General features: G+C 40.9%; 1 long non-coding RNA gene and 2 pseudogenes across 1 annotated transcript; all 3 read left to right on the forward strand.

Annotated features, from left to right (window-relative positions):
* Window positions 1-20217: 20217 nt before the first annotated feature.
* On the forward strand, window positions 20218-60559 carry LOC141579513 (uncharacterized). Its single transcript, XR_012511050.1, has 3 exons — window positions 20218-20347; window positions 32073-32159; window positions 60444-60559. It is a non-coding gene; the product is annotated as an uncharacterized LOC141579513 (long non-coding RNA).
* LOC105075064 (large ribosomal subunit protein uL6 pseudogene) lies at window positions 22043-22653 on the forward strand (annotated as a pseudogene).
* On the forward strand, window positions 29743-30362 carry LOC105075062 (intraflagellar transport protein 43 homolog pseudogene; annotated as a pseudogene).
* Window positions 60560-60948: the final 389 nt, after the last annotated feature.

The following is a 60948-nucleotide window of genomic DNA, read 5'->3' on the forward strand; positions in this document are numbered from 1 at the left end:
GAATGGCAGTTATTTTGCAAAACATTTTGACCTGGAAATTGGGAGACTCAGAAAATCTAGGGGATTTTGAAGGACATTTGATTTCATTTTTATAATGTCCAGGCATAGGTTACACCTACCTTTGAAGCTGTTTTGACAATAAAAAACTATTCATCAATTTAGGAGGGAAAAATTACAAATTCTAGATATTACTGACTGGATTTATTGTAATTTGACTTCCCATATACATGAAGGTGGCAGGAAGGACATGAAGCCCTGGCTTCTCACTTTCCTCCTTAAATCAGAAAAAAGAAGTCACACTCTACTGTCACTACTTTGCCAGACTCACGTCTCCAACTATGTCCTTCTATCCTTCTACATCCTGTACCCACTCCCTTCCCTGAATCCCCACCACCTTCCCTGCCAACTACCCTTCTATGAGTCCATCACTCTTCACTGTCTCTTTCCTCCCTTTCTACCTCCTATGATACTTAACTATCCCTCAGCTTTATCACAAATCTTCCTTGGTTACCACCTTCTCTTTACCACCTAATTTTCCAAAGAAGAGTCTGCTCTCTGCTTCCTTCACTTCCTTATTTTGCCTCCTTCCTTAACCTTTTGTAATATGATTTTTATTTAAAAAGGTCTCTCCAAACAGAAAATAGTTGCCAATTGTATATCTAATAAAGATTTAATATCCAAAACATATAAAGAGCTCCTAACGCTCAACTACAAGAAGACAAGCAACACTATTTTTAAATGGGCACAGGACTTAAGTAGACATTTTATAAAGAAAACATACAACTGGCTAATAAGCACATGAAAAGATGCTCCACATCATTAGTCATTAGGGAGATGCACATCGATACCACAGTGAGGTACTGTTTCAGATCTACTAAGACAGGTGTAATTTAAAAAAAAAACACACAAATCAAAACAAGGATAGGAAAGGGTATGGAAAAATCAGAATCCTTCTGTATTGCTGGTGGGAATGTACGAGGTGCAGCCACCGTGGAAAATAGTGTCTTCCTCAAAAGCTAAACGTAGAAATACCATATGATCCAGCAATTCTACTTTTAGGTACAAGCCCAGAAGAATTGAAAACGGTGACTTGAACAGGCACTTGTATGCCACTGTTCACTGCAACATAATTCACAATAGCCAAAATGTGGAGACGACTCAAGTGTCTGTTAACACGTTAATGGATAATAAAATGTGGTGTATGCTTACAATGGAGTATTATTTACCGCTAAAAAGCAAGAAACTTCTAACACATGCTGCAACATGTATAAACCTTGACAAAATATACTAAGTGAAATGAAGCAGACATAAAAGGACAAATATTGTACAATTCCACTTATATGAAATATCTAGAACAGGCAAATCCATAGAAACAAAAAGTAGATTAAAAGTTACCAGGGGTTTCAGGGGAAGGAGGAGTGGGGAGTTATGGCTTACTGGTTTAACAGTTTACAGAGTTTCTGTTTGGAATAATTTTTAAAAAGTTTTGGAAATAGATGGTGGTGACGGTTGCACAACATGGTGAATGTAATTAATGCCACTGAATTGTAGATTTAAAATTGTTTAAAATGCTAAATTTTATGTTATATATATTTACCACCAAAAAAGGCCTTTCCAAAGAAATACTTTTCTTGAGGCGAGACAGGGCTCTGTGGACGCATGGAAATCTCTTCAGCAGAATATTTGCCACTTGCTCAGATGCCACTCTCAGTAAGGCCTTCCTGACCTCTTTATTTTAAATTGCCGCCCTCCCCTACCTTAGCGGTCCCATATCCCTTCCTTGCTTGAATTTTCTCTATTCATTTGTCTTTATCAAATTGACATATAGTTTAATTAATTATCTGTTTTTAGTATATCTCTCCCAGCTGGAATGTAAGATCTAGGAGGGCAGAGATTTTTACCAGTTTTTCCTCCTCTGCCCTATTGTTGGTTCCTAGGACTGTGGCTAGTATAGTGTGGGTTCTCAGTATTTTTTCCAGCAATAAATTTTAATTAATTAATTGTTTTTATTGAAGTATAGTCTGTTTACAATGTTGTGATCACTTCTGGTGTACAACATAGTGCTTCTTTATGCATACATACATATATATACATATTCCTTTTCATATACTTTTTTATTATAGGCTATTACAAGGTATTGAATATAGTTCCCTGTGTTATACAGCAGGACCTTGCTGTTTATCTATTTTATATATAGTAGTTAGTATCTGCTAGTCAATGCATGTTTTTGAAATGACAAATCAGTGAATACATTCCTAGAAGAAGCTCCAATATTCTCTGAGTGGGACAAGTATTTCTTTTTTTTTTTTGTGTATATATATATATATTTTTTTTTTTATTGAAGTATAGTCAGTTTACAACGTTTTGTCAGTTTCTAGTGCACAGCACAATGCTTCAGTCATACACAAACATACATATATTCATTTTCATATTCTTTTTCACCATAAGTTACTACAAGATATTAAATATAGTTCTGTGTGCTATACAGTATAAATTTGCTGCTTATGTATTCATTAGTATCTGCAATCTCAAACTCTCAATTTAACCCTTCCCACCCCCTTTCCCCCATAACCATAAGTTTGTTTTCTATGTTTATGAGTCTGTTTCTGTTTTGTAAATAAGTTTGTCTTTTTTTTTTTTCTCTTAGATTCCATATGGTATTTTTCTCTCTTTTTGGCTTACTTCACTTAGAATGACAATCTGCAGGGCCATCTATGTTGCTGCAGATGGCATTATTTTATTCTTTTTTATGGCTGAGTAGTATTCCATTGTATAAATATACCACAACTTCTTTATCCAGTCATCTATCAATGGACATTTAGGTTGTTTTCCAGTCTTGGCTACTGTATATAGTGCTGCTATGAACATTGACTTTCTTATTCCATATTCCTTACCTGCCCTTTGGATGACACAAGGATTCATTTCCTTCTCTTTTAAGAAAGCTGAGCCAAGGAATAAAAAGAACAGGGAACCACCTGAGGTATAATAAGATATCAGAAGATGGGGAGAGTAGGGGACAGGATTCAGGACACAGGACACCAAAATATGGCACTTCAGAATATTGAATATTTTGAGCTGAAGGAATTTGAGAAATGGCAAGTATTAGAAAGACTCTTTGACCTTCCCCTCAAGCAGGTCCTAAGCCCTCTTGAGAGAGATGCTCTGCCCCAGGAAAGGAGCATTCTTGTCTCAGAAGACAGAGGGACCCCAAGTCGAATCCAGATGAGCAGGTCTTCCTAAGTTTCCCCGTTCACCCTCCTCAGCTCACACCCGCGTCCTAGCACGTCTTCCCAGGACTGTCAGCTCTGCATCACACCCGGCAGACACGCACTCAGGTTTCACCAGTTCTTGGGGTCTTCATTTCCCTGTGAAGCTCATGTCACATAAAACTTACAGTAAGTCAACTTGTATGCTTTTCTTTTGTTAATCTATCTTCTGTTATAGAGCTCCAGTTGAGAACTTAGAAAGATAGAAGGAAAAGATTGTTTATCTCCACTGAACAGCCGAAATAGATTTTTTTTTTAAATGGAAAACCACCACAATTGCATTTTTAAAAATATCTGCTATTTCCTCTGCTAAGCTAACCAAAAGCAGGCTAGGCTCCAAGGAGCTTCTTACTCCAGATGAGCATGCCTTAATTTGCAAGGGATTATACAAAGACAAGGACAAACAAACAAAAAATAACTTTTTCATTCACAAAATGACAGCGCTGAGAAAATAGAAGGAAGAGACAGAGAAGGAAATCCTCACCACCTGATGAATGGATGTTCTCACTGCTGGGAAAAGCCCAGGGGGTGGGGCATTGGGCCAGGCATACCCCCTTCTCTGGGTTCAGCCCCTAGTGCCCACTCTTGGTGCTTTGAACCCAGAGGAGGCCTCCTGCTCCAGGCTGTCCTGACTGGCTCGCCCTGGTCTCCTGCTTCCCGCTTTCCCTGGCCTCCCTCTAGTCTGTGTTCCCTGGGGTTGCTAAGCTGTGTGGAGTCTGAGTTCCTGCAGGTTTCAGGCAGTGTGATGCTGCTGCTTTTTCTCCCTCAGTCCCTGCCCAGGAGCAGATGCCTCACATGTACTTGCTGATTGGTTCCAATTGAAATGGGACTTCCAAGCAATGACATTGGTCACGCCGCCAGCACAAATCCACAGGCATCCCAGAGGTCCGAAAATATTCAAACGCACGTGGCCTGCTGAAATCATTGTTATATTTCAGGCCCAACTCAAATATCTCCTCTGCTTTGAAGCCTTTCTTGAGGGTCCTCCGGTGTCCTCTCCGGGCACTAAGTGCATCTCTCTGTAGAGTTAAGTGATTGCATATTTGCTCCCTTCTATTCTGGGAACGGCTTCCAGACAAAACAGCACTTACGTGTATCTGTACGGCTTGTCCGAGGACCAGGTCTGATGTAGAGGAGATTATCAATGAGCAGTATTTGTTGAAGTTCTCTGATTGTCTCTGCCTCCCTGTCTTCTCCCTCCCTCTCCCCTCCTCCTCTCTTCTTTCCATCCAATTTTCCTTCCCTCTTCCTCTCTTCTAGGATATCAACCTAGAACTTTTAATGGGCTCTTCCAGAAATTGACTCTTGAAAGCGCACACCAGGATTTGGCCATCTTCCTGGGAATCCTTCTGTGCCCCTGAAGATATTATTCCTCATTCTGTCTCCTTCCTTTATCACAATCAATAGTTCTTAGAACAAGGGTTCCTTAAAATCCCATATGAAATTATATGTGTGTGTGTCTATATGTGTGTATGTATATTTGCGGAGAGAGGGTCTAAGAAGTCTGTGAGCTCTGCCTTCCTCCACCTCCCAAGGAAGTTAAGAACAACAGATTCAGATAGTTTACTGTATTGTAACATAAAAGATGAATGTATTTTTATAAAACGAATACAGAAAGGCATGAGAAAAGATAAAAAGTATTTAAAATGCTTCTCCAGTTTTCAAAGCACTCATCTACCCATGGGCAAAGACTCATGGGGACTCTTTTGTAATCAAAAGTGGACTAGGGACTTGAGCTACCCTTCCTCGGATCAGGATGTCCAGTCCACACTCTTGAAAACTGCTCAGAACTGTGATAAGCTGTGTCCAGCATTCCAGAAAATGTGCAATACTCTGACCAAGATGATAGATTGAGGATTTTATCTAGCCACAAGTTAGCTTTATTTGTTGCTGACCCACAGACATTCAAGTGTCTTGGGTTAGGCCATCCAGAAAGTCATTTCCTATTTGAAAAGGAAGTGCCCCCTCTGGGGCCTCAGAAGGATGAGGGCATTTGGTGAGTGTGTACCAGGTATATACATGCCAAGTCTGAAAAATCATTTTGAGGAATTATAAAGAGTGCTGCCAGATGCCCGGGATTCAGTCATTAGTTCAGCCACTAGCATCTTACTCCTGACGGACTTCCTCATACCCTGCCCCCAGCCCAGCTCTCACTCCCGGCAGGCTGGCCATTAGCCATTCACAGCCTTAATTAAAAGGAGCCTGAGACTGAAGATCACAGGCTTTCTTTAAGGGACAGCTCGACCTCAGCGGGTTGCAGAGGAAAGAAAGGAACTGTTCATGACAAATGAAGGTTCACTTCTCTCATTAAAAGTGTGTTGTTGAAGAAGGTCATGTAGAAAAGTGTGCATTCCTTTTCAAGCAACGCCAGAGAAATCCTTTCTCACCCAGCAAAATTGGGGGAAGGCTCTCCAACCACAAGAGCTGATAAAGTGGGAAGTCCTGGGGCTGAACAGTCAGGGGTAGGGGGTGTGGATTCAGGTCCCATTTTCATTAATCAATTAAGTGGTCTTTGGTAATCATCTGACCTTTAGCAATATTAGCCACTGTTTACTGAGTGAGAGATGTTATCTATGTCATCACATTTTATCCTCAAAACAGGCTTATAGGAAAAAAAAAGTGTTATCGACTCCATTCTTCAGCAGAGAATTCTGAGATGATGTAAAGTTAGGTAATTTGTGCAAAATCCTACAGCTAATATGTGGGGAACAGAGTTTCTCTCTAACCCCCAAGTTCATAGCTTCATTTACTACCTTCTACTGCTTCTGCTCAAAGAATAATCAGCAAACATTTGCACTTTTGGATTTTTCTTTATTTTTTTTCCTAGAAGATGGTTATAATAATAAGACCAATTTTTTGTGTGTGCCTGTGCATATATTTGCAGTTGATCAGGTATGATACTAAATAAAACCTTTCTCAGGAATCCAAATGAGATAGGTAAGGTATTATTATCATCTTTGTATCAGTCAGGGTTTGCCAGAGAAACAGAACCAATAGGGGTGTGTGTGTGTGTGTGTGTGTGTGTGTGTGTGTGTGTAATTGGCTCACATGATTGGAGAGGCTGAGAGCTTCCAAGGTCTCTGGGCACAGGAGACACAGGAGAGTCAGCGGTGTACGTTCCAGTCCAGGTCTGAAGGCAGGGGAAGAACAACGCCCCAGCTTGAAGACAATCAGGCAGAGAGGGAGCAAAATCTCCTTTATTCAGCTTTTTTGTTCCATTCAAGCTTTCAACAGATCAGATGAGGACCATCCACGTTAAGGGGGGTGATCTGCTTTATTTAGTCAAATGTTGATCTCATGCAGAAACACCTTCACAATAATGTTTAACCAAGTATCTGGGCACCCCACAACCCAGCCTAGTTGGCACATAAAATTAACCATCACTGTCCCCCAAACATTTGTTAACAGAAGAGGGAACTGAGGCTGTACAGAAGTTGCCCAATGTCACCCAGCTGTTGAGAGGCAGATGTGATAGGCAAGCACTGGTGCTAAAACCTAGTTCCCTGGGGACTCCTTCCTCCCATCCATACCTGTTTGAGCGGGTTTCTTTCCTTCTTGACAATGGCAAGAAACACCACTCTTATTGGGGAAACTAACTGGTGAAGGCAGTTGTGATCATTCCAAGTAAATTTCCAGAGCCATGAGGTGTGGATTATGAACTCTGTCATCCACCTGCCCCACTGTTTCCTGCCCTGAAGTCATGGCTCCAGGTGGAATGGGTAAGGGATTGAAAACTCACCAAAATATACCTACTTCAGTGTCAGACAGAGATGGAACAGGTCAGCATTAACCAAGAGAATCTCTAACTCACATTTATTTGTAACCCAGGTCATCTCCTCGCGATCTCCTCCTTTCTCTATCATTCATACACTCCAGCCCTGTAAATTCCACTCCAGTACTGAGTTAATTGGGCCATGTGCTACTCTGCACCTAATTATTGTTTACTTCATTTGCATTTTTCATTATATCATTAACATGGGGAGGGTGCTCATAGCTGGGGCAACTAGGAGTGATGCCAGCATTGCTCAGTCTTAGCCAAGATTTTCCAATCATTTGGAGCTGTTGGTGTCCAACAATATTTTTGGCTCACACTTGTGCTCACGAAAGTTTAAACACTCTCTAGTGCTTTCTATATTTGTGGGGTTCTACCAATACCTCCCATTAATTTACCAATCAGTTCTTCTACTTTTACCAACTAAACCCAATATATTTCCTTTTTCCAGTGCAATAGCTTTTCCTCTATGCTATTCAGCTTCAGAATTTAACCCTCTTCACTTGGAAAATCAGGGTAGTGATACCACCCTTCCTATTCATAGGGTCGTGAAACATACATATAGTACCTTGAACTTCTCTACTTTAATGTTTTTCTTAATTTAGTTATGATTTTACATGCAATGTTTTTGAAAGTCAAATAATTACTATGATACCTAGGAGGTGAAAGAACACCTCACACCCAATTCTCACTCCCCTTAGGCAACCAGTTTCAATTTTCCTTTGTTATTTAGCTCCATTTTTCAGAAAGCATACTTTGAATCAGAGTCTGGCCAGGTAAGGTGTCTCTGGGTCTCCTGGCTCAGTTTGCAGGTTGTATGTAGTTCTTCTGTTTTCCATATGATTCTTCACTCCGTAGCCACACCCCAGCCATGTCTAGTGTCCCCAACTATAGAATCTCTTTATTTCAACCTTTCCAGAGAGTAAACTTCTTGTTTTATCCTAGATCCATATCCTGGGAGAACTATGCAAGCTAATGAAATGTTCTAATGATCCAAACAGAGGTCAGCAACCTATGGCCCAAGGGCCAAATCTGACCTGCCACTTGTTTTTGTAAATAAAGTTTTATTGGACCACAGTCATGTCCACTGTAGAAGTATTGTCTCTGGCTACTTGTGCGCTACCACTGCAGAGTTAAATCACTGTCACAGAGACCATATGAGGCATAAAGCCTAAGGTATTTATTATTTGGCCCTTTGCAGAAAAAGTTTTCCAGCCACTAAACTACTTATACAGACTTTCAATCAGTCCACCTATTTCCAACTCATTCAGTGCTTCCAACTTCAAAATTACCTGAAACTTTCCAGGAATCAATAGTACAGCATAAATCTGCTTACTTCTTATCAGTATTTCTCCACTACATGTAGTTGGGTTTCAGTTTTCTTCTCCCTATATGTCAGTTATCACTTACTCTTCCCAATTTTATCTCCCCCCCACCCAAAAAAAAATGTTAGTATCTCAGCTGTTGTTTTAATTCACATTCTCATTATCCTTAAAGCCGTATGCTTCTTTTTTTAAACTTACTGTCCATTTGTGGTATTTGTCAGAAAATAATCAGCCTCTTGGGTGTTTTAGGCAGGCAGGAATTTAATATGGGGACTATCGATGTTTAGAACATGGTGGTGAGGGCTGGAGTTTCAAAGACCAAGCAAGTAAAGCTTTTGCTTGTTCTCAGGTCACCATTAGCTTTCAGAGAGTCAGGAAGTTGCAGGAACCATGAGAAACCATCTGCAGTGACCTGCAGTAACTGATGGTTACAACCCTGAGTTTGCTGCAGCACCACGAACCACCTGGAGGCAGCTCCAAAACCTCAGACCCACTGAGGCTACATCTCCCCACATTCTTGCTAAAGCACCAACGAACATGTCTGTCTCTCTTCTACCTTCCACCTAATCTGGAAACACTCTGGCAAGGGATTCTAGGCAATGTATTCCCTGAGGAGAGGCAGAAGGGGGCTGGTGCTGCATTTCCAGCAGTCGGCACAAGGAGCTAGCAGATACCCACCAGTGACTTCCATCTGCCATATTTAACATTTCTACCCCTACTTCTTCTTCTTTACCATCAAGGTTTCCATAAAGCCATGGCTGTCCACTGGATGAATATTGCACTTTAGGTCCGTAGGCATGGGTAGGATACTTATTGCGGAGTGACAATCATTCAGCCTTGGCCACCTCTGGTCAAATGTAGAGAAAAATATATATACCTTTTTTATGAGTGCTGTGAAGAGAAATGAGATAGTGCATGTTAAATGTTTAATAAACTGTAAAATGCCACCTAAAATGAAAGTAGAACTATGTAGTTAAATTAATTCTGGCTTATGTTTCCGATGCCAAAGAATAGCAATGTATATCTCTGGGGAGTACATCCACCTGCCAATCTCATCTCAAACTTCTTTTCATCTGTCCTTTTTTTTTTTTTTTTTTGAATTAAAAAAAAACTATTTCAAACCTAAATGTAGCAAAATGTCACCGCTGTACAGCATTTATTTCATCCTTCATCAGCCTATGGCAGATGTCCTGACAGATAATGAGACCCCTGGATGACTCTAAGGCTGGAGGAAAAGTGGCTCAGAGTCTACTTTCGGTTACAAAGCCTTGTTTTTATGCAGAGTCCTCAAGGTTACAGGATGTCATTTTCACTTTTATAATTCTGACTGAAGTTCCTCACTGGCAATAACAACTTCACATCTTAAGTATATTTTACAGACCAAAACAAAATCTGTTCATGTCCATAGTAAAATAATACAAATTAATACTTGCACTAATTTGAAAACAGTCCCATTCTTCTCTTTTCAAAGCTAGTCTTCTGCCTTGATTATGACTACTAGGATATTAAAATGTATTAAAATATTTAGCAGGATTGTGACCCAATGGAGATTAAATTTCTGTTTTGTGTTCTCTCTTCTTTAGATGGATGGGGCCAGAAAACCACGTTGGGATCGTAGAAGGTGGATTCTCTTAGAAGGATGAAGATGGAGAGCTTCTGAATCACTGAAAGTAGCTTCATTCAGAAGTGTGGGCAGAGGGTCGGCATCGTATGATCAAAAAGAAGGTGTGTTTGAAGCTTGTGTGCTTTGGGAACTCAAAAGGAGAACCTTCCTAAACCTTGGGAAGATCCTTGGAGGAGAGGAAAAGAGGGTGGCAATTCTGGGTTCACAGGGGGCAGATGCTTGAACAGAGCCTCTGGCAAGGTTTATGCCCAGGACGAGGCTTCTTAAAGTATGGTTTCTAGACCCTGGGGGATAGACCATCTGTGAGATCAAAGCTCTTTTCAAAATATAGTAGGACATCATTTGCCTTTTTATGTCCTTTGTTGACCTTTTATCCATATGGTGCAAAAGCCATGGTGGGACAAACTGCTGACATGTAAGCATGAATTAAGCAGTGGCACCAAACTCCTGGTAGTTATGATTCTTCATAGTCACATGCTTACGTTTTAAAAAATGTCAGCTGCTCAGGCTGTTGAGGGGGCATAGTGTGGATATAGCTCAGTGGTAGAACACATACTTAGCATGCATGAGGTCCTGGGTTCAATCCCCAGTACCTCCATTTAAAAAAAAAAAAAAGCCAGTTGTATTTAAGAATGCCTATAATGAAGCAGTAGAAATTAATATATTAGTTAAACATGGACCCTTGAGTACACGTCTTTTTAACGTGCTATGTGACAAAATAGGAAATACTCACCAAGCAGCTCTGCTGCATACCAAAGGATGATGATTATCTGAGGGAGGAGGACTCGTGTGGTGATTTGATTTACTAACCGAACTGGTTGTCTTTGTCTTGGAACACCATTTTTTGCTGGAAAGAATGATTGACAGACAAACTACAGTTACTCTGACTTGAGTTTTTGACGAATATTTTCTCAAAAGTGAGTGAACCGATACTTGTCTGCCTCACCCAAGTTTGTCAGGGACTTTCCCGGTTTTGGTGCTGAAACCCCAGAACCCTCCCAGGAGCCCCTCAATCTTGGGCAAAGTGGGATGGTTGGTCACCCTAAGTGAACCTGTCATTTCAAGGAAAACACTGACAGTCTTTGTGGTCAATGACAAAATTTAAGCTTTTAAGCAAAAATTAGAATCTTGGAAAACTCGTATTGTCTACCATGAGCTTGACAGCTTTCCAAAACTTAAAAACTTTTCTGACAAGATGAAGGTGATATTAATAAATGTGATATTTATATTGTTTAATGAAATAAATGGTCATTTGGAAGATCTGCATGTCTCAGTGAACCAATATTTTCCAAATGGCCAAAGTCTTTCATGAATAAAATATCCATTTAAAGTCTGAGATGGATCAATGAATTTTAATATAACAGAATACCAAAAGTTCATTAATATGGTTTCAGGTTCTACATTGCAACTAACCATTAAGAAACCAGCACTTTTTGAGTATTGATGTGGTATCAAAGAAGAATGTTCACAATTATCTGAAAAACCAAATGTCTCTCCCTTTTCCAATTATATGTATGTGTGAGGCAGGATTGTCTTCAACCGAAAGAGTAGATCATGACAGAGTGATTACAGAAAAAGATGAGATTCAAATTGTCTCCTATTAAGTCAGCCATTAAAGAGATTTGCAAAAATGCAAAACAATGACATTCTTCTCATGATATTTTATTTTACTTTGGAAAATATGCAATTTTTTTAAAAAAATATTATTTTTGTTAACATGTAGTAGATTTATTATTTCTGTTTTTAAATAAATTAATAGATATTTAAATGTTTCTCAGTTTTCATTTCAAATATAATCCATATTGATAGATACAACTCCATAAAAGCCCTTTAGGGACCTTAACAAATTTTAAGAAAGTATAGGCATCCTGAAGACCTAGAAGTTTAAGGACCCTATCCTGAAGTGATGTGCCTTCTAACCCAATCATGACTTGCTGCAAGAAGTCACTATTCCTTATGGAATAGCAACTGAGAGAACCCAGCCCCCATCATTGCCCTCTGAGCCCTACCTCCTCTCTCTCTCTTTCAGGAGATCCACACTCCAACAGTCCTCAGTTGCCATGTGAACTGCCTTTCTTAGCCAACTTCTGTGCATTAGTCACATCTGAGAAAGGACATTTACCCAGCCACCAGCGCCTGAGATAACCATCAGCTAGACTGGAACCTCTCCATATGAAGATACGCATGTGCTTGGGAGACCCCTGAATTTACCGTAAGTACTGGGAATAATGGCAAAGGTGTCTGAGCATCAGTGCTTGGGAAGTCTTAGTTATACCCCCAGCACGAAAGTGTTAGGGTTGCCAAATTAACTTAAAGAGTGAATTATCTTTCCCTCAGAATTGATGAATGTGTTTCTCTGTCTTCTTTGTCAAGTTACTTATACAATGACATTTCTGATGGCTGTAGGTTTATTACTTTCAAGTTTGTACGATGCGCAAGAAACATAACATCATTTTTGTCTTGTCCTTTTCAAATATTAATAGTAAATTCATTTCCTCCCTTCTTGTCTTCTACTTCATCTGCCTTGCTGGTCTTTAATCCCAGGTCAACCCCAACTTCCACTTTCTCTGCCCCTACTCTCCAGCTGCTGAGCGTAGCTACAGATAACCCCACAGCCATGCCAACTGGCATGATCACCAAAGGATGGTTTTCAAGACCAGTTGTGTTCACAAGCTCTTCGGCAACTCCTTACTTTGCCCCTGGTCAGAGTCCTCTCTCATTCTCATGTAGCTGTTATAAATCTCTATTCCACTCCATGCAAGTTTCTTCAATGGTAAGTTCTACACCAGTGTTTTGCAGAGACAAAATATTCTGCAGAACTCATTTAACTACATTAGTGAAAAGGATCCTGAGGACAAATACTTTGGGGAAACACTGGACCAGCCAAAAGGAGATAGCTGTCATTTCTACAGGGCTGAAAGCAGGACCTGACCAGGCTATCATATATTAAGACTCTGAGGAGGGTCAAGATGTTTCCCAGACATCTGGCCACAAGATCCTTTTTTTCACAGAGTATCCATGGGACTTGTGTTTGATGGGAAGAAGTTATAGAAATATTTCTTTCTTCTGTCCATCCCTAATTTTATTTCTTCCTAATTATTTGCTTTCTAAAGTCACTTCTGACTTTCTAATTGCCTTCAGTGAAACATCTATAGTCCTAATATTCAAAACAGTGTAATGGTGAAGCACATGCATGGTGGAATCAAACATCCTGATTGGAATCCCGGCTCAGTCACTTATGAGCTGTGTGACCGTGGGCAAATTACTTAACCTCTCTTTGTGTTGATATTCTCCTCTTAAAACGGGAACAATAATTGTACTTACACTGTAAAGATTAAATGAAACAGGTACAGAGTGCTTAGAACATAGTGAATACTATTAAAGTGTTACCTATTTTATTAATTTATTTGATATAGTTAGCTTTTGAAGAGAAGAGACTAGTTTTATTCAGTTTTATATCCCTCATCTATTGTGCAGTTCTTGGTACAAAATAAAAGCTTGATAAATAGTAATACCTACTGTTGTTACAAAGTTTTATGATATACTTTTGAATATATTGACTCATCAGATTCTTATTAGAGAGCCACAGTAAGAATTAACATCTCTTTTTTGTCCCAAAGATGAAAAATAGAATCAACAAAATGAGTTTAGATAGTTTCCCCAAGATTACATAGGTTAATATGTGACAGAGTTAGAACTAGGACTCAGATTTTGGACATCATCTAATACACCATCTAGCATTATCTGCAAAAAAACAATGTTATAGAAAGCATTGAGACATCCTGATTTTTGACAAAACAACATTCTCCTTAAAAGAAAATCATTTCAATGGGAAAAAAAATAATCATTTTAATTTCTTAAATGTGTATTGTTTACTTGAGATAGAAGAACCAGCCAGCATCAAAATTGTTTTAAACAGTAGGAATAAACACTTTCAAGATGGTATTTAGTTCTGAAGAAAGAATGACAATTTGAATTGTGTTTGGCATGCAAGACAGAAAAGGAATAAAATAGGAATTACAGTTTCATTCTCTTGAGTGTAAATGGAATGTCCCAAATCAAACTGCTGTTTTGAATCCTATGAAGAAATTCAGAAACAAATTGATTAAGTGGAATATCAGTAAATGCATTTCTGGTGAGGGGGCTGAACTCCAAGGCTGGGGGAGGTGAAGACATATATTAGAAGGAGCCAGATGCTCGAGCACACGCGCCATGCTGTCTGGGAATCCGTGTCCAGCCAGGATCACACCTGCTAGTCCCTATCTGTCCATCGAGAAGGGAGCTTAACGTTAGATCCATATAGTTCACATGCCTATTTTCGTAAATTAAATTTTATTGGAATGCAAACTTGTTCATTCATTTCTATGTTTTCTGTGGCTGCTTTCACACCATAATAACAGAATTTATAACCCAGTGGAGTGCTTGAGTTTGGGCAGAAAAAGAGGGAGAGGGTGCTCAGCCACAGACAAGATTGTTGTTTTTATCCTTTGAAAAGAAGAATTGTGAGGCTTGAGCCATCCCAGAAATGGTGCCTGATTTGATAGAACTTTCTCTTTTCCACTACTTTCATCATTGCTGTAAACAATTGCTGTGTAAAAAAATTACCCCCGAACTTAGCAGCTTAGAACAACATGTACTTTTTTAAATTTTAATTTTTTTTATTGAAGTATAGTCAGTTTACAGTGTTGTGTCAATTTCTGGTATATAGCACAATGTTTCAGTCATACATGAATATACATATATTTTTCATATTCTTTTTCACCGTAAGCTGCTACAAGATACCGAATATAGTTCCGTATGCTATACAGTATAAACTTGTCTATCTATACCGGTCAGTATCTGCAAATTTTGAACTCTCTATTTATTCCTTCCTACCCCCTTCCCCCTGGTAACCTTAAGTTTGTTTTCTATGTCTGTGAGTCTGTTTCTGTTTTATATATAAGTTCACTTGTCTTTTTTTTTTCTTAGATTCCACATGTGACTGACATCATATGGTATTTTTCTTTCTCTTTCTGGCTTACTTCATTTAGAATGACAATCTCCAGGGCCATCCATGTTACTGCACATGGCATTATTTTATCATTTTTTATGGCTGAGTAGTAGTCCATTGTATAAATATACCACAACTTCTTTATCCAGTCGCCTGTCCATGGACATTTAGATTGTTTCCATGTCTTGGCTATTGTAAATAGTACTGCTATGAACATTGGGGTGCAGGTGTCTTTTTGAATTAAGGATCCCTCTGGATATATGCCCAGGAATTGGGTTGCTGGATCATATGGTAAATCTATTTTTAGATTTTTGAGGAATCTCCATACTGTTTTCCACAGTGGCTGCACCAAACTATATTCCCACCAACAGTATAGGAGGGTTTCCTTTTCTCTACACCCTCTCCAGCATTTATTGTTTGTGAAATTTTGAATGGTGGCCATTCTGACTGGTGTGAGGTGATACCTCATTGTAGTTTTGATTTGTATTTCTCTGATAATTAGTGATATTGATCATTTTTTCATGTGCCTATTGGCCATTCATATATCTTCATTGGATAATTGATTGTTTAGGTCTTCTGCCCATTTTTGGATTGAGTTGTTTGTTTTTTTCTTATTAAGTCATATGAGCTGTTTATATATTCTGGAAATCAAGCCCTTGTCAGTCTCCTCTTTTGCAAATATTTTCTCCCATTACATAGGTTGTTGTTTTGTTTTGCTTATGGTTTCCTTTAATGTGCAAAAGCTTGTAAGTGTAGTTAGGTCCCATTTGTCTATTCTTGCTTTTATTTCTATTGCTTGGGTAGACTGCTCTAGGAGAACATTGCTGAGATGTATATGAGATAATGTTTTGCCTGTGTTTTCTTCTAGGAGATTTATAGTGTTTGGTCTTATGTTTAAGTTTTTAAGCCATTTTGAGTTTATTTTTGTGTATAGTGTGAGGGAGTATTCTAACTTCATTGATTTACATGCAGCTGTCCAGTTTTCCAAACACCATTTGCTGAAGAGTCTATCTTTATTCCATTGTATGTTCTTGCCTCCTTTGTCAAAGATTAATTGACCAAAAGTTTATGGGTTCATTTCTGGGCTCTCTGTTCTGTTCCATTGATCCATATGTCTGTTTTTGTACCAACACCATGCTATTTTGATTACTATAGCTCTGTAGTATTGTCTGAAGTCTGGGAGGGTTATTCCTCCAGCTTCATTCTTTTTCTTCTGTACTGTTTTGGCAATTCTGGGTCTTTTCTGATTCCATATAAATTTTAATATGATTTGTTCTAGTTCTGTGAAAAATGTCCTGGGTAATTTGATAGAGATTGCGTTAAATTTGTAGATTGCCAAGGCTGTTTGGCCATTTGAATAATATTGATTCTTACAATCCAGGGGCATGAGATATCTTTAAGTCTTCTTTAATTTCCTTAATCAATGTTTTGTAGTTCTCCATGTATAGGTCTTTCACCTCCTTGGTCAGATTTATTCCTAGGTATTTTATTACTTTGGGTGCTATTTTAAAAGGGATTGTTTCTTTACTTTCTTTTCAGAACAACATGTATTATCTCACAGAGTCTGTGAGTAAGGAATCTGGATGCAGTTTAGCTGTGCCCTCTGGCTCAGGACGTGGTACAAGCGGTAGTCAAAGTGTCAGCCTGAGCTGTAGTCACCTCAGGGCTCTACCAGGGAAGGAGCTGCTTCCAAGCTTACTCTCCTGCTTGTTGGCAGGATTCAGTTCCTTGCTAATCATTGGACTGAGGACCTCAGTTCCTCTCTAGCTATTGGCTGGAGGCCACCCTTAGTTCCTTGTCACTTGAGCCTCTGCAAAGAGCATCTCCCAACATGGCAGCTGGCTTCAGGAGAGCTTACTAGCAGGCAGTACCAGAGAGAGAATACAAGTAGGGCAGAAGTCACCATCTCTTTGTAAACTTATCTTGAAAGTAACATCCCGTCCTTGCTGCCATATTCTATTCATTACAATTAAGTCACTGTACTCAAGGGGAGGAGATCACACAAGGACATGAAAACCAGGAGGCGGAGGTAATAAGGGGCCATTTCAGAAGCTGCCAACCACATCCACATTCAATATAAATATGTGCCTACAGCATTTAGCTTTCTTCCAGTCCCCATCCCTTTCTTGCTCTTATGCTATTCAGGACTGATATAAAATACCTGAAACTCTTACTATCCATGCTGGAGCCTCTTCTGCACCCATCAGCTACAGTCAGGCTAACATTTCATTCCATCAGCTAAACCATCATGCCAAGGAGCTGTCCTGTGCTATTCCCCTTTAGATTTTGGAGAACTTTAAATGTCTGAGTATATTATAGCTCCAGATAAAAACACATTTATTGTTCGCACTGGAGAACAGAATTACAAACACTGCTAAAATACAGGCTTAATATTATCATTTTGCATTAGGTTTTTCTTTGTGAGCAAGAGTAGGTAATAATGGTCTTCTATTATGTGTGTCTTTATGCATTTTTTGGTTACATATGTTGGATGGCTTCTTACTTGTGGCAAAAACTCCAAAATCTCTGTATGTGGAAATAAATCTCCACCAAAAACAAGGATTTTATTCCAAGACGTTATTGGGTAGAAAGTAATGCTTCTGATAGAGGCATTTTGTTTGCTGGGTTTTCAGAGCAATGAAATGAAGGTTAATTTTGCTGCAACCTAAGCCAAAAATAATACTAACATTCCTTCCACGCATTGCTTCCCGCAGAATCACGCAATAATGCCCCTAGTCCTCACATCCTCCATGCTGTCTCATAGCCGACATTAACGGCCAGTCTGAGCTCAGATTAATGCCCGCTTCCAATTCCTAGGCCACCTCTAATAGTCTTTTTATGATGCTTGAGTCCTGCTGCAGCTCAAAAAACCAAGGAGTGAAGAGAAGTCAGCTCTGTAGTGTAAGGAAAAGCTTCTGAAACATCTTGACTCACCTGATGAGAGATTATTTTGAAAGAACAAGTAATTATAGCAATAAGCCAGTAGCGTCTTCACAAATCAGTCCCTCCATTGTCCCAGCCTAATTAGAGTAATTTGTGTTTAAGGTGATATTGATTTTGCATAATGATTTGCTCTTGTATGACACACACGACAACGTTCTCTTTACTTAACCTGGACAACAGTCTTGTTGGCTGATACGTAAATGCTCTTGCTCAGAAGTCAGCTCCTGGCATTGCAGACTCCAGGAGAGAAGAGTTCAAGCAGCTGTCGGTGGTGTTTTTGAAGACATAAATAAACCACAGAAGGAGCAGGGGGCCAGGAGAGGAAGGCCCCTATTTGTCTGACCTTGTTGGAGCCTGTGTGTGGTGGGACTCTGCTGCTCCATACAAATCAGTTCTGTGGGTTTTCCTCTTGGCCAGGGCCTCCTGTGCTCTCTGAATAACTCTGGCCCCTCCCGGGGACAGGTAAAATGAAAAAGTGTTTTTATTTCCATTGGCTTAAGCCAAACCCCTCTGAACAAGCTCTTCCGGAGCTGAGCAGAGCAGGGCTCAGGTCTAGGTTGGCAGCCCATGCGCGGCTCCCGCCTCTTCCCCACTTCAGCGCTCTTTTGAAAGCCACCTTCTCACAAAAGACAGAGCTGATCTCTAGGGCCTGGGAAAATAGAAAATTCTCACACTGTGATGGGAAACACTGTCAAGACCCGAAACTCTATAGTGAAGCCTCAGATACCGGTGTGTAATCACAGATAAAGTGAGGGAGCCAGACTGTGCAGGAGACACAGCCACAGTGAAATTAAAAGAGACCGGTAGGGCGGAATTAAACATGATGGAGAAGTGACCGAGACCACTTCACTCTCCGGAGAGGGCTCAGCAGGTGTCCAGGTCCTTTATTAACTAGGGGGGATATTTTTCTGTTCTCAAATGGAGTCTTAGGATGGGTGCCTAAACTTTAGGCCCGATGCCCTGAGGTTTTTGCTCAGATCAGAATGTCCATTGACTTGTTTATGGAGAAGATGAAACGAAATGCAAAAGGTTGGTGTTCAACCAGATATAGACTCACGGGCAAAGAAAACAAACCATGGTTACCAAAGGGGAAAGAGCAGGGGATGGATTAATTAGGACTTTGAGATTAACAGATACATATACTATATACGAAAGAGAAACAACAAGGACCTACTGTGTAGCACAGGGAATTATATTCAATTTCTTATAATAACCTATCATGGAAAAGAATCTGAAATATACATGTATATGTATGTACATGTATAACTAAATCGCTTTGCTATACACCTGAAATTAACATTGTAAATCAACTACACTTCAATAAAAAAATTAAATTAAAAAAAGGTTACAGTTCTTATATTAATTGTTTCTGGTGTTCAGTTCTCCAGTTTTGATGGTGCTGCATTCCATCAAAGCTGTAGCTCCAAGAAAGCGCATTGCTTGAAATAATTGTAGTATTTTCTTTTAGGGATTCATATTTCTATTCCTCTTGAGAGATAGACAGTTTGCATCTACCCACCTATGAATTTATGGAGTTCTTATTACCAAATTACCTTGAAACTCAAAGGATAAGGATGATAAGGATGAGCTGTCCCTGCTAATGGTGTGGAAATGAGAAGCGTATTAGGTGGTACCTTACTTTTGGACAAATGCTCTTCAAATAGATATTGAATTATATAAAAAAAAGCAGTTCTCAAAAGCATATTAATATACATAACAATACACCACACAGTTAAGTGAGTTTTTGAGCTTTCAAATGTTCTGGGATTGCATCTTCCAACAGAAACTGCGATTTCATTAGCATTTAAGACCAGCCTTCCAGGGCTGTTTGCCAAAGGGATGAAAGCAGGAGAAAATAAAAGCAAACCTTCCACAGGCCCCTCAAAGGTGCTAATTAGTGATAGTTTTCCTCTATGGTCAGTGGCCCAGGATGCAGGACTTGTGACCATAGACCTAGTTCCATTATGCCTAGGAAAACAACCAACATGTTAAATTAAGTGAAAATTTCACTTTGTGGAGCTTTATGTTGACTAATGGCCTCCAAGCATAGAAAGAGTTATTATGCCCAGGGTTATGAGAAATTATTTTCTATGGAGGAAATTAGCGCCTGCCTAGGTAAGGTGAGGCTGAATTTTCCAACAGTGAGACTTTTTCCATGCAGAATAGATGAGCTGCAGAGGGAGGTTGGCGCAATAGTCTTGTGATAAAAATTAAAAGACTTTTTTTTGGTTTCTCCTTAAAGTGAATCCATACTAACTTACCTACTCTGAACTTTGAATTTTCCAGAGTAGACTCTTCAGTGAATCAGTCAATACCAGCAAGGACCACTTATTGAATATTCACATGTGCTGGCCTTTCTTACCTTATTTCATTCTCATCATAAGTCTGCGAGGAAGGCATTCTTATCCCACTTTTCAGACGGGCAAGGTAAGTGTCAGTGAGGTTGAGTCACTTCCCTAAACTCACACAAGTGAAATGGGAGAGAACTAGATTTAAACCCAAGCCTTTGAGCTGTGCTATTGAAGACAGGAGTGGGGCTGGCTAAACTTGTAACTAACCTTTGAATTTTGAAAAGGGCAAATTTAGTTTTCTAGGCACAAGGTGTGTTGTGCATTGGGAGCACACTTCGTTCCAACTGATGATTCAGGGTGGAGGAGTAAAACACAGCCCCAGAAGTTTAGATCATGTTAGGGAGGGCAGCCCTCAGAAAGGGTCATTGAGGCAAACCCATGAGGGTCATTGGAAGCAACCATCAGGAATGAGATCCATGTGCTTTTTCAACTCAGCTCTGAGGACCAGGTCAGAAACAGATCCCTCAGCCAGTCAGCAGCAGCCTGACCCTATGTGACAAGCCTTGTTTGCATCTTACTAACTATATCACCAGGAGGAGTAAGAGAAGGTTCACAGATGGACACTCACCCCCAGAGTAGATTCCACAGTCAGCTTAGTCTAGCAGTGAATCCTAAGGTTGGTTCAAATGTGAAGAGTTGGAAGAAGGGACATGGATCAGAAGATATTAAAACCAAAGAAAGGGTCTTTAAGATGGGGCCTGAAACAAAGTGTGGAGGAAGCCTATTTGTCTTGGTGACACATGTGGAACATTGTGCTTCAGCCAGGTCTGTGTGTTTGGGTCTTGACCTACTTGTAGAGCTCAGTAAAGAAATGTGGTCTAAACAGAATTTCCTGTCACCCTTGAGCCTCTCAAAGATCACATAGCAGGCTGCTGTACATAATTCATGGAAACTGTTGTTAGTGACCTTAGTCATCACTTACTTTTCTAGTATCTTACAATATCTGGGAATTTTTAACCCATTTCCTCATTGTACCATTTCATCTCTCTTTGCGCCTTTATCCTAAGCTGTACGGCAGGTATGAATGGGCGACTGTGCTCCCTTCTCACCACACTCCTTCCCCTTCAACTCCTCGCCTGGCCTCAGAGGAGTGCACTTGGGTCAGGCCCACTTTGCTGCCATAAACCACCTCCTGGATTAAGTGTTTTCTACTCTACCCTACCCTTCAGATTCTGCAACATGGAAACCCTAAGAACCATCCTGATAATTTTTAGAACAGAGGAGAAAAGACTGACCATAAAACTGGAATTCTTTCAGGGAGAGAGTGGAAAGGGGACAAGCTGGGAACATCCACGAGTTAATCATTTTGTCCCTTTGTAATAGCATGCAAGCTAAGCCCCCGAACAGAAAAGGAGCCATTTGAGGTTACCTTTTTAGGTATTATTGACCCCAGGGACTCCCTGAACAGAGTAACTTATTAACTATTCCAGGAACTGTCTGTGGAGTCAATGGAACCATGTGACTTTCACCGCCAGGCCCTGTGGGAATATCACTGGCATCATGGCATGCCCCAGCTTGAGGCCATCACCATCAGAATGATCAGCTCTAGGATTCTTAGGTGACCAGTGTTGACATTCCCATGGTCTCTGACTTCACATGCTTGAAAACAAAGCCTAATGCCCATGAATGCACAGGAATCAGAAGTAATGGAGTCAGTAGGGAAGCTTTAGTGTGGTTATGCAGTAGGTGAGGTCATCACAGAAAAATGTGACCAATCACCAAGGAATAGTATCCTGCTTTTATCGAGAAATGCTTTCCAGTTAAATGTTCATGACTCCCCTCTTTGCTACATCTACTGCAAGAATGAAGACCATTCTCAGCAATCAGACTGTCGACATTCCAGAAAATGTCAACATCACTCTGAAGGGACGCACAGTTACTGTGAAGGGCCCCAGAGGCACCCTGCAGAGGGACTTCAGTCACATCAAGGTAGAACTCAGTCTCCTTGGAAAGAAAAAGAAGAGGCTCTGGGTTGACAAGTGGTGGGGAAATAGAAAAGAACTGGCTACTGTTTGCACTATCCGTAGTCATGTACAGAACAGGATCAAGGGTGTTACACTGGGCTTCCGTCACAAGATGAGGTCTGTGTATGCTCACTTCCCCATTAACATTGTTATTCAGGAGAATGGTTCGCTTGTTGGAATCTGAAATTTCTTGGGTGAAAAATACATATGCAGGGTTCGGATGAGGCTGGGTGTTGCTTGTTCAGTATCTCAAGCTCAGAAAGATGAGTTAGTTCTTGAGGGAAATGACATTGAACTGGCATCAAATTCAGCTGCTTTGATTCAGCAAGCCACGACAATTAAAAACAAGGATATCAGAAAAATTTTGAATGGTATCTATGTTTCTGAAAAAGGAACAGTTCAGCAGGCTGAAGAATAATAATCTAAGTTGTCCAGGTACAGAAAGAGCAAGATACCAGATGACTCTTCAGATTCATTAATGATATCTTAAGGATACGATAAAAGCTGTGTTGATTGGGACTTTTTCTTAAACTGAAAAAAAAAATGTTCATGACTCACTATCAATGTAAGCATAATTAGATGATTATCTGCTCTCATCCTTGGTGAGAATGAAAGGAATCAGTGTTCAGAGCAGTGATACAACACACCATGCCAACCTCATCACTCTCATTACTTCTGCTTATTCTTTAACAATGACCTAACTGAACAAGAAGCATTCATGTAATGGTTTACTCAAGGTTCTATGGGTTCTCCAAAACTTATGTCTACTTAATACGGGCCCACTTCATCATGGCACCAGAGTGTGGTTGAGTAATATCAACCAGGGCAGATCTCTCCGAAATGAAAGCATGACTCTGTGCTCCAGCTCAAAAGGCAGAGATTGAAATGGTTTAAAAGCCATTCATTCATTTATTTGGCAAATATTTGGTAATGCCTGCTAGAAATATCATGCCCTGTGCTTGGCACATGAGATACAATGATGCGCAGATACACATGCCCTTAGCCCCGACAACTCCTCAAACTCAGAGTTTAGCCAGGAGGACTGACTGAGGGAGGAGTTACAGATGCTCTGATTATAGTCATATGGAGGTCAAAGGTCAGGCTTTACGGAGTTAATCTGAGGGCTCAGGAAGACTCCACGCCCCCACCCCAGGAAGCTCCACATAAGCTGAACCTTAAGTGGAGTCCATGAAGTGTGGGCAAGTGGCACCTTCCAGGCAGAAGTTCCCTGTGGGGAGGATTTTATTCTTTTCTAATGCTTCTGGGTGAGGAACACAGGCTTGTCAGCAAAAAGCAGGGAGCTTGGGGGAAATGGGTAACTCTTTCTCAGGGCAGCTGGGATGCATATTTCAAATGAAATCCTTGTCAATAAGCTTTCCTTTGTACTTTAATTAATGTGTGTGTTGAACATTTTCTGTCTTCTGCTCAGATCTATGTCCGTGTTCAACATTTCTGGACAGCTTCCAAAATGGTGATAGGCAGATTTCTGACAAAAGTAGTTGTTTGGGTTTTTTTTTCCCTTCCTCTTCCATTAGCCATGGCCCCTTGCCATGTTGAGTCTCACAAATGGACACAAACCAATCAATCACCCTTAGAAAAATGTCAAAATTCCTCCTTCCCTACTGTGAAATGAATACACTGACCTTAACCAAATGTAGAAATTATTTTTTTTAAATCTACCCCAGTGGGACCCCTGGCTGCCACACTTAGATTTCCACACGTTTCGGTGTGACGAGGCTGACATTGCTGAGAAGAACTTCTTGCTCCCCTTTTTTGTAAAGCTGGAAGCAGATTGAATGCACCCCCAAGTTTACTAATAAGAACTTAGTTATGCAGAGGCTCTGCCTTTCCAGGAGTGTAGGTAGGAAGAGCCATTATTCATCCAGAAGGAAGAAATAAGAGAGACGGATGGAACATAGTCAACAGGGAAGGAACGCGCATTTTCTATTGCTTTTAAGACAAACGAGTTTTCTCAATCTAGGGACCATCTAATACCCAACTACTTCACTCACTGTCACCCTCTGGTTTATGCAGCACAGCCCTGGATAAGAGTAGAAGCCCTCAGACTGGCAGAAGTCCACTCAGGTCCTGGCTCTGTCATTTGCCAGCTCTGTGACCTTGAGCAGATCACTCAGTCTCTTTAACCCCCAAGCCCTTCATCTATAAAACAAGGACAATGATACTTACCTCCTGGAATGCTGCAGTGAACATCTCTTGTTTTCACCATTTCTACTCTTTCAGTCACAGAACTTTCGTTATCATTGGAGGAACACACGTTCCAATCTCCAGGCCTGTGGTTTTAGGGGATAACCTTGCCTCAGGCTCTTGGCAAAGGACATGAGATCTGGACCTGGACTCTCAGAGCCCTGCAGCCCCTCGCTGTGGTGCATTTTAAGAGAGGGAGAGGGAGGGAATGAGGGAGGGAGAAAGAGAGAGAGAGAAAGAAAAAGGGAGGGAGAAAGAGAAAGAAAAGAAAGGAAGAAGAGAAAGAAAAGAAAGAAAGAAAAAGAAAGGAAGAAAGGAAAGAAAGGAAGAAAGAAAGAAAAAGAAAGAAAAGAAAGAAAGAAAGAAAGAAAGAAAGAAAGAAAGAAAGAAAGAAAGAAAGAAAAGAAAGAAAGAGAAAGAAAGAAAAGGAAGGAAAGGAAGGAAACGAAGAAGGAAGGAAAAAGGAAGAAAGAAAGAAAAGAAAGAGAAAGAAGGAGGGAGGGAAGAAGGGAGGGAGGGAGGAAGAAGGAGAGGGGGAAGAGCAGGCAATGATACATTTTTAAAAGAGGTATGGTTGTCTTGGGCTCCTGGTCTCCTGGTTCTGTCATCCTTCCACACCCCAGAGTTGCCTTCTCCCCTGGATCCCCTGTTACTCTGTGTCTGTCACATTATGTCTGCCCTCCATCTCCTCTATAAAAGCCTAAAATAAAAAACCCTGAAACTCTTTGAGGGGGGAGCAGATAACTGATAATAGCTTAAAAATTTACACTTTTAATAGTGATTTTCATTTTAAAGGAGATCAAAACAAAAACAAAAGTAACATCTTTAGGTGTCAAAGAGGAAAGAGCTGTCACTTGTGGAGCCCCTACTGTATGCTGAGCATTTACATATCCTATGCAATCCTCGTAGCCACCTTGTAAGCTCGGTGCTATTGTACCCATTTTACAGATGGAGAAGCATGCTCAGAGAAGTTCAAAAACTTCCTCAAAGCTACTTAACTCAAAGAGCATGAATCTGGAAATGAACCCAGGTTTAACTGACTCTAAACCCATGTTTTTGATGAAGATTTTTCTTGGTGACTGTCACTAGCTGAGCATCGCAGTGACTGGCTGTGGAGACAGGAAACACAACCCAGAGGCCATTGACTTAACATCAGGATGACTTGGAGGCAGGACAGAGGGCAGCAGAGTGACAAAGTGCATTTTATTCAAGGAGATGAATTTTTAAATCTAATCACAGGAACCACCACAGCACTTTTTTTTTTTTTAACTTCAGTTAAACCGATTTTCTAAACTGCATACCAGCACCTAATCAGTTTGGTCCCTTTCTTTCTCTTTCCCTTTAATTTTATTTTAGCTTCGAGCCTTGTGTGGTTGGCTGTGGAGGGGGCGGGAAGAATTCTCTGTACTCTGCAGCTTCTTTTCTGCCGTTCTCTGCTTTTGCTCACATTGTAGTCTTAATTTGATCAGCAGTTATAAAAAGGGAACATTAATCCTGGGGAAAGGGACATTGTTCTTGGCCAGACAGTTTCGGTATTGCTTCTAAAGTGAAGGGTTTTGTGCTCGGATATGAGTTTGGCCCCTTGGGACGCTCCTTGATGTGAGAACAGAAAGAGGGACAAAGTTGCTAAAAATTGGAACAGATGACACCTGGTGCTGGGAAGGCCTGTCAGAGATCTTAGCAAATTCTATACCCCAGTGAGCCTCCGAGCAAGAGGGGCCCAGGAGATGCTGCTGGATGTGCAGTGGTCACAAGGGCATTGGTGATGGGGGCCAGAGGGGAGGGACGACAGAAGCAGGGACAGGGAGCATGAATTTCCCCATCACTATGGCAGTCCCGTCCCCTATGCTGAAGAGTGTAGGCCTAAGTCATTTCCTACGATTATGCTATCATTTATACAGCCCTTAGTAGATCCTAGGTACCTTCCTTAGTGTTTCATGTATCTAATTTTTATCCTTAGAGTAAACATAGAGGCAAGTATTATCATAACAGATGAAGACAATGAGAGTTAAGGCTTAAGCAATTTGCACAGGGCTTGGCATGCTCTCAGTCACCACATACACTGTCTCCTGAGTGTCTATTATGTACCAGGCCCTAGGCCAAGCCTCAAGGATATAGGCATGAATTTAAAAGGCTTACAGAACTCTCAGTCTAGTGGAAGAAATAGGTGAATGAACCAACTGTATGACATCAGTACTTAATACAGTGCCCAGCCCATGAGAGCCATGCCGTAATTATTGAAGGATGGATGGATGGAGGGATGACGGATGAATGGCTGGAATATAATGTAGTGTGATAGCTGCTCAAATAGAGGTAGGTGTGGGTGCTGTGGGAGCACAGAGACCAAGCCCATGTAAAATAGATGATGCTTGGGCTGAGTTTTGAGATAGGGTAGAAATTCACCTACCGTCGTATAAGATTGGCACTGTATTGTGATTTAACCATCACCCTGTTTCAGCAAAGCAGCTCTGAGCTTTCTCCTGTCATCTGAAAGCCAGAGGCTGCAATGCAAAAACTAGATCCCATCTTAGGTCTCCCTTCACTCTGCTTCCCAGGGCACTGCCAAGACTTTCTCTCACACTGGCTTTCTTCCTTCTCTCAAGTGTGGGTGGACAGCTGCCAGGGGTGACATGCATTGCCTGAGAACCAAGTATCTTCATTTCTTAGACAAAGGATCATTAGCCTTTTAAAAACAGAACATTAAGTTTCAGGTCCTCATAAATAATCATTACAAGAATCATAACAATAATTAGCAAAGCAACAATAACAAATCTTTCTGACATTATACAGCACTATACAAAGTATAGTGGTCCTTCCATGTACGTTGTCTGATGATGGATCCTAACAGCCCTGTAAGAGACACGGCGAGCAGTCCTTCCAACGTTTGGCACCGATGAGACTGATGCTCAGAAGAGATGAGATAAAGCACCTGTTGATCACCTCTGCGTGCTGCTTCAGTACTGCCAATTGAACCTCCTTATCTCAGTGAGACTCATGGTAGGGTGTGAGTAGGTATTTGTGTTCCCTCGTTTACCATTAAGTAAACTGAGGCTCAGGGAGGTTAAGCTACTTATCTGAGATCACCCAGCTAGTAAATGGGAAAGCTGGGACCAAAAGCCAAATTTTTATTATCCTCTTCACATTTCAATATCTTGCCTCTTCATTTCTCAAGAAATTCAGAGAAAAAGGACTAGTGACCAAGAATCCCAACCCCTTAGAGGGTTTTTTCGTAGGCTAGTACCATCTTTGCAGTCATTGGCCCACAGGCCACCTAAACGCACCCAGCTCTGGCTATGGACCACAGATGTCTAGGCCCGGGGTCAGCTCTTGGCAAAATTGAAGAGTATTCGAAGTTTCATGAAGTTTCTCTTCAATTTTCAAGACCATTCTTTCCCATCTTTTTTTTTTTTTTGACACTCCTTAACCCCATTTAATATTCTCTTTTTCTCTATTGCTGCCTTAAGTGTTTTAAATAATGTTTTGATTCTTAGGAATCAGGTATGTGTGTGTGATGGGAGGAGACTTTTAATGCTTTTTAGAATCATAGCACAGGCGAAAGGAGCAACTACTGCCGCTTGCTAGTTATAACGTAAGAACCATCCATGGCCAATCTGATTTCTTATCCTGAGAGCAGAAATACCTTGAAGGTGAGAAACTAGTTACAAGTATGCTCACAGCAAATGGACCCTTTGGCTGCATCAACCATGCAGAGCTGCAGCTCCCGAGAGCTGAGGCAAAGGGAAGCAGAGTGGGAACTCTGCGCTCAGAGATGCCTGGAGGCACTGGAGTGTCTCCTTCACCCCTGCAGTGACAATGGTATCACCCATTCCCAAGCGCAAGGGAAGCAATGCATCTGCCAACCTAGGGGAAGAAAAATGAGGAGTTATACCAAGGGAACTACAGGAAGCTGACAGACCTGGTCCAACAAGAATCCCGTGGGCAAAGGGAAGACCTCGGAGGGCTGGAGCAGGAGAGTAGCACACTCGGATTCGTGCTCTTGAAGTGCCTGTGGCTATAATATGCAGTTAGAATTCAGAGAACCAAGGGAGGAGTCAACTGCTGCAGTAGTTCAGATAAACAGTTATGGGAATATGAACCAAGGCAGCAGCAAGAGAGCCTGAAAGAATAGGAGCCTTAGAGATGGAGGGAGAGGGCCCTCAGCCCATCTAGAGTCCTAGGGGCAAGACTGAATGAAGGCACTCAGCTCGGGAGAATAATGGTGGAAACCACCCCCAGTTGGGAAGACAGAACCCAACTGGACTGACTCCCCCCCACAGCACACTGGAACCACTCCCCCCAATTGCCTGTGTTTGCAAGCAGGTCTGTGAATGATCTAGAGTGAAGCAGAAGGGAGGTCCCTGGCATTCAAACCAGTTTTCTTTGCTCTCTTGAACTGATGGTGTTAACACCTCTGCTCTCAAAGGACAACCAAGGGCATTTTCATGGCCATGGCTGGTCAGAACTTCTGATTTATGTCCTGTCAGGAAGATCTATTTCCCCAGTAATAGTCATGTTTCCACTGGCGATTTCCTTTCCCTGGGGACCTGAGATTGCAGCTAGCCCTGCAGCCTCCTGAGGTGTATCACCTAAGTGTTCCCCTGGAAATTTCTTCTGCAAATATTCTCAATCAAAACCCAACAAAGTGTCTGAGAGCTTGTACTACCATGAAGGCTGGGAATTGCACACTAAAATCATATTCCAGAATATTAAACAAAAGGCCAATTCCAGGCCCATTCTAATAATATAGATCTTTGGAATTACAATGGGCCTTAATCAACCAAAGACAGACAGGATAGTTGAATGAAGAACATTTTTGCATAATCTTGAGATACTTAGAAACACCAAGATATGTTAGATACACTAAGACTACATTGAGACCGAGGAGTAATCTGTGAAAAAAATTTTTTAATTTTTTGGGGGAGGATAGAAGAGAAGGAATTTGGCTTATTGATTTATTTTTAGAGGAGGTACTGGGGATTAAACCCAGGACCTCGTGCATGCTAAGCATGGACTTTACCACTTGAGCTATATCGCCCCCCCCCAAATTATCATTCAGAAAATGTCTTCCTTTTGAAAAATAAGATTTTGTAAAAACCCCATGTTATACTTTCTACAGCAGAATTTCACAAAAAGAGATGTCTATAAAAGCCAACCCTCCAAAGTGATGTTTTTCTTCACCAGAAAGTAACCTTTGAGTGGTATAGTAATTAGAGAACAGTCTATACACTGCTGTTACAAATATCCAACAATTACCCGAGCAAAATGCAAGCTTTATTTCGAGTGACATCAGGAGGCCATGGAGATGGAGGACGCGCTGGACTCAGGCAAGGACTGACATCGCGGCTCGGCCACCTGCGGGGTCAAGATGGGTCGCTGAGCCCACGGGGTCCCTCAAGCCGAGAATCATCTCAGCAGCGAGAATTCCTGTTCAACTAACTCTTAGCGGCAGGGACTCCGCCTCCCAAACACTGCGCTGGCAAGGAGGCAGGGCAGATGATCCATGAATGTTCCCAAGCCCGGAAGGAGGGCTTCTGGAGAGCTAGAAGATCACTGCCTGAGACAGCCATGAGCATGGATCAGATGACAGAGGAGATACTCCTGTTATTCAGGATTCTGGGGAAACACAAGAGGAAGGCTCTGTTTTGTTTTGGCAGCCCCTCCCAGCATCCAGGTAAACCGGACGATTACCTACCATGACCTGGACAACAACCTCAGGAAGTACGTAGCCTTTCAGACCTCGGATGGGGAGAGGCACCTGACGGTCCTCACCAGAGTCCTTGCGCCAGAGCACGAAGTTCCAGAGGAGGATGGCAGCTGGGGCCTGGACATCTGTACGCTGAGGTGTCCTCAGAGCTCCTCACCGAGTGGCACCTGCTGCAGACAGACAAGGGGGGACCCTGTGGGACGGCCCTGCACACCTGAACCCCTGGGGGCCACAGATGCTCTCCCTACGTACATGGAATCACCTATGCTTTGGACTCGAGCAAAGTGCTATAAACCTAAAACTAAGGAAGCTTGCAAGCAGCTTAGAATTTCTGAATGGACTATTTTGTAATAAAAATATTTATTTTCAAAAAAAAAAAAAGAAAAGCTTTATTTCTCCCTAGAGTATACATCCAAGCTAGTGGATGATCCAGTTATCATTTAGAGAAGGGATTTCTTCTGATTTGTTACCTCTCATTCCCTCGGATGCTGTTGACCAACACGGTTGAAGCATTACTTTTGTGTTTCAGCTCATAGAGAGACAGAAGGAGGATCGGGAAGCAAGCAAATTGTTTCCCTGAGGATGAGACCTAGAGGTTGTTCACATCATTTCTGTTCACATTCCTGTCAGCTAGAACGCACTTCTGTGGCCATATGTAGTTGCTGCTGGGGAGCTGGGGAATGTGGTTGCTAATTGGGTAGCTATGGGCACCCCCTTAAAACAAAGGGTTACTGGGGAACAGTTAGCAATTTATACCAAAGGCTTTGTTCCTGAACCTCATCTGGCCAGCTTTCCCTTGGGCTCTGGCCATACTGAACGTCTTGAGATTCTGGGCCAATCTTGAGATTCGCTGCATGTCTGATGTCTCGGCATCCATCTCTTCCGGGAGTACATGTGCTTCCCCTCTGTGGGGGAGGGGAATTTCCCCCTGTACTCCACTTGTGGCTGGACTTGTGTGCACAAGACAGATTAACAGGAGAAAAAAGACAAATTTTAATTCTTGTGCACAGGGGTCTCATAGAAATGAGACCTAAGAAGCGACCAAAGCAGGCAGTGTGTATGCTTTTAGACAAAGAAGCAACATATTTGTGAGGGATTGACAGGATGAAGAAACTCAGGTTCTGTGTGGTCAATTAGTGAAGAAGTCTGGGCTTGGGATAGTAAATTAAAGAAGTAACAGGTTTGTTTATGCAGGCTGCTGGGCCCTAGATTCCCATCTCTGGCAGTAAGGGTGACTTTCTACCTCCAGATGCTGGGAGTGCACCTTTCACGTGGGAAGTTTGTCTCCTGCTTTTGGGGAGAGAGAAAAGACGGTCAGAGTGATCCTCCTGCATTAGCTGTGTCTTAAGTAACTTCCATTCAGAATCATCAGTGTGTCATTGTGGCATGTTTGGGGGCAGCCCACCCTGAGTCCAACACCTCTCAGCCAGCGTTACTCTTGCTCACCTTCTAAACTTGACCTCAGACATTACTTCTTGCAGAGAACTTCCTCTGGACCCTTGATTCTCTCAGTGAGTGGAAGGTGTTTCTTTCAGAGACACCATCCTTAACACTATCATGTAATGTGCTGTAATTTCTGCATCTTCCTCCAGATCAGGAGTTTCTCCAGCCAGACCATACTTTAGATGGAGCCCTACTGCAAACCAGTTCAATGAGACTCTCTGGGGCTAGGGCCCAGGCATCAGAGTTTTCCTGCATTTCCCCAGTTGATCTAACGTGCAGTTAGAACTGAAAACCACAGAACTATGTTAGGGGCAGAAATTTCATCTCTGGACCATTCATACTTGAAATAGCAGCTGGCATTCTATTTGACATTCAATAAATGTGTAGTGAATGAACAAATGAATGAATGAAGAATGGCTTCCTGCCTATCAGTTACACTAGACCCCAACAAGAATTAACAATTCCTATCATTTTCTTGAACACAGAATATTAGCACCAGAAGGGACCTTCGAGATGATGCACATCCATCACGTCTGACAGATAAGGAAACTGCAATCCAGAAAACTCTCCTGGTAAGTTTACTGCAGAGCCAGGCCTCTGGGCCTCTGGATGCCCAGTTCACTGGCTATCACCATAGAAGTCACCTTGGTTTTACGTCCCTACCCACAGTTTTCAACACAGAAGAATTCTTCTTGCTTCCTCTCTTAGAGCAGGGCTGGGCTCTCGCTGCCAGAGCCCATGGAATCGAAATAGAAACGTTTACCATTCTCCAGGTTTGTGATGATTTCAGGGCTGTTATTCGTTATTTGGAACCTGCTCATTATACTGTTTTACTACATAATGAAGACAAATGCCTGCAGTTTAGCTACAGGTTTGGTTAGTGACAAGATGTATAATAATACAAGATAATAGGGCCAGGCCATTGCATTCTAATTAAATATTTTTGTCAGATTCTTCCCCTCATTAATCTTCGTGTATTCACCACACTTTATGGCTATTTTGCCTTCTACCTTGAGCCTACGTACACATGTAATTTTAAGAACGGATATAGTCTCCAGGCTTTTTATGAGAATTGGGCTTTCTCTTCTCTGTATCTGTTTACGTGCAGACGTGCTATTGAGTTTCAGAGGGAAGGCATCACACGTAACCCAGACAAGGCCTCTAATTGGTATGCTAGCCCACGCAAAGCTATCTGATTGCATTCAGTAACTGGCAGGCACAGAAAGCATTTTAAAGGGAAATAATACCTCCCTGTGAATCTGGGAATATCTATGTAAGAACGGAACAGTAAATACCGCCTTAATCTTAATGTCTCACATTATGCAACCTTTTCAAAAGGTGAGGTCTCTGATGCTCCAGCCCACCCCTCGGGACAGCGACGCTCTCATAAGGCTGTGATGGGCGTTGATGTCACATTTCTACCTGCTCGCGGAGGCCGAGAGTATGAGAGCGTCAGCATTTTCAGATCATCATTCTCTCTCATAAGCAAAAGTATTTACCTATTAAGAATGTCGGAGGCTGAGGTTCCACGGGCTATGTGGCTGCCAGCAACAGCTCCTCTCACATAGAGCTTTGATGGGGCAGTATTTAGGTCCTAATGGCCCTTAAAAGCTGCAAGGTGCAAATGTGAAGTGAGGAAATCCAGGCCTCCGTGGCCATTTGCAGAACGATCTTCACCAAGCTGCCGAGAGATTTGGCAGCTGATGAGGCATCTCCATCAAAATGTGCTCCCAGAAATGCCTTCCCCGTGATACTTGTTTCATTTAATGGTGATCATTCTCACCCTCCACCCCCCGCCCTTCCCACAACTAAAGATGATTACTCTGACAGCAAGCTGTGTTTCACCCATCATTTTCTGTCAATTTTCTTGCCTCTGGAAAGGATTCTGTTTGGGTTCTTAGATTAATTCTCTAGGCAAAACACTCGCCTCTTATTCTTGCCATTCCTGCTCCAAATAGATATCCTGGGAGTGTTAACAGCAAACAAAATTTAGACTATGATTTAAACGCAACACACCAATTACAAGTTTCAGGGGGGGGTAGACAAAGATTCAAGGCTAACTTTCCTCCAGAAATAACACACACTAGACGTGGAGCATTGCCTAGGTTCTGCAATACTCAGCTGCTGGTTAAGAGGCAAAATTGCTGCTCAACCTCCTATTCAGTAATTGAGATGGATCTCCCATCAGCGTCCAAGGCATTGGACATGCATACCTGATGGGCATTTACACCCAGGAGTGAAAAGAAGATAATAACCTCACAGCAGCCACACAACCATGAGCAAGTGGTGTTTACCAACTAGTTAGTAGTCACCCATCTCTGATGCCACTCAAGAAGCCCCCGGATGGCATTAAATATTTCTGAGGGCTAAATTCCTGGGACCAGGGGATTTCACAGACCCTTGTTTAAAGGCAGTGTTTTGTGGCTTTTCTTTCTAGCACTGAGCACATGTAACATCTATAAAGATGATGAATCCTCGGTGCCCAAGACTTCATCCCTCCTCAGCTGAGTGGGGGGGAAGCATCCTGACCTATGCAAAACATAGTGAGGGATGCAGGCAGATGTGACATTTAAAGGGACGAGGGAGAGGTCCGAAGGCAACAGAGACAGAATTCAGCCTCGTTTGGAAAAAGAAATCAGTTTCAATTGCAAAGCCCTCATCTCTTAATCAGGAGAGCTCTTAGGAGGGCACCTGCCTCTCATTCCTTGCCTTCCAAAGGCAATCAGTTTGGGGGGAATTGCCAACTCTGAGAAACTAGAAGGAAGACTTTTGTTGGTGATGGTGTTAGACCATGAGGCCTCAATCTAGACACATTAGTTAAAATGTGTTCATACATTAAGTGCTTAGTAGGGTAAATATGGGGATGTAGAGAGGAGCCAACAAAAACTGAAATATATTGATGAGGAAAGAACTCAGTGTGGATGGCATATAGAAATGTGACTGCAGAGCCAACCCCAACCTGGCCCTACCCTGTTGCTAACATGATACTGAGTTGTTTTTCGGAGACAATAGAATAAAACTGTATCACGTAGCCTAAACACACTCAGAGGAGAACATTTTGATCTGAAATAACACCTAGAACCAAAGTTTCTCCCCCTGCGGAACCAAGGGATGGAGACGCGACCAGAACCTGAAGGCCAGAACCCTTTCAGAAGCAAAAGGTCTGCTGTCTAGGAAGATGTGGAATTACTGTAAAGGACCGGGTTCCAAATCCTCCAGTGCAGACCTGCCCCACCAACGCTTCCGAATACCAGCCCTCCTCTGCTAACTCATGAAAACTTGACAGAATCCCAGAGCGGGGAGACAGATTTGAGCCTGGCCTCCTCTCTCCTTGCAGGTTAAACTTGCAACAAAGCTCTTTTCTCAAAAGCCAGTGCCACAGTACTGGCTGCTATGGAGCATCGGAAGAGGGCCCTTTACTTGGTCCCATGGGGGCCTGGGACCGGCCACCCCAAAATACACCTCAATGGTTCAGTGATTATTTTGAATTAAAAGTTACTTAAGAAACAGCCGATGCAAGAGGCTCTGACCCTCCTCTCTGTCTCCCTGAAAGCAGGAAACAAATCTCCCAAGTGAAAGGGACCCTCCCTATACCGCGAAGTAGAAGACATCCTTATCCCAGAGTCAGGGAAGTCAGGGCGAAGACTGTAGAGAAGAAAGCTTGTTATTCTTTACTAATTTGCTACCCAAGCCCAGACTTTGCTTAAATTCCTTGCTAATTAAGCACCCAAGCCCATGTTTCTTTGTCCTGTCAATTCCTCTCAAATCCATTGTTTCTTTGTCTAAAAAAGTATAAAAGCTGCCTGCTTTGGCCACTTCCTAGATCCCATCTCTATGAGACCTCCGTGCACATGAATTGAATTTGTTTCTTTTCCTCCAGTTAATCTGTCTTGTGTCAATTTTATTATGAGTCCAGCCACAAGAACTCAAGAGGGACAAAGGCAGAATCTTCCCCCTCCCCGACATTACATTTTACCGTCTCTGCCAACCACACTTTATTCTTTCTCTAAGGACCTTCGTGTCTTTAGAAATATTGCTCTCCCAGCATATCATTATATTTTCCTTAATATTTCTTTTCGACTACAATTATTTTGCTTTTCCACCCGCTGTTTTACCTTTCTTTTTTCATTCCAAAAAAAAAAAATTGCACAGAGACTCTTTTTGTCTCCATCGACATTGCATGCCTGCCTTTTAAAAATTTCATAGTACAGTATCACATACGTGTAAATAAATTATTGTAATAAAGCCCTCCATATATTTGTTTACTTGTGATGTTTGATTTAGCTGGTTTCATATTAAGAAGTCCTACCCATATTTCTCTAATCCTTTTTAATGAAATCTAAAATGGCTTTCCATATTTTTTGGTATTCATGTAAATTACTTGGTGCCTCATAAATTATAATATCTTTATTGTTCCGCCTAAGAGTTCTCAATTTAAAAAAAAAAAAACCTTCTGGGTGTTTTTATTTTCCTTCCAAAGTCCATATTACACAACAGTATAGGCCCGATCACCTCCAGTTTCTGAAGATTTTAGTAATCACTCAATCTGCTTTATAATGGTCATTCTTTGAGATGATGTTTTCTTTCTTGTATCTGTTTTTCATACAATAGTCAGATACAGCTTTAAAAACAGATACACTTGTATCTGTTTTCATACAATAGTCAGCATACAGCTTTAAGGGAGACCAAAGAGGCGAGTAGATTGCCTTTAAGGCTTATAAAAAAATAATGCAATAGACACTGCTATGGAGCATTTACTATGTACTGCCAAGCTCTATGCACTTTACATAACTTATCTAATTCCTTGCAATGAGGACCTTTTTATCCCCATTTTGCAGTCAAGAGAGCTTAGTGTCATGGTGATAAAGCAATTTTCTAAGGTTATATAGCTTCTGAGTAGGCAGAGTGGAATTTGAACCCAGTTTACCTGAGACCAAAGGCTCTTACCTATTAAGTCAGGCTACTGTATCTTTAACTGAAAACAACCAGTTTTCTCCACTAACATATGTCGGAACAGCAGCTTCAGTACTCTGGTAGTGATGGAACCATCCCACACTTGAAGATCAAAGACTTAGAGAGTACACAGTCACACGCACAGGGCAGACATGGATCAGAAGGGCTGCCTGTATCCGTCAGTGGGAGCAAGTTAGGTTAGTTCCTTAAAGCAAGACATGGCGATGGGATTCAATGGCCGTCCAAGCTGGTGGTCAGATCACACACACACACACACACACACACACCCCAGAGGGGGCTGGCTTTGTTGGATTACATTACTGAACATCCAATAGCAGATTTGGTTCCAAGTCTGGATGAACTCTTAAATAGCATGTAAATTGTGTTGTCAAGAATACCTTTCTCTTCATCTCTTCTCACAACTCTTCCTAATTTGACATCGTTCTTGGGCAGGCCATCCTCTTTTAGTAGCAATATGGCCACCAGCTGCTATAGGCTTCCACTGAACCAGCCCAGTGTCCCTAGTGGAAAAGAGCTTCCTTTCCCTGACTGGCTCAGCAGAAGTCCTGTCATTCACTGGGGGCGGCGTGAGTGATGTGTTTGTCTATGAACTAAGCAACTGACTAGCCAGAGGATGGGGATACCCCGACTGTCATACTTGGGCCCTAGGTTCACTCCTGGGGCTGGAGGGAAGAAAGGAGTGTTACCCCAATCAGGGTCACAAGAAATATGAATAGCGAGCAGGTGTTCCTGAAAGAACGTAAAATGAGTTCTGGGTACCCACAGACAGCAAATGTCCACGACGCTTTTATAAGAAGGAGAAACAAGTGCCAAGTTTGGCTCAAAACCTGAGCTGCTGAACTAGGTTTCTTGACTTCCAAGTGACAGAGGACAAGATTAGCCATTTAGCTTGACCAGGAAGTCAATTAGCTCTACCAGAAAAGAACAAAGAATCCCAAGGATAAGGAACCAGACATTCATTCATTTATACATTCATTCATTCTGCAGCACATGTCCATTCATTCTGCCATTGAACATTAATGTACTATGTGACAAGCCCTGTGTAGGAGGATGCAGATAAGTTCCAGCACTTTCCATGAAAAAATTCACAGTCTAGACGCAGCAAGAGAGAAGAAGCCTCAATCGATAGCTGTAACAAGAGGAGTTAAGTACAATAATCCATTTTCTCTCAAGGTAGCCTCTCTGGGAGCAACGCCCTCACTCTGAAAGGCATTTTCCAGAGAGCGAGCAGGCAGAGCTCATGTATTAGGAAAACGTCATAATCAATCATGTGCTTGCTTCACTTATTAGGAGCCTATTTGTTCTCTCTGGGATACTAACGAAATTCTTCCTCCTTCTTTAAGAATTTGAAATCTAACCATAGCTAATTTTCCTACAAGTGACGTAGAAACAGGGCACAGATAACCCCCACATCACTTCCACTTGATTTTGCAAGGAAAAGGAAAATAGAATTCAGCTTAGATCCAAATACAGGCTTCCTTCCTTACTTGACACGAAGCCAGTTTAAGTCTCTTAACATCTCTGGGCCTCTGTTTATGCCTCTGTAAAACGGGGCTGTTAACGGTACAGAGGACCGTTATGAGAATGAAGGGAAGAACTGTTTTATGCAAAGCTCTTACACAAGCACATGGTTTGGAGTGAGTATACAGCAGTTGGTAACAGTTGCAATCATTGTTTTATGTATGGCATTATTATTGTTACTGAATTATTTTTGAATGGAAGCTCAGAGAAAGCTGGCCAGTAGCTTGCCACAGTTTTCCCAGCTTGTTAGTAGCAGGGTCAGGCTCAGACCCAGGTTTCCCGACTATCACATGAGGGCTCTAACCCTGCCGTCTCCGGGCCTCCCCATCACACATGCTACCTTTGCAGCTCTGCTTGGCTAGGACTGGTCCTGAAGTCATTCATATTCCCTCAGCGCATACCTGCCAGAGGGTGAGTGTGGTAGTGACAAGAATAATCAGACTTGGCATTTGCAGGATATTTTATACTTTTCAGAGACGTCTTGCATATGTTACCCCATGTGAGATTAAACATTTTCCATGGATACTCCACTCATGGATGATCAAAGCTGGAGTTTTATACTAGTTATTAGATTTGACTTCAGCTGGTTTTCTGGGAGACCCACAAATCAGTCTATTGCGTGTAAGAAACAGCCATTGCCACTACTTTTCAGGGAACTTAGGTCAGCCAGAATGGGGAATTTGGTTTGCATGTCTTAGGGATTTGCTTTGGAGAGGTAGGAAGGAGAGGTGGTGGCAGAGAGGGTAGGGGTGTGATACAGAATTTAAGCTGTTGCCAGTGTCCTGACAGCACTTCCAGGAGGTAGGGACGCTCCCCAGAATCCCGAGAGCTCAGGCTGAGCTGGGTGGATACCTGGGCCATCTCAGAAGGATGGGTGGTTGGCACGGTAACCTCTGTCCGCACGTTCTTTATACAAGGCAACGTGTACAAGTCTCCAGGGCCAGTACCTCTCACTTGAAAGATGGCATTTTGAGGGTAAAAGTAAGAGCTTTTTAAATTAGACAAATCTGAGTTTGAATACTGACTCTGCCACCTTCCAGCTAATAACCTTGAATAAGTCATTTAGCTTCTCTGGTCCTCAATTTCATGTCTTAAATGTGTATTGAAATGTGTATTGGGGTATTTACCTTATAAAATTGTGATGAAGATAAAATATATTAATATAGTGTCTGCATGCTGCAAATGTGTAAAAATGTAACTTTTTAATATTAATTTATTATCGGTCGTAGTAGTAGTAACAATGTAAGCAGTTCTGCAGGTTGAGGAAGATGTTCTGTAAGAGCTCGTTTCTCATCGCTGCCAGTGGAGGGCGCAGCTCAGGGTGGACTCTAAGATGCCAGAGAACCTGAGAGGTTTGGAGGTTGGTGCAGTTGCTGTGAGTATGGCCCATGGCCACTAGTACAGGAACCCAGCAGCTGCCGTCACCATGAGATGCTGCTGCCAGGAGTCCCACACTAAATGGGAGCCCCCCAAGGGCAGGCCGGGTATCATGCACTGTAGGTCCATGACCAGGGAGTAGCTCGTGGAAGACCTTGCTATTGGAGATGCCACCATCATCACCAGAGACCCACCAGGAGCTGAGCCTTTTGGGAATCTGCTTTATGGGAAGCAACTGTAGAAAAGCCCAAGGTCCTAGGGGCCAGGAGTGGCCAAGTTCCAGATCTGAGTACGGTTTAGGAGCTCTGGCTGACTCCACCCTGCCAAAGACACTCTTGGCCCCTCGAGGCACTCTTAGTGTGTGCAGACTTGTCTCTGTGTCTGCATGTGGACTGGCAGGGAGCTGGTCAGAGAGAGTTAGTCTTTTAGTCTTCTGTAGTGAAGACCCAGATGTGGATGGGACCCTGAGGCTGCTGAAGAGACCTTAAATTATAGGCTGGCAGCCCGTTCTTGGTATAACGAGCAGCCTGAGAAAGGGAAGTTTCCGGTAACAAAGGAAATGAGAGTCCTTGTGTTCTGTTTGATGGGAAATAATAGTAGTCTTCTGCAAAATCCTAGCTCTGATCTGAGTTATCTTGCTTCAAGGACAGCCACACTTATGGACCAGCTGAGTTGTGTAGAATCACCTTTGCCAGTTCTGGAATAATAAGCCTCCCACAGAGTTTACAGAGTGTTTAAAAAAATTTTTTTAAGTTCATAAAGAGCCTTTCTTTTCTCACACCTTCACCTTCTGTGGCTGCTGGGGGTTGAGAGATTAGATCTCTGAGACAGTCCCTTCTTTGGCCTTGGACCAAATTTTTCTCTCTTTGTCTTGATTTTCCATTAGGAAGTAAAATACATACATACATACATATATATATTTGTTTGTTCGTTCGTTTGTTTAATTGAAGTACCATCAGTCACAATGTATCAACTTCTGGTGTACAGCACAATGTCCCAGTCATACATATACATGCATATGTCCTTTTTCATCAAAGATTATTATAAGATATTGACTATAGTTCTCTATGCCATACACAAGAAACTTGTTTTATTTTTTAATCTATTTTTATATATAGTGGCTAACATTTGCAAATCTCAAAGTCCCAAATTTATCCCTTCCCACCTTCTTTCTCCCAGTAGCCATAAGATTGTTTACTATGTCTGTGAATCTGTTTTGTAGATGAGTTCATAGTGTCTTTTTTTCTTTTTAAAATATGTATATTAATACCTGTTTCAAAGTGTACACTGTGAACATTCAGTGAAAAAAGATGCAGATAAATCACTTTGTAGAAGGCCTGGCAAAGAGAACAATCATAACAGTAATAATAATAATATTTATTAAGTGCTTCATTTGTCCTGCATACTGAGCTTATCGCTTAAATCTCTAACAACTTTTAGTTTAGGTATCATTATTATTGTTATTGTTGTTATTATCCCCATTTGACAGGCAGGGACACTGAAAGACTTTGAGAGCTAAAGACATTTGCCTATGGTGTCCCTGCAGGTAAGTGGCAGGGCCACACTTCAAGCTCAGGCTTCGTGATATTAAAGAACACACACTTCACCCCCTGGCTTGCCTTCCTTGATATACTGAATAATTCTTCCACTCTGTAAGCATTTTCCTCACACCTATTATGTGCCAGAGTCCCACCATGAGCCTCCAGGAACAGCCTGTTGCAAATGGCAGGTTATTAGTTCAGAGTGAAGCACAGTAATTGGCAAGAAGATGTTGGAGAAACACAGCTTCACTGTTGTCACTGCTGTTGTTAGAACTAAAAATGAGAAAGTGACTTCATGAAAGAGGAAGCAAATGAAACCCAATGGCGTCAAAGCATGGGAGACACAACGAGAAGCAGTTTGTACTACAAGCTCTGTCTGTTTTTTCTCTTTAATGCCGTGTATTTATATCATATCCTTGGAGAGATTTTGGAGACTAGAAACCAAGTCTAATTCCCCTCTGGGCCCAGCGTGCTGCCAGGCCCCCACAGTGTCTGCAGATATTTGCTGTTTCACATGGAACTGGGAACCCGTCTGGCACCAGCCCGCTGCAGCTCCTCTGTGATAGAGACTGTCAAGAAGCTGAGGAGGGAACTTGGCATGAACCACCATCTCCCAAATTAGGTACTGCTTGGGTGGTAACGAGATCTCCACACAGGCAGAGCCTTCTGCAGTGGGCAGCTGTTTCCTTGGGGGAAACAGACTTCTGCTGTGATCTTCAGGCACATTCACTGTTCTCTGAGCATCCACATCCAAGGTCCTGGTAGGAGGAGGACCCCTTGAGATTGAGACCCAGGAAACTCCTTGATGGGAGCACAAGTTTAATCCAGTAGCCTGCATCCTATAGACCCCAGATTCAAGGACAGACCTCTCTTCCCGCGACACCCCAGGTGTGAGCTCTGCCTGCCCGGCAGATGCCACCTCTCAACCAAACTGAAGACTAACAGTGGGGTCATTGCGTCCAAGACTGCGGCGAGGCCGGCTGCGAGTCATGAAGTCGTTCTCATCATTTCTGTCGTTCAAACCGGGTATCCAAATGCTTCTGTCCATGAGAACACCTTTCCATCACCAACATGTGATGCCTTTTGAGTTCCTTTCTTTTTAATATTTGAAGAAGGAAGTCACTCACAAGTATTAGGAACTTGTCCACTTCCCTAATGTGTGTGAGAGAATAATCTGTGGCTTTCCAAACAAACCAACTAGGTCCTGGTAAAAGTCCTCATAAAAGGACAGAGCTTGCCGGCACCTCCCAGCAGCCAGGCCAAGCTTTCTGAGTCTCATCTTGGATACCCGCTGCCCATGAGCAACCAGGACCTGGGCCAAGAGGCAGCCACCATGTTGAAATCTGATCCATTAGGGTCACAGCCAATCCTACAAACAAGCTAGACTATAGAAACAGGAATTCATCACAACTAGAAGGTGGGGTGGGTGGGAAATTGCTAGTTCCCAATTGACAGCAAACAGCAGGAGTTTATTGACTATCTGTAGTGGTGAACCAAGGTCTGGCAATAATAACTTGTAGAATATTTCAGAACATTCTAGGTTAGGCAAAGGAAGTTGAAGAAGCAAGTCTTGATAGAGCCCAGTATTTCTGACCAGCTACCCCCAGCAAATCTTCTTAGCAATTTCTTTCCTTCATGTGACTCCCTAATTCAGTGTAGAGGTTCCTTTGGGCTGATATATGTGGTCAAAGCTCTGACCATGCTCCGCCAAGACCCTGACTTAGCAACTGCTGTGTGTCCCTGCACAAGGTCTCCTGTGAGGGGGACCTAAGAGACAAAGTGGAAGCTCAGGTTTAATACCGTCGCCTGGGATTTGTGGTACCTTGGACCAATTACTTAGGTTTTTGAGCCTCACTTTTATCACATATGAACTGAAAGTAATACCACCAGACAGGGTAATTAAGGGGACTCATTGCCCTCGTATGTGAGGCTCAGGCCTGTGATGAGTGCTCGGGAGGTTGGATGATGACACTGGTAGAGGCCATGTCCTCTCTACCGGAGCATCATGGGGGTCAAAGCAATGAGAACCCAAGATCCTTCAGTCACTTCTGAAGGCTAGAAGCCAAGGCCTTTCAGCATTCAAGGGACGAAGAAATCCTCCACTCTGATCAGGATGTTTGGGAAAAGCATCACGAAAAAGAAAACATTTGAAATGAACCTTGACAGTTACGTGGGATTTTACCGTGCAGACATGAGAGGCTGGGATCATTCCAGGTAGTGGAAACAGTATAGGGAAAGGACAGGAGGTGGGAAAGCCTCAAAATCTGGGAAAAATAAAGTAATCTGGATAGTCTGGAAAAAAAATGTTTTTGAATGGAATTAGATACCAGGCTGAGAAGGTAGGCTAAAATCAGATTGTGGAGGGCTTTAAATGTTGAGTTGATAAGCTTGAGTATTATTCAAAAGGCAATAACCAGCTGTTTGCAGTCTTTTAATAGAGGACTGATACCTTCAGAGGCATAAATGTTATAGTGATAGATCCTTATCTTCATTAGTTTTCTAACAAGGCATCCAGCAAGGATTTCTTAGTTTGGGATAGAAGCTGGAAAGTGGAATGTCAAGAACTGCCAGAACCAATAAGATAAGGCTTTTATCAATTAATTTTTATAGCATAAGAAACTACAAAATCAACGGCTTAAAACAATGACCATTAATTTAGCTCTGTGGTCAGTAATCTGGCCTGGGCTTAGCTGTGCCTCGAGTCAGCTGGGGTCTTGTTGAATATAGGTCAGGACATGGTCAGTGGTTCTCCTTCAAGTGGCATCTCATCTTCCAGCAAGTCAGTCTGGGCCCCCTCACCTGGGGGAAGCAGGCTTCCAGGACGGCAAGCAGCAGCGTGCACAGCCTCTTGAAGGCAAGGCTTGGGACAGGTACATCATGACTCCTGCCACGTGCTGTTATCAAAGCAAGTCACAGGCCAGCTCACATTTAAGCAGTAGGGAAAGAGACCCACTTATTGGCTACCGGAGCTGCGGAGTCACATCACCAAGCAGCCTAGATGAGGGGAAAGGACTAATCTGTGGCCATTTTTGCAATCAACAACAAGACTATTGGTATTTAGCCAATAACCACATCCGGTGTACTTACACCCCTTCCTGATTACATATCCAAGCAAGTAACACTGAATCCCAATACACCTTTCCTTAATAGCAAGATATGGTGTCAAATCTGGAAAAGCCCCACAAAATGGGGCATTCAGAATTCTAATGTGAGTCTACCGCAGTAAGTTCTAAACAGGAGTTAAGGGCTTATGGCCTGCTGACCAAATGTAACCAAATGTGTTTGTGACTTCTCACTCAGGACAAAAAAGCAGAATTTAATGGGCTATGAGGGAAGAATTGATCCATGAAGCAATTTGGTAGCAATTGCCAACAGCTTCCTGAGAATTAAAGTAATAACAGAAAACTGTCTGAAACGGTTCGAGAGAATAACCTCCAACACTGAAAGTGAGATCATTTAGCAAAGAAGAAAGAGAAAGAGCCACCACGGTAGGTGCTGAGACTGAACATTTAAATAGAAATTTCAGGGACTCTTGATTCCTATATATGTATTTTTTTCTTTCTACTTCTTTTATTCTTGTGATGCCACAAGGAAAATCGGACACATCACCAAACTCAGCATGCAATTAAAAGGGCAGTCAGATATGGCAAAAAAAGTCAAATTAAACTTTAAAATTGTGTTACTTTTATCCACATGATCCTGCACACATTTAGAATAATGACACCAAATGCAGGTCCTTAAATATTAGTCTTATGTGGAGACGTAGTTTAAAACGTACACATCATTGGGTTAGAACAGGCATGGTTTACTATTATTGCCATTCTCTTTCCTCTTCTCAACAATTGACACCTTATTTGTTTTTAAAAAAACTACATTTAAAAGAAAGATAAAGAAGGACATTTTATGATTAAAGGAGTGATACAAGATGAGGATATTACACTCGTTAATATATATGCACCCAACATAGGAGCACCTAAGTACATACAAGAATTACTAACAGAGATAAAGGGGGATATTGATGGGAATACAATCATAGTTGGAGATTTTAACACTGCATTAACATCACTAGACAGATCTTCCAGACAGAAAATAAACAAGGCAACAGAGAAATTAAATACTACAATAGAAAAACTAGATTTGGTGGATATTTTCAGAGCATTACACCCCCCAAAAATAGGATATACATTCTTTTCAAGTGCACATGGGACATTTTCCAGGATCGATCATGTACTTGGGCACAAAAGAAACCTCAACAATTTTAAGAAGATAGAAATTATCTCAAGCATCTTTACTGACCACAATGCCATGAAACTGTAAATCAACAACAGAGAAACAAAGGAGAACAAAAGGAAAGCATGGAAATTAAACAATATGTTATTGAAATAACAATGGATCAATGAGGAAATCAAAGCTGAAATTAAAAAATACCTTGAGACAAATGATAATGAAAGCACAACCACTCAAAACCTATGGGACACAGCAAAGGCAGTGCTAAGAGGGAAGTTTATAGCAATACAGGCCTTCCTCAAAAAAGAAGAACAATCTCAAATAAACAATTTAACCCACCACCTGAATGAATTAGAAAAAGAAGAACAAAAAGCCCCAAAAAGCAGCAGAAGGAAGGAAATAATAAAGATCAGAGAGGAATTAAATACAATAGAGATTAACAAGACCATAGAAAAATTCAACCAAACCAAAAGCTGGTTTTTTGAAAAAGTAAATAAAATCGACAAACCTCTGGCCGAACTCACAAAGAAGAAAAAAGAGAGAGCACAAATTAGCAAAATAAGAAAAGAAAATGGAGAAATTACAACAAACAAAATAGAAATACAGAATATCATATGAGAATATTATGAAAAACTATATGGAACCAAACTGGATAACCTAGAGGAGATGGACAAGTTTCTGGAAACATACTGTCCACCAAAACTGAATCAAGAAGAATCTGAACACTTGAACAATCGATCACTAGAAAGGAAATAGAAATAGCAATTAAAAACCTCCCTACAAATAAAAGTCCAGGACCGGACGGCTTCACCGGGGAATTCTACCAAACATACAAAGAAGAACTCATACCAGTCCTTCTCAAACTCTTCCAGACGATTGAAAAGGAGGGAATACTCCCAAACTCATTCTATGAAGCCACCATCACCCTGATACCAAAACCAGGCAAAGACACTACAAAAAAAGAGAATTATAGGCCAATATCACTGATGAACATAGACGCCAAAATCCTCACCAAAATTTTAGCAAATAGAATCCAACAACACATAAAAAAGATTATACATCATGACCAAGTGGGGTTCATCCCAGGGACACAAGGCTGGTTCAACATACGCAAATCAATCAATGTAATACATCACATCAACAAGAGAAAGGACAAAAACCACATGATCATCTCAATCGATGCAGAAAAAGCATTTGATAAAATTCAACACCCATTTATGATAAAAACTCTCGCCAAAGTGGGTATAGAGGGAACATATCTCAACATAATAAAAGCTATATATGACAAACCTACAGCCAGCATAGTACTCAACGGTGAAAAACTCAAAAGCTTCCCACTAAAATCTGGGACAAGACAAGGATGCCCACTATCACCACTCCTATTCAACATAGTCCTGGAAGTCCTAGCCACAGCAGTCAGGCAAGAGAAAGAAATAAAAGGGATCCAAATTGGAAAAGAAGGGGTAAAAGTGTCATTATATGCTGATCACATGTTACTATATATAGAAAACCCTAAAAGGTCCACACAAAAGCTACTAGAGCTGATTGAAGAATTCAGCAAGGTAGCAGGTTACAAAATTAACGTTCAAAAATCAGTTGCATTTCTTTACACTAACGATAAATCAACAGAAGAAGAAAGTAAAGAAACAATCCCCTTTAAAATAACACCCAAAGTAATAAAATATCTGGGAATAAATCTAACCAAGGAGGTGAAAGAATTATACACAGAAAACTATAAACCATTGATGAAGGAAATTAAAGAAGACTTTAAAAAATGGAAAGATATTCCATGCTCTTGGATTGGAAGAATCAATATTGTTAAAATGGCCACACTGCCCAAGGCAATCTACAGATTTAATGCAATCCCTATCCAGTTACCCAGGACATATTTCACAGAACTAGAAACAAATCATAATAAAATTTATATGGAACCATCAAAGACCTAGAATTGCCAAAGCATTACTGAAGAGAAAGAAAGAGGCTGGAGGAATAACTCTCCCAGACTTCAGACAATACTATAGAGCTACAGTCATCAAGACAGCATGGTATTGGTACCAAAACAGACATATAGACCAATGGAACAGAATAGAGAGCCCAGAAATGAACCCGCAAACTTTTGGTCAACTCATCTTCGACAAAGGAGGCAAGAATATACAATGGAATAAAGACAGTCTCTTCAGCAAATGGTGTTGAGAAAACTGGACAGCAGCATGTAAAACAATGAAGCTAGAACACTCCCTTACACCATATACAAAAATCAACTCAAAATGGATTAAAGACTTAAACATAAGACAAGATACAATAAACCTCCTAGAGGAAAACATAGGCAAAACATTATCTGACATACATTTCAAAAATTTTCTCCTAGAAGAAATAAAAGCAAGAATAAACAAATGGGACCTAATGAAACTTACAAGCTTCTGCACAGCAAAGGAAACCAGAAGTAAAACAAGAAGAAAACCTACGGAATGGGAGAAAATTTTTGCAAATGAAACCGACAAAGGCTTGATCTCCAGAATATATAAGCAGCTCATACGACCCAATAACAAAAAAATAAACAACCCAATCCAAAAATGGTCAGAAGACCTAAACAAGCAATTCTCCAAGGAAGACATACAAATGATCAAAAAGCACATGAAAAAATGCTCAATATCACTAATTATCAGAGAAATGCAAATCAAAACTACAATGAGGTATCGCCTCACACCAGTCAGAATGGCCGTCATTCAAAAATCCACAAATGACAAATGCTGGAGAGGCTGTGGAGAAAGGGGAACCCTCCTACACTGCTGGTGGGAATGCAGTTTGGTGCAGCCACTATGGAAAACAGTGTGGAGATTCCTCAAAAGACTAGGAATAGACTTACCATATGACCCAGGAATCCCACTCCTGGGCTTGTATCCAGAAGGAAATCTACTTCAGGATGACACCTGCACCCCAATGTTCATAGCAGCACTATTTACAATAGCCAAAACATGGAAACAGCCTAAATGTCCATCAACAGGTGACTGGATAAAGAAGGTGTGGTATATTTATACAATGGAATACTACTCAGCCATAAAAACTGACAACATAATGCCATTTGCAGCAACATGGATGCGCCTGGAGAATGTCATTCTAAGTGAAGTAAGCCAGAAAGAGAAAGAAAAGTACCATATGAGATCGCTCATATGTGGAATCTAAAAAACAAAAACAAACAAACAAACAAAAACAAAGCGTAAATAAAGGACAGAAATAGACTCACAGACAGAGAATACAGACTTGTGGTTACCAGGGGGGTGGAGGGTGGGAAGGGATAGACTGGGATTTCAAAATTGTAGAATAGATAAACAACATTACACTGTATAGCACAGGGAAGTATACAAAATGTTATGATAACTCACAGAGAAAAAAATGTGACAATGAGTGTGTATATGTCCATGAATGACTGAAAAATTGTGCTGAACACTGGAATTTGACACAACATTGTAAAATGATTATAAATCAATAAAAAATGTTAAAAAAAATAAAATGAATGGAAAAGTGAAAAAAAATAAATAAAAAATAAAAAAACTACATTTATAAGCAAAATAATGTGGTACACGCTTCATTCTGCTCATACAACTTAATATTATTATTAAATATGAGAGAATTTTAATAATCAATAACATCGCTATTCAAGCTTTCTCATGGGTAGTATGAGCCACTTTATTTCTACAGAACCATCTAGCCGATGAATTCAAATTACTCTGAATTCTTAAAAACAACTCTGAGTCTTTTACTATAAGCATATTATGAGAAGAATCTCACCAACTAGCAGCAATAAGGAGATGGCTATTCTACCAAGTGAGAATTCTTAATCACAAAATATTTTTAAAGACAGTTTACTCTTAATATAGCAAGTATAATATGGAAATAAGGAGTAAAATGAACTAGTATTGTTTAGAAATAAACATAACCCATTAAAAAAAGGGGGGCACTTAAAAAAATGGAAAGATACCCCATGCTTCTGGATTGGAAGAATCAATATTATTAAAATGGTCACACTGCCCAAGGCAATCTACAGATTTAATGCAATCCCTATCCAATTACCCAGGACATATTTCACAGAACTAGAAACAAATCATAATAAAATTTATATGGAAACCACAAAAGACCTAGAATTGCCAAAGCATTACTGAAGAAAAAGGAAGGCTGGAGGAATAACTTTCCCAGACTTCAGACAATACTACAGAGCTACAGTAATCAAGACAGCATGGTATTGGTACAAAAACAGACATATAAACCAATGGAACAGAATGCAGAGCCCAGAAATGAACCCACAAACTCTTGGTTAACTAATCTTCGACAAAGGAGGCAAGAATATACAATAGAATAAAGACAGTCTCTTCAGCAAATAGTGTTGAGAAAACTGGACAGCAGCATGTAAATCAATAAAGCTAGAACACTCCCTTACATCATATACAAAAATAAACTCAAAATGGATCAAAGACTTAAACATAAGACAAAGTACAATAAACCTCCTAGAAGAAAATATAGGCAAAACATTATCTGACATACATCTCAAAAACGTTCTCATAGAACAGTCTACTCAAGCAATAGAAATAAAAGCAAGAATAAACAAATGGGACCTAATGAAACTTACAAGCTTCTGCACAGCAAAGGAAACCATAAGCAAAACAAAATGACCACCTACGGAATGGGAGAAAATTTTTGCAAATGAAACCGACAAAGGCTTGATCTCCAGAATATATAAGCAGCTCATACGACCTAATAACAAAAAAATAAACAACCCAATCCAAAAATGGTCAGAAGACCTAAACAAGCAATTCTCCAAGGAAGACATACAAATGATCAAAAAGCACATGAAAAAATGCTCAATATCACTAATTATCAGAGAAATGCAAATCAAAACTACAATGAGGTATCACCTCACACCAGTCAGAATGGCCATCATTCAAAACTCCGCAAATGACAAATGCTGGAGAGGCTGTGGAGAAAAGGGAACCCTCCTACACTGCTGGTGGGAATGCAGTTTGGTGTAGCCACTATGGAAAACAGTATGGAGATTCCTCAAAAGACTAGGAATACACTTACCATATGACCCACGAATCCCACTCTTGGGCATATATCCAGAAGGGACCCTACTTCAAAATGACACCTGCACCCCAATGTTCATAGCAGCACTATTTACAATAGCTAAGACATGGAAACAGCCTAAATGTCTATCAACAGATGACTGGATAAAGAAGGTGTGGTATATTTATACAATGGAATACTATTCAGCCATAAAAACCGACAACATAATGCCATTTGCAGCAACATGGATGTTCCTGGAGAATCATTCTAAATGAAGTAAGCCAGAAAGAGAAAGAAAAATACCATATGAGATCGCTCATATGTGGAATCTAAAAAAAAAATATAAAACATAAATACAAAACAGAAACAGACTCATAGACATAGAATACAAACTTGTGGTTGCCAGGGGGGTGGGAAGGGACAGACTGGGATTTCAAAATGTAGAATAGATAAACAAGATTGTACTATGTAGCACAGGGAAATATATACAGGATCTTGTGGTGGCTCACAGCGAAAGAGAATGTGACAATGAATGTACGTATGTTCATGCATAACTGAAAAATTGTGCTCTACACTGGAATTTGACACAACATTGTAAAATGACTATAACTCAATAGAAAATGTTTAAGGGGGGGGCAGTTAGGACCAGACATAATTTTTGCTAAATCAATTTTTCGCAGTGATGCGTGCAGCCCCTCTGAGGTCTGGAAGTGAAGGCTGCTTTTGCTCATCCATTTCCTTTTCTGCACAAGCATGTGCACATTGAGAACTGTACTCATGAATGCTAAGTGCCAAACATTGATTTCCATTTGGGGAAGGGAGTGGGAGACAGTGTTCAGTCAATGAGTTGTGGTCTCCATTGAGTTCCTAGCTGACTGGTATCACAGCCCCACTGTGCCATGACAATGGGACCCTTTGTTGACAGTCTTGGCATGAGCACTAAGGATTAACTGGGCACAGTGCCTCATCCACTCTCAGCTGCAGCTCTGCTCGGTTCAGAACACAACTAAGGTACGGGGGACAGCCCGGGGAAGGCTTCATTTGTCACTGCCCATGGCTCGCTACTGCTGGGGACAATCTGTTGTTTGAAAGTTGTACGCTGGGTTTTTTATTCAGGACATAAGCTACACATGGCTCTTCTCCCTTATGATGAAGGCAGCTAGTTCCATCATTCTCTTGCCAAGAGGTATTTCCAGTCCAGAGCATATACGGGAACATATTTTATTGGGTGACCCACAGCCAAGAAGTTAGTTTGTTATGCCTTGGCTTTCATTGTAAAGTGTGTGGGATGGAAACAAAACAAGTTTGTGGAAGATGATGGTAAAAGCATAGATGATCACAGAGTAAAATTTTGTAAGCCTAGGAATGCTTTCAGCTGGATTCTTAATGTTAAGATATGAAGCTCAGTGAATGTAGACTTTAAAGAGGCTTTTAAAGGTAGAGTAGACGTGTGTGTGTGCACGTACGTGGGAGGGGGTTATTTTGTTTCGTTGTTGTTTGTTTATTTTGCTTGTCCAGCACATTTTCATTCTTCTTCTTTATTCAAACACTCCAACGTAATTTTGGGAATCACTCACCGCCAGCTCCTCATACTCAGGCCCTTAATGCAGGTGAGGCTGGTCCAGTTCCCCAGCTCCAAGGTTGAACATACGACTCAAGTGATCAGTTAGACCATTCAAACTACTTAGTAAGTGGTTAATGAGTAGGCTCTGGACTCAAACCAAGATAATCAGTCAAATTTAGAGTTTTGCCCGTACTCTTGAGAGAGTTTTATCATTTCACTAAGTTTGCTAAAGAAGGAGAATGTAAATCTGAACCACTGCTTGGGGTAATATGATCAAGAAAAAGGAAAAAGCAAAGGAAGGGGAGGGAGAAAAATTGGCTCCAGATGACATATTTTAAGCCTCTGGGTTCAGCCAGGCCTGAAGTTAGATCAACGCCTTGATTTTTTAATCATAAACCAATAAATCCTTCCCCCTGTTATTTAAACTAGCTTGAGGTGCATCCCTGTCACTTGAAGCTGAAAGCTGTCTCACCAATTCCTAAGGTTCTGTATGTTGTCGTCATCCTACAGGCGGAAAGATAGAAGAAGCCCCTGGAGGTGGTATGTTTTCTTATAAGTTTCTGGGAAAAGAGACCAGTCACCCATTGCCTGGCTGCTCTGCTGTATTCCAGTAACACTGTTGGACAGATCTAGTTTTTTGTGATAATTCTTACCCAGTGGGTCCACTGTAAATGACATCATTTCTCCAGGCATGAGTATGTCTTACAAATAGACCTTTCAGAAAAAAGTTTCTCCGTGGTGGGTGTATATGGTTATATGATCCTTTTCTGGTACTTTCTCTGTTGAACATCATTAAAACCAAACAAGAAACAAGAACAGCACGAAAGAAGTGGAAAAAATCATATTCAGGTCAGAAGAGAAAATGACACAACCTCAAGGGAAAAAAAATCATAAACTCATAAAGCATATCTGGTAAATATTGTGAAATATAAAAGATATATATAAGAAAGGAAGGTAACTGCCAAACCTCAGGCGGCAGAAAGATTTCCCTAAAAGTTATAGTTCTCTAAAGATCTGCTGAGCAATTAAAAAGAAGACAAAAGGCTGTCAAAATCCTGAAGGAAAGAGAGTAAGTTTTTTTTTTAATTCACATGTACAAACGTAATGTTTGAACATATGCATACACCCACGGTGACCAGATGGAGTAACTCGGGTTCCTGAAAGTCTTCAGGCAGCGCGGTCATCCCATCCACTTCACGCCAGTTCCAGGAGCGTGAGATAAAGTTCTGTATTATTTAACGTCACTATATTTGGGGGCCTATTGTGATACCAACCCAGATTTCTATCAGCCCACATAATATGGAAAAGTAACAGAGGAAAAAAAAATGGATCCAAAGTAAAATATTAGAAGATAAGTTAAGAATATGTTCCACTACAAAGAGGAAAAAAAAAAAGATGGAAAATACAAGAGAACAGATAATAGATACCAGCTATCCATCCATCCAGAAGGTCCAAAGTCTGAACACCAGGAGTCCCAGAGAAAGGATGAAAAATTTGCATAAAAGAAAATTAGTAAAGAAATAATATATGGAGTCCATTGATATAAAAGACAAAAAAAAACAGGCAGAATAAATCTTCCTGAGGTTAGACCTCAGGATGGTGGTTGTGTTGGCAGAATGATTAGAAGGGTGTGTGAGGAAGGCTTCTGGAGGGCTGGAAATCATTCCATTTCCCGTCCTTAATGCTGGTCACAAGGATATTTTCAGCTTGTGAAAAATAAGTGTACGCTTATGATTGTGCATTTCTCTCTAAATAGGTGAAACATAAATAAAAATTTTAAAATAAAACAAAATGAAGAAATACAAAAAAAAAAAAAAAAATTCCAGCATTGAAAGAAGAGGAAGCGCTACTTTAACAGAGTTTTTCCGGAATCAAAAAAAGGTCCACAAGCAACACTGTATAATTTCTACAATTTCCAAACGCCAAAGATAAAGAGATGACTTCAAAAGTTACCAAAGAAAAATAAAGATAATCTATGAAAGGATAAAAAGGAGATCATCATCAAACATCTCACCATCAGGAATAAATGCTGGAAAACAATAAAATTGGGCCTTCCAAATTCTTGGCACATTTTATTGATTGTAGAATTTCATAACTAATCAAACTAATAATCAAAAGTGAGTAAAGTCAAGTCATTTTCAGATACATGAGGACCCTGTGAGTTCATCTCATTTCAAAGTACTTATTTAAGCAAAACAAAGGTTAATTGAAAGAAAATGAAGATGTAAGATATAAGAAATGGGGGAACCAAACCAAGAGTCCAATGATAAACATGGTCAGGATGACAACTGTACAACAGGCCAAAAAAAAAAAAAATTGGCCAACTATAGAGCAAAGTTATTGCCACCCAACAAGCGTGATTTCAGGAAGAAGAGAATGGATCTCAGAACGTAGTTGCAATGATTAAAAGCTGGACTGTATCAGTAACATATTTTTCTCAAGGCAAGAGAAAATCAAAAACTCAGAAAACAAACAAGAATAATATGTCCCCCAAATAAACTAAATTAGAATTTAATGAAGGGTAAGAATAAAAGAGTCTTTTGACCTTGGTTCTGAAAATATTGTATTTTTGAGTGGCAGAGAGAAACATGAAGAGATGGAATACGAGTTCCCATTGGCTCTGCAGTGAAACGTGTACATTGTCATAATAAAGTAAATGCTTTTAAAAAAGTGCTTTCATCATTTAGGGAGGCAGTAAAGACTCCATTATAATTAGAGAACAAAATGTAACTGCCATCATCCTTGATAATATAAAAGTAAAAGTACTTCTATATCCTACATCTGAAAAAAATTGGGAGAAAAGAAAGGTGACAAAAAGTAATGTTGGTGTTACCTTCATTTAAAACTTCACAACCATGAGGTATTTTTTAAAATTGTGCTGAGAAATATCTAAATGTATCAATGGCTATAAAACTATCAGAAGTTAGAACTGAGAGTGAAAATGTATTACTTGTCTTTTTATTAATCAAATTTATGACTTCTAATAAGTTATGAATGAAAGCATGTGTTAAGATAGTGGTCACTCAACACAATATCCAAAGGAAACTTGGGGAAAATCACAGAGATCTCTGTGTTCACAGTAGTAGTGCCTGGTATATAGAAGCCCTACACATTTTGTTTGTTTGTTTGTTAAGAGAATTGATAAATTCTTGCTCTTTGTCCTTTATTTTCCATCTTGGGTTGCTTTTTTTGACAGAGTTGGTGCCTGTATTGTTAACATTCAGTTGGATTTTTAGACTAATCTGAATATCACAGTGTACCACCTCAGGCAAATCCCTTATCAAGAAATCAAACAGAAGCCTTCTCAATTAAGATAAAGGGAAATCTCTGATAAATAGTTACCATGAAAATAAAAGGCCTAGTTATGCAATGGCCAGCTCTCAGATTTGACTTGTGAATTCCTCGTCAGGGAAAAAAAAATCCTGTAAAGGACAAGATGACGCCTCCTAATCCCCCATCTTTGTTCAGTCTGATCCGTGAGTTAGACGCACACATCACTGCACTTCTGAGTGGGTGGACATTCGATGCTTACCTACTTCTTCCTTCCAGATAAATCCATCTCCCCTGACATCATTTTTTGCCCCTCTTACCAGTTGTGGGTATAAAGTTTGATTATCCAATAATAAATTCTAGTTTAGTCTCCCCATGTTTATTAGACATCCCAAAGCTGTTCATGAATCTAGCCCTTGTAACTTAATTTTTTTCAAACCTCAGAGAATGCTTTATGAACAACTCACACAACACTGCTGAGACTAGTAGAATAATATTCTCTCTATAACATTTTTCTCTTTCGGAAGACACTTCTCTTTTCACATGTGACAAGAACTTACTATTTTTCCAGAACTCTCATTATTGACCTCTTTCTCCATATAATGGGCTGTTATCAACCTGATTCTAAAGGGTAAATTCTGCCAAGAGACAGCCTTTTCTTTGAAATGACAACTTTTAAAATGGAAAATAAGAGAGCAACTGGTTTGAAACAATTAAGGAGTTGGGTTTTCTTCAGAAGGACGACATTATCAGTGACAGAACTAGCTGTCTGTTATTTTTTTGTCTTCAATTAGATCGTGAACTATTTCAGCGGGAACCCCTGGAATTCTGTTCCTATTAGCTGGTTGGGGTTGGGAAACTGGTATAGAGCCTCTTGCTGTGTAAATCTTTTGTATTTTAATGGCTATTGCTTTGGATAATATTAATCAGAGAGAGTAGTGTTAAACAGATATTTGTCTGGGCCCATCTTGTCCCCATTTGGATGGCATGGCCCAGCCTCTGGCAAGCCTCTAGAGTTGCCATTTCCCAGGGATTTGTTTGTGGAGGGGCCAGTTTACCTCAGGGCCTGTGTGGCCAGCATTGAGGGCAATAAATGACAGGCGTGTCATAGCCTGTCAGCTTTTGCAATTAAGTAACGTTAACTGGCACGACTGCGGAAAGGGGTGGTTCAGAATCATAAAACGTTAGCAGTGCCAGGGACCAGCCAATGCTGTTATTTTCTACATGAGAGAACCGAGTTCAGGATTTAACGGGTTTGTTCAAGGTCACACAGGTACTTTATCAGGGCTTCATGGTGTTGTGATTTCTTTATCCTCCACCTGCTCACCACATGCAGCTGCTAGAATGATCCTGTGCCAACGCTGTTGTATTACATCACTCCCCTGCTTGGAAACCTTTTGTGGTCCCCTATTGTTTCTAGTATCAGAGCTGTGAGGGGAGAGCAGCTGGCAGGAGCCCAGCGCTCCGTCAGGGGCCAGGCGCCCACAGTGACAAATGAATGGTCAGCTCCAGCAGCCGCTACAGAAGTCACGTGACAGAGAGGCAGAAAACGGGGGTTCAGCTCCCAACTGCATCCCTATGACAGATGGTCTCCATCTGGGAAAAGCCCACCCAATAATCCAGACCTTGATTTTCTCATCTGCAAAATGAGCGAGTGAAATTAGATGTCAGCGGTCCCCTCAAATGTGAAGAGTCCTCGACACAGAGTTTCCATCAAAGCTTCAGAGTTCAGAGTTAACCTGAGCACATGTCTTTTCCTCTGAGTACCTACTGGTCTCCCTTCCTTCCTGTACAGAATGAAAAGGTGGTATTTTTCCAGTCGGAACCCTGTAATTTTCCACTTCTGAAGGACAGAAGAACTAGGGGGATAATTGAAATCCAACATTATCCTCTTTTGAATGAACCTATTTCCCGTGACCCTCGTCCACTCTGGCTCGCACTGACTTTATTTTCCAGTTTGGTTTCTCCCAGGCTCTTCTCTCATCCACAAGTTTCCTCCTTCTCATAAACTGGTTCTTTACCACTCCCATCTTTCCATTTCTCTTTCATCTTTTCCCTCTTCTCCTTCCCTCTTCTTACATTTTTTCTCTCTTTCTTCTTTCAGTTTTCCTATTCTGATGACAAACATCACTACCTCCCCACTGAGGACAGGGATTATTGTATATTCTGGGGAAGCTATCGGTCAACCAGAAGCTTTTTCTTCCACTTCTAACCCAGTCTCGATTGTTGTGGTGCAGAATAGGGATTCCTGAAGGGCTGGAGAAAGGTAGTTTTTCCCAGGGCAGAGAAATAAGATTGCTGGCAGGAAATGACCACAGCCTTTGCTTTCTAACTTAACAGAATCCTTAGCCAAACTGGTTTATTCATCCAAAGAGAATGATTAGTGCAACTTTGCAGCAAAATATTCCACTGAAATACTCTGCAAACTTGCAAGCAATCCCATTTCTTGAAAGAAAGGATTGATCTTGCTCTGTGTTAAGAAAAGTTATCAGCCAAAGTTTAAGGCAGGTCTGAATGCTCTGAACTCTGCAGAGGTTATCAATCACCGGAAGGCTACGGCTGTAGGTTCCCTGAGTCCTCCCGTCTCCCTCTGACTCTTAGCAAGTAGCTTTTCTCTGTGGTGAGAGATGTAAAAGGAGAGGGAGTGGAGGAGCAGAATACAAAGGCAGAAAGGGGGAAAAATGTCAATAGAGTGGGAGATAATGGAAAGTGGCAAAAAAGTGAAAAACTTAAGGGAGATATTATTCTACTGATTACAAAAGGTTTTTTCTAACGTCTGTGCTGAAAATACGGGATTCATTGCATGCCAGTCAGTGCCATTCCCAAGGCTCTGCTTTCATTGAATGCAATTTCTTTTCTTCTGGCTCTACATGTGCAGTGGTACTGGTTCTGGTTTAGGATATTTCATCCATCTGTGACCTTTCCTTCCTGACACCATGCTTACAGGCAAGCGTTCATGCCAGTTAACCTTCTCTGTTTTCCCCGGGTGACCTTATGTATTTCCAACAGGAAAAATACAAAATCGCCAATTTGTTTTTTCATTACCCAGAGGATAAACACAAAGTGGGGAAGCCTTTTATCTTGCTGTACTGGCAAACCTCCTCATTACTCAGCCTCGAACAAACATTTGCTAAGAGTTAATAAATCCAGCGTGTGGCTCTCTTTGTGCAGGGAATGGCCTACCATCCAAGGCAATCTCTCATTAAGGAAAAAAAATAGAAAGAGAACATACTCATATTTTATTCATGGCCTCAGAATCCCAGGGAAAAAATTCAAAAATTTATAGACACAGAGAAAACCCAAACAAAAAGGCTCACATTTTCTTATTTCAAATGACACCTTCCGACTCTCAGACCCTTGGAGGAGAGACCAATTCACATACACAATGGTCCCAACATCACTGCCATTTCAGCCTGCCGGGCTGATTACTAAAATTGAGCCCAGTGACATTTCACCACATCCCACAGTTAAGAGGGACTGAGGTTTATTAAATCATGGTCCTGAATAAGACCAATGGGCAATGCATTTTATCGTTGTCAATCACCAATATCCTCCCAAGACTGGTTAGACTTCCTTTTCCAGCTTTCCTTTGCAGAGGTGTCCAGGCAGAATCCACACTAAAGGCATAACCATAGCGATGGCAGCAGGTTTTAATTTAGCAGTGATTCCTATTCCTGCTAGCCTAGAGAGGCTCTGGTGATTTATTGGACGTGAAAAGAACTCTCATCCATTATAGTTTGTCTTAACTTAATCAAAGGTATCTTCTCCCTTCGGAATGTCTCACCTACAAACTCCGAGGTCACCATGATAAATGTGCCCGCTTGACTTCGTTCTCTGATTACTGTGAATGAAGCATCACAAGCAACTTCATACATTCTGTTAACACTGCTGCTTCAGCACTGAGATGGCTGGAGTTACGTTGTGTAGAACTAGCTAGGTGGGGAGCCGGAAGGTGACTGCGCTGGGGTTTTGATTGAGTAATGTAATTGATGATTGGGAGCAGAAGTCACAGGGATTTCTCTGTTGTTTATAAGATTAGGATCACAAAGCAGTTCCTTTGTTTGTTAAGGGAGATCTTTCCATCCCGCTACCAACAGCAATGCACATTTCCCTCACCCTCCACCCAACACACACACACACATACACACATGCACTACAGACAGCCACACTTTCTGCAGAAAGCATGAAAGATTTAGAACAGTCTTTAATCTAAGTGCTCCTTGAACTTACTGGCTGATACCAAGAGGACAAAGTTGCTTCTGAACAAATAAGTACCCGAGGGAAATAACAGATAAATTTAAAAGTTTTGTGTAAGTAAAAAATTATGGCCCAAAGAAAACAGAATCATGAAATAACCAAGCATTTATCTGTATGACAGAAGCACTTTGGTTTTGTTTTTTAAGTGACTTATGGTAAGTGTTTAAGATTGATCTCTAGACGTTGCCTGCAATGTCCTTTTAATAGACAATCATTTGACACTGATCGTCATGAACTTAAAATTATTCATCGACTAATTCACCTAAATTCTCTTCTTGGTAGATTCAGAGGTCCTCCAAGTAGGTGGCTGTTATATGCATCTTTGCAACCCCAGCAATTAGGCCAGTGCTTGACCTGCTCGGGTATTCACAAAATGCAAATGTTCAACTGAATTTTTCATGTTTAGGATGAGAACTTTCTCAATTTTTGGTGTCTTAGTATATGTGATCATAAGTCCCAGGATAAATATGAACTGATAGTCTCCAGTTGACTGCTTCACTTTTAAATCATAACCTTGTTAAAGAAGAAACTTTTTCTGAATCCCACTGGCCAAGAACTGCCCCCTGACCTGGTCATCTTATAGCATTTGGGACAGTCCAGAAAGACAATATCTATTTCCCTGCTGATGTGTGTAGTAAGCATAGTTTATTCTATTAAATACATCAGAATAGAGTGTCTCTGTAGAACACTATTAAGAAGAAAGCCTGGATCTACATACATACAGACAACTGATTTTTGCCAAAAGTGCAAAGAAAATCCAATGTAGAGCGGAGATTTTTTAACAAATAGTGCTTAAAAAAAAAAAAAAAAAGAAGAAGAAGAAGAAGAAGGGGGAAAAAGAAAAGCCTGCAAAGAAAGTAGAGGTCACTGTATGCTAAATTGAGAGTTTAGATCAGGGATGGAAAATTCGGCAGGTAAATCTGCTTAGAGCCCATTTTCATACAGTACACGAGCTAAGAGTGGTTTTGATATTTTCAGAGGGATGTAAAACAGTAAAGAATATGTAATAGAGAATCTGTGTGATCCACAAACCTGAAATATTCACAGAATATTTAAAATATTTACAGGAAGTTTGCTGACCCCTCGTTTAGATGATATTAGACAGCCAATCTGCAGCACCTCCTCCAGCAGTGTGTACATTCTTTAAAGGTAAGGACTATAGTGACAGATTCTTAATTCTTTTGAGACAACCATAATTTCATGTAATTTTATCATTTCTGGAATAGGTATTTGTTCCCTTCTTATTTTGTTAGGAGAAGTTGGCAGAGTATAGAATTTTGGATTGTCAGCTTAAAGATGTTGTGAAAGCCATCTATATTTTTGTCTTGTTCCATATCATATTTTCTGTTTGTCTCTTATGCTCTGAAATTTTACTTGGATCTATATAGGAGTAGATTTATTTTTATTTTCTGCAACAGCTTCCTAATCACTGTTTCTTTAATCACTTTAAATTTTACTGGAGTATGGTTGATTTACAATATTGTGTTGGTTTTAAGTGTACAGCAAAGTGATTTAGTTATATATATATATTTTTCAGATTCCTTTCTATTATAGGTTATTAAAAGATACTGA

Source organism: Camelus bactrianus, chromosome 12 (assembly GCF_048773025.1).
Source record: "Camelus bactrianus isolate YW-2024 breed Bactrian camel chromosome 12, ASM4877302v1, whole genome shotgun sequence".
NCBI lineage: Eukaryota > Metazoa > Chordata > Mammalia > Artiodactyla > Camelidae > Camelus > Camelus bactrianus.